The sequence below is a fragment of the Dendrobates tinctorius genome, unplaced genomic scaffold (genome assembly GCF_039654945.1).
Source record: "Dendrobates tinctorius isolate UK_male_01 unplaced genomic scaffold, ASM3965494v1 ptg000046l, whole genome shotgun sequence".
Lineage (NCBI taxonomy): Eukaryota > Metazoa > Chordata > Amphibia > Anura > Dendrobatidae > Dendrobates > Dendrobates tinctorius.
The window spans coordinates 68,058,797-68,130,885 of NW_027361714.1; positions in this window are offsets into that span (position 1 = coordinate 68,058,797).

Here is a 72,089-nt window from a genome sequence, read left to right on the forward strand (position 1 = left end):
ACGGATCACAAGAATTTAGCTTACATTGAATCAGCTAAAACCTTAACTCCTAGACAGGCCAGATGGTCTTTGTTTTTCTCTCGGTTTAATTTTTCTATTACATTCAGGCCAGGGTATAAGAATGTGAAAGCTGATGCTTTATCTCATAGTCTAGATTCAATTTCTCCTCCAGAACTTCCATGCTACATTATTCCTCAGAGCATTGTGGTGTCTATAGTAACCTCAGAATTAGAAGAGGAAATTCGTAAAGCCCAGTCGTTAGCTTCTTCCAATTCCCCAGGGTCGAAATTATTAGTGCCTGTGTAACTAAGTTTTAGGGTGTTACAGGAATTGCATGATTCCATTTTAAGTGGTCATCCTGGAGTTACTACCACAAGGAAAGCCATTGCTAGACTTTTTTGGTGGCTGTCCATAATGATATTAAAGATTTTGCATCAGCTTGTGAAGTCTGCGCATGCACCAAAGTCAGTCAAGAGACGGCTGGCTGGGAAATTGGCTCCAATGCCTATTCCAGAAAGACCATGAACTTATTTGTCCATGGATTTAATTACAGATTTGCCTCTGTCTGATGGGAAGATTACTATTTGGGTGGTAGTTGATCGATTCACCAAACAAGCTCATTTTGTTCTTTTGTCAGGATTACCTAATGCAGAGACACTCTCCAGATTGTTTATTTCTCATATTGTAAGGTTACATGGGATCCCTCTGAACATTGTGTCTGAGGAGTACAATTTGTCTCTAAATTTTGGAGAGCTTTTTGCAGTAAACTAGCGATTGACTTGTCATTTTCATCTGCTTATCACCCTGAAATCAATGGTCAGGCCAAATCAATCATTGGAACACATTTTAAGGTGCTTTGTGGCTTCATGGCATGAAGACAGGTCTTCATTTTTACCTCTCGCTAAGTTTGATTTTAACAGTCGAGTAAATCAATCTACCGGAACCTCACCATTCTTCTGTAATTATGGTTTTCCTCCCCATTTTGGTGAATTTTATAGAATAAGTTCTGAATGCCTTGGGATGGAGGACGCCGTGTAAAGACTTAGGGATGTCTCTAGGGAGTTCAAAAGAATATTGGGACTGCCCAGATTCGCCAAAAACGAAAGGCTGATAGAAGACGTTCGGTGGGTCCTGTTTTTAAGATTGGGAATAAGGTATGGTTATCTTCCAGGAACATTTAGCTTAAAGTGTTGTCTGCGAAGTTAGTTCCAAGGTTTATTGGTCCATATGAGATCCTAAAGGTGGTCAATCCTGTAACATTTAGATTATAGCTTTCTCCATTCCTTTGCAACCCTAATGTATTCCATAAATCCCTATTAAAGGAGTATGTCCCTTATGATTATATCCCTCATGCCTGCCTCCTCCACTTTCAGTAGATGCTGGCTTAGAGTATGAGGTTCAGAGGGTTGCGGATTCTCAGATGTTCCATAATTCCCTCCAGTACCTCATCCACTGGAGGGGATACGGACCAGAGGAGAAATCCTGGGTTCCTTCTCGAGATCTGAAGGCCAATCGGTTAGTCAGGGCCTTCCATCTAAAATTTCTTGGGAAGCCTGTGGTCTGGTGCCCCCCTAGAAGAAGGGGTACTGTAATGGTTCCGCCCCTCAGAGTGTCTTTGATGCAGTTACTGACAGCTCAGCCGTCCAATCTGCTATAGAGGTGTACTGAAGCTGTCAGTACTTTGACAGCTTGGCAATCCAATCTGGTACAGGGGCATGCTGAGCTGTCAATGTGTTGATTGACAGCTCAGCTATCCAGTCTGAGACTGTGAGGTGTCGGCTGTCTCCATGTGTTCACTATTCCAGTTAACTGCCATGCTTCTTGACTGAGTTTTGTCTACTAGATCTCTACCATATGTACATTCAGCCTGTGAGGTTTATGCTTTCCTGTGCCTTGAGTTTTGTATGCTTGATCTGTTGCCTGACATTGGATTTCATACTGACCATCCGTCTGGTTAACCCCTTCAGCTCCGATCCATTATCCAACCGGTACTCTGACCTCAGAACATTACCTGACTACACTTTTTCTCTTTCTTCTGTTTATGACTTTCCCTTCTAGCTTCTTACTGTGGACTCCTTGACCAATCTGAAATTAACTTACAATAGCTCTTAACTCGGCACCATGGGTGAGTATACGCATCATTAAATAGAAGCAAGGTGGACATGGGATTTCTATAAATTCCATCCACTGTGCTTTTAATTTAAAATACAGTGTTTTGGAAGCAAATGTGCTGCATCCAAAATGCTTCTATTCCTGATCGTGGGCACATAGCCTTATAGTCAGCAAGGTCCTTTTTCTCTCACTTGTAAAGTCTAAACTCTCATGGTCAGTTGGATCCTTTCTCTCTCTCCTTCACTTCCAATGTGCATTTTCTGAGATTCGGACAAATGAAACATTTTATGAGATGTTTTGGCAAAACCAGCAACTTCAAAATTCAATAGATCCGCTCATCTCTAATTATGAAGGCTCTTCACTTAGCTATATCAACATTTCGGTGCCCAAACACTAATAGAAAATATTCTCTTGATTTTTCTTGCATGGAAGCAATCAAATATATCTGAAGTACAAATGCGAGTAAGCAGATGAATTGCTTCAAACCAGTCTTTTATATTAGACCCACAACATGCTCCATTATATTTGCAGATGTTGCCTCACTCGTATTGTCTAATTTTGTTTTTGAATTTATTAGTTTGTATTAATATTTTCTGTAAAACCGGCAAATGGAAATATAACAGACACATAATAGATCAATGGGTTCGGTGTAGCTGCCATGGCTACATTAATAACTGACAGCATGACACCAGTGTGAACATGAGTACTACATCAAATACAGCATGAAATAATTCTGTTTATATTAGAGAAAGCTACCTCTAGCTTTTTTGATTTATCATACTAAACAGATATACATCTGTAGCTTAAAGGCAATATTATTTTCCATTTCATACATAAAGCTATTATAGAAGGAGAAATTGATTCTTAAATTGACATTTTTGATGAGAAAAATACCTGTAGGGTGGAAGTATTGGGTAGTTCAATACATACATTTTTATGAGAAACATTGTTCCAAATCGAGTTTTAGAAGCATAATTAAGAGGGAATAAACATCAACGATTATGCAGTGATTAGGGCAAATAAAGCCTTATATTCTCTATAAAGGTCAAAAAATTGAATTTCCTTTTTTCTTTTATAAGTAGTGTACTTACACTTGCACACTTAAATGGAATTTATATATAGATGTCTAAAAAACAACTATAAATTCAATTGTGGTATTTGTCAGTACAGATGTAGCTTTTCTAGAAGTAACATAGTTATTACAATGCAAATAAAAGATATCCGAATGCAGAAAAGTGTTAAATTGTCATCTAACTACACAAATCCAATGGATTTTGTTTTGGTAAGTGTTAAAAGGAACCTGTCATGTAAAAAATCATTATTAATCTGTAGATATGGAAGTAATTTGCAGGTTAACAGTATTCTGATGTCGTACGACTGTCACACTGAGAGCCTTGCTGCTGGGAGTAATTTAACTTTATTCCTCCTAGCAACCTTGGTCTTTTGTGATGTATAAGAACCAGCGTGACTTCAGTCACTGCCCAATGCATAGTCCACGGCACTAACAACTGGCTGTAATGTTGCGTCAGCTGTCAGTGCCGGGGGCGTGGTTATAACTGCGTCTCACTATGCACCTAGCTGTGACTGAAGCCATCACAGTTACACCCCTATGACTGAAAGCCTGAGGCTACCAGAAGGAATAAAGTTAGGCCACCGTCACACTTACCATATGAAAAATCAATCCAAGTCTCCCTGCCAATAGTCACAGGAGTGTAATGCGCGTGTCATGCGAGTACAATCCAATTTCTGACACCTAGCATCCGATTTACATCCGAATGCAGTGCAATTGCTATCCGATTGTAATGCGATCTTAACATAAACTTTTACATACAGCAATTCTCTGTCATTTACACATTATTTTCAAAGGAAATATTCGTCAGAACACACACATATATATACTGTATATATATATTATACATAAGATAGCTAGAGAGATTAACAGCTGTCAAATTATCTGCAGCGTACAGTATAATCACAGAGTAGCACAACCCCCATCTGTGGACGTCAGGCACTCAGACCATTCTCATGGAGTTAGTTTCTAACCGTTTGTGCAGACACATGCACATTTGTGACCTGCTGGAGGTCATTTTGCAGGGTTCTGGCAGTGCTCCTCCTGTTCCTCCTTGCACAAAAGCTGAGGTAGCAATCCTGCTGCTGGGTTGTTGCTGTCCTACAGCCCCCTCCCCTTCTCCTGGTGTACTGGCCTGTCTCCTGGTAGCGCCTCCAGCCTCTGGACACTACGCTGACAGACACAGCAAATCTTCTTGCCACAGCTCGCATTGATGTGCCATCCTGGATTAGGTGCACTACCTGAGTCACTTGTGTGGGTTGTACAGTCTCTCTCATGCTACCACGCATGTGAAAGCACAACAAACATTCAAAAGTGACCAAAACATCAGCCAGAAAGCACAACCAACTTTCAAAAGTGATCAAAACATCAGCCAGAATGCATTGGTACAGAGATGTGGTCTGTGGTCCCCACCTGCAGAACCACTCCTTTATTGAGGGTGTCTTGATAACTGCCAATAATTTCCATCTGTTGTCTATTCCATTTGCACAGCAGCATGTGAAATTGATTGTCAATCAGTGTTGCTTCCTAAGTGGACAGTTTGATTTCACAGAAGTTTGATTTACTTGGCATTATATTCTGTTATTTAAGTGTTCAAAAATACAGCAAAAAAGGCAGAGATGCTTACCTGCCAAGGCCTCCAAACAAATGCAGTGGACCCATATAGTTAAGATGGCGGCAATACAGGTGCAAGAATACCGATGAGACAACCGCTCACATCCTACCAATCCATGGAGGGGGCGGCTGCTTGGTTTATAAGTGCACAATGAATGATAGTGCATTTGTTTGGAGACCTTGGCAGGTAAGCATCTCTGACTTTTTTGCTGTATTTTTGAATTTTTGGAGGATTTTCAAGTCCTCTTTTTGTGCTGTTGCTATTTACTTTAGTGTTTAAGTCTTCCCTTTATTTTTTTGAGCAGTGTATATATATGTCAGTGACACACATATATACTGTATGTATGGATTTTTATTGCATAGAGAGATAGATAAAAGAAAAGATAGCAATTCATCTGCTGTGTTCTGTAAGATTTTTTTTTTTAAATGGCGTGGGCTCCAGCGCAATTTTATTAACCAGCAGAGGGAAAGCCGATGACTGGGTTCATATGTTTATAGCCTGGGAAGGGGGTAATACCCATGGAGCTTCCTAGGCTATTAATATCAGCTCACAACTGTATACTTAGCCTTTACTGGCTATTAAAATGGAGGACCCCCCAAAAAATGGTGTGGGGGTCCCCCTATAATTAATAACCAGCAAAGGCTATGCAGACAGCTGTGGGCTAATATTAATAGCCTAGGAAGGGGTCATGGATACTGCCCCCAGCTAAAAACATCAGCTCTCAGTCGCCCCAGAAAAGGCACATCTCTTAGATGCCCCAATTCTGGTACATAACCTCAATATTCCCACTTGCCCTGTGGAGGTGGCAAGTGGGATAATAGTTGGGGGAATTGATGTCACCTTTGCATTTGCTGGTGACATCAAGCCCCAAGGTTATTAATGGAGAGGCATCAATAAGACGCCCCATTACTCTCCCCATAGTCACATTTTAAGAAAACAGAGACACCCAGAAAAATTCTCACAGTGATCTGCTGTGTAGACACTGAGCTTGAACTGCGGTGACCTCATCACTGGCATTTTCCCAAGGTCCAGATGTCACTGCAGTTCAGCCCAGCTGAGAGCGTAGCCTCAGTGACTTCACTGAGGCTGTGCTCACAGCATCTCATTCACCAGTGGTTCTAAAGCCTGGATGGTCACATCTTGGCACCGTCCAGGTTGAAAACTAATTCTCACCCAGACAAGGATTACGGCATGGGACAGAATAACTGACAGGTAAGGTATATTGTTGTATTTTATTATAGTTTTATTACAGGAGATCAAAGGCTTCAGTGGAAATAGGTGAGGTCATAAGTATGGTTTAATTGAGATTATTAAAGGAGTCTGTGTCTTTCTTTCAGTTAAAGAACTTTTTTCTGGGTATCTGTGTTTTCTTAAAATGTGACTATGGGGTCAGTAATAGGTGCATCTCATTGACACCACTCCCTTACTAACCTCAGGGCTTGATGTCACCAGACAATACAAAGGTGACATCAACTCCCTCAACTATTACCCCACTTGCCACCGCTACAGGGCAAGTGAGAAGGGGGAGGCTAAGTGTCAGAAATGGCATATCTTAAAGATGCACCTTTTCTGAGGCAGCTGAGAGCTGATATTTTTAGCTAAAGGGGGCCAGTATCCACGGCCCCTTCCTAGTCTATTAATATCAGCCCGCAGCTGTCTACTTAACTTGCACAGTCTGCATAGCCTTTGCTGGTTATTAATTATAGGGGGACCCCACGTCATTTTTTTAGAGTACCCCATTAGCCAGTAAAGGCTAAGTAAACAGTTGTGAGCTGATAATAATAGCCTGTCATGCTCCATAGGTATTACCCCTTTCCCTTGCTAGAAACATCTGCCCCCAGTCATCGGCTTTCCCACTGCTGGTTACAAAAATTGCGCGGGAGCCCAAGCCATTTTTTTCTAAAAATAATCTATTATTAATTAAATATATGTACAGTAATTTACACACACACTGCACTAATTGTATTTGTCTCAGACATCTATATATTTACCTACTCTATTTGTATTTACTGTATGTACTCCATCTCTTCTATCCTGTCGGCTCCTGCAGTGATTTTACAGAACACAGCAGATGAATTACCAGCTTTTCTTCTATCTCTCTTTGCAATATAACTACATCTATATATGTGTGTGTCACTAACATACTGTATATTTATATATACATCTATTCTATGTGTATATACCTATTTGATTATATTGTATGTGGCAGATGATTTTCTGGCTTTTCTTGTATCTATCTATGCAATATAAATACATACTGTATATGTATATATATATATATATATATATATATGTGTGTCACTGACATCTATATACACTACCGTTCAAAAGTTTGGGGTCACCCAGACGATTTTGTGTTTTCCATGAAAACTCATACTTTTTTTAGTCAAATGAGTAGCCAAATGAATTTAAAATCTAGTGCAGATATTGACGAGGTTCAAAAAAAAAGAATTTTACTTGAATTAATAATTTTCTCCTTCAAACTTTGCTTTCATTAAAGAATGCTCCCTTTCCAGCAATTACAGCATTGCAGACCTTTGGCATTCTAGCAGTTAATTTGCTGAGGTAATCTGGAGAAGTTTCACCCCATGCTTCCAGAAGCCCCTCCCACAAGTTGGTTTGGCTTGATGGGCTCTTTTTGAGTACCATACGGTCAAGCTGCTGCCACAACAGCTCAATTGGGTTGAGATCTGGTGACTGCGCTGGCCACTCCATTACAGACAGCATTCCAGCTACCTGCTTCTTCCCTAAATAGTTCTTGCATAATTTTGGGTGTGCTTTGGGTCATTGTCCTGTTGTAGGATGAAATTGGCTCCAATCAAGTGCTGTCCACTGGGTATGACATGACGTTGCAAAATTGAGTGATAGCCTTCCTTATTCAAAATCCCTTTTACCTTGTACAAATCTCCCACTTTACCAGCACCAAAGCAACCCCATCACCATCCCATTACCTACACCATGCTTGACAGATGGCGTCAGGCACTCTTCCAGCATCTTTCCAGTTGTTCTGCGTCTCACAAATGTTCTTCTGTGTGATCCAAACACCTCAAACTTGGATTCGTCTGTCCATAACACTTTTTTCAATCTTACTCTGTCCAATGTCTGTGTTCTTTTGCCTATATTAATCTTTTCCTTTTATTAGCCAGTCTCAGATATGGCTTTTTCTTTGCCACTCTGCCCTGAAGGCCTGCATCCCGAAGTCGCCTCTTCACTGTAGACGTGTTTTGCGTGTACTATTTAATGAAGCTGCCAGTTGAGGACCTGTGAGGCGTCGATTTCTCAAACTACAGACTCTAATGTACTTGTCTTGTTGCTCAGTTGTGCAGTGGGGCCTCCCACTTCTCTTTCTCCTCTGGTTAGAGCCTGTTTGTGCTCTCCTCTGAAGGTTGTAGTATACACCGTTGTAGGAAATCTTCAGTTTCTTGGCAATTTCTCGCATGGAATAGCCTTCATTTCTAAGAACAAGAAGAGACTGTTGAGTTTCACATGAAAGTTTTTTTCTGGCTAATTTGAAAGTTTAATGGAACCAACAAATGTAATGCTCCAGATTCTCAACTAGCTCAAAGGAAGGTCAGGTTTATAGCTTCTCTAATCAGCCAAACTGTTTTCAGCTGTGCTAACATACTTGTACAAGGGTTTTCAAGGGTATTCTAACCATCCATTAGCCTTCTTACACAGTTAGCAAACACAAAGTACCATAAGAATACTGGAGTGATGGTTGTTGGAAATGAGCCTTTATACACCTATGAACATATTGCATTACAAACCAGACATTTGCAGCTAGAAAAGTCATTTACCACATTAACAATGTATAGAATGTATTTCTGAATCATTTAATGTTAGCTTCATTGGAAAAAATTGTGCTTTTGTTTCATAAATAAGGAAATTTCTAAGTGACCCTAAACTTTTGAACGGTAGTGTATCTATGTATTCTATATGTATATATCTATTCTATCTATTCTATTCTAACCTGTCAGTGTTATTTTACTGTACACCGCACATGAATTGCAGGCATTTCAAAGGACACAGGTGCGCAAACATCGTACAGCACTCGAATGGTCCGTGTGGTGTCCGATTTTTTCTCGCACCCTTAGGCTTGCATTGGCGAGACTCGCCCGATATACGCATAAAATCCCACCATGCTGCAATTTTACACGCACGTAGAATACGCCTGAGAAAAACTTTGGTGATGTGAGCTGCCCCATAGATTAACACTGGTCCGAGAGCGATATTTTCTCACATAGCACTCGCCGTATTCTATGGTAGTGTATTGCCGGCCTTACCGTAGATTCCTCCAAATAAGGGTGCTATCAATGCAGGGTGTCAGAACACTACTTACCTGAAGATTAACATCATAACTGCAGGTTAGCAAAATTTTTTTACATGATAGGTTCCCTTTAAGATTTAGGCTGGGTTCACATGTAGCTGAATTCCGTTCCGCGGGAAAATCACATATTAAATTCCCGCGATTTTCCCATGGAAAAACTAGCGATTTGCAAGCATAATTAGCTTGCAGAATGCTAGCGTATTCCAAGTGATCTGGAGCATCGCTTGGAGAACTGATTGAGAGGTTGGTCATACTCATCAAACATAGTGTTTGACTAAAAAACCAAAAACAGGCAGAGATGCTTACCTGTATAGACAGGCCTCAATACAAATGCACTATCAGGGTGCAGCGGACCCAAGTAAAATGGCAACTGCACAGGTGCAATAATACCTAATGAAACAGCCAGCCTACAATCAGGGATTGGCCGTGTGGCACACCAATGCAAAAAAATATAATCCGTATGTGGCAATGTTCACACAGGGAATGCAGAGCATATGGTTCACAGCCTCTTAGTAACACCATATAGGGGGGCTGCCCAGTGCTAACTATAATGCATCCCGTGTGAACAGAGGCCACAGTTTACAGAACCATTTGGGCCCAACTGCACTCTGAAAACACTTGGGTCCGCTGCACCACACGGCCAATCCCTGATTGTAGGCTGGCTGTTTCATTAGGTATTATTGCACCTGTGCAGTTGCCATTTTACTTGGGTCCGCTGCACCCTGATAGTGCATTTGTGTTGAGGCCTGTCTTTACAGGTAAGCATCTCTGCCTGTTTTTGTTTTTTTAGCCAAACACTATGTTTGATGAGTATGACCAACCTGTCAATCAGTTCTCCAAGCGATGCTCCAGATCGGTAAAATCGCGCTGTAAAAACCACCGAGAAAATGCGAAAAAAAACATGAACGTGTGAACGCAGCCTTAACTTTCTGCATTTTTTTTCTTGTGTGTTAGTTTAAGGAATTAAATATTACATGTATATAGTTCCCACTTTTATAAAGAGTCGGCTCTACTGGCATGTCTGTTTGACATTTTGAGAAGCAAATTTGACAAAATTTGACTGTCTGAAATTAGCCAGGAAATCCATTTTGCATCAAAGTTATTCAACAAAAATCAAATGTGTCTCATTATGATCCGTGGTCTGTCTGAGGTGAAAAAAAACAATATTCATCTCAACCATTAATCAAATGTCACCACTGATTCCTTCTGGCTTCTTCTATCCTTCTGCACCATTTGAAATATCATATTGCATTGTTACTCTGAGCTAGAGTTCTTATTATTATTTATTTTTTTTTAAACACTCCATTAATTCCAGAGCATTGTACATGAGAAAAGAGAAATATATACCGTATATAACATACATAAGATAAAATAACAAACCAGTATAGAGGAGGAAAGAAACCTGCGTTCGTGGGCTTACAAACTACAGAGGAAATAGGAAATGCAAGACAAAAAGTGGTCTGTCTGGACTACAATTACGACCAACAAAGTCCATTAGTGCAAATATATAACTCTTTATTAAACAGGTATACAGAAACAAACGGTGTCAGTGGTTACACCATTAGGCACAGTGGTGCCATAAAAACACAAGGACGCTCAGACCCCTAAGATGGTAAAAAATCCCCATGCAACCGATGATAAACAAAGGATATGGCCATAAAAATTCATATAAGTATCGAAACAATAATTCTGCCCAAGGCCGCTGGCAATAATGCATCAATAGGTGCCATAGTAAATATCCCCAGCTGCTGTGAGTAATCTATAAGGTGCAAACAAAGTAGACAATATTACCTATAGAAGAATTCTGTGCAGGGGAAGGGGGTCAGCGTGTCCACCCAAAGCGCGTTCGGACCTCGTCCTTCGTCAGGGGCAGTGTATAATGAAGTGTGAGGAAGTTTAAAAACCCGCCAGACCGGAAGTGGTGGGAGCCGCAGACCGGAAGTGACGCGAGCGTCGCCAGGCAGCGTCGGCATCAGGCTGGGCGGTACAGGCAAAAAATGCCATGGTAACCGCCACAACACAGAGACGCTGAAAGCCGTCAGGCCCCACAGAGCCAGGTGCGCCCGTGTGCAGGTCAGCGGCGCACACACCACAGGAGGGGAGGAGTAGGAGACTGTAAGTCCGTCACAAAATGCTCTATTATAACACGACTAGTATGATGGAAATCATGAGCTCCATGATATATTAAACAAAGAACAAAATAATACATGGGGGAGAAACGGATAGGATAAATAAGGGCATAATACAGAAACATAAGGCACCTAGTAGATACATCAATCAAATAAAGACGCCATTCTATCAGTATATATGTATACCCAAGGTTGGAATAGGGGGGTACCAGCAAATATATGCAAAGCATCAACAGCCAAACTGTAATTCTGCCATGTAATCCCTACTCTCCCAGACATATAAAGAACAATTCCCATATACTGTACATTATAAATCTGTCAAAGGGAGAATACACAGATGACTATTTAGGTAGATATACATATACATATATAGGGCATTAAGCAAATATAGTGGACCAATCATAAGGCCTTACCAAACAATACATATACGTATATATAGAGGAGAGTCCCCAGGAAAATTGAACATATATACTGAAAACAAAAACACAAAAAAAATGATGAAAATAAAAATAAATATAAAAATGAAAAAAATAAAAAAAAATATAAATAAAAATAAATAAATATTCACAGCATCCATGCCGCATAGGTGGTCCCCACGAAATATAGGTGTTAAAGTTCCACATTAACAGGGCCATACAGTCAACCCGTCCATGTCCTCATGGTCCAGACGCAAATATACAAAACTTTGAACAAAAACCTAAAATATACAAAACAGTATGTGTTAGAGTTAAAACCAATAAAAACATAGACACATGTGCCCATGGAATGCATTGGTATCACAACAGATCAGCGATCACAGAAACGGTGCAAAACTTAAATTTTCATTAAGGCCTCTAGGGTGAACTGTGTCCAACGTCCAAATCCAGCATGTCTCCAGCTGGGCCAGCCTCTGTGACACCTTCCCACCCCGTGGTCACATATTATCCATATCAATACCCAATACCATAAAGCCCCTACTATCTGTTAGGAACAGCGGAATGCACTAAATAAATAAATAATAAAGTGCGTTCGCCGCTCGGGGTCCACCGTGCAGAAGGTGTTATCACTGCTGCTGAGTAATGGCAGACGCGCTATATGGTGGCGGTATAACGCGCACGGGTTAAATGCGACCCAATGTGCGCTGAGCAGACTCTGTTAGCTCACAGAGGCGCTGTAACATAAACATAACATAACCTCCGAGCCTGTTAAACTCGCAGGTCTCAGCTAAATTGCACGCGCGGTATACGGTCACAGGACATGGGCCCAAGGCTGAGGTCGGTGTCCGTCTAGACCTACCGTGCGTGCGGCGTCGCTACCGCGGACGCCGGTAAGTACTGCTGACTGCAGCACAGCGGCAAACACAGCCGCTGTACGATAGTGCCGTGAGAGGTGGCACGATCGGACGCTAGTGTAGAGGTGCGGTGTGCACAGTGGCCTAAGGCTTGCCACTGATTGGCACTGACTCTTTCTCTAGTTCCCTATCCACATGCATAATATCAGAGGGAGGCGAATCTTAATAAGTCAGTCACCAGAATCATACATCCATCACCATTCACACATCTAGCAAGTAAAGTCTATACTAGCACATGGCCGAGCGGCCATGCAGGCCTTTTATAGCCATGTGCTGCTGGGACCTTCCAGATCTCTGAGATGGACCAATCAGATCTGGAGAAGGACCTGAGCACGTGACTCCTGACCTCCAATGGGAGATCATCTCGTGAGCATGCTCAGTGGAGCAGCAGAGGGACTTAGCCTCAGGAATAGCTTGCTGCAGAGCAGCATGTGAGGATCTGGATTCCTGTTGTGCCGCTGCAGGTATCCGACGCCTAACAGTACCCCCCTCCTAGAGCCTCCTCCCTCCTGAGCCTTCCAACCCACCAAATAAAGTTTTCCGCCACGTACCACCTTGTGTCCCACAGAGGCGTAGGCCTCAGGCTCATCCGAAGACAAGTCTGGTGCCACGGCAGATGACTCAGAAAACCGGGACATGTGAACAGGTTTGAGAAGGGACACGTGGAAGGCGTCAGGATGGCTAAGTCGCCAGGAGCCTAAGTTGGAGCGGGGCGCCGATGTGTGTTGGCGGGCATCTTCATTCGCATTTTAGAGGTTTGAGTGACATCTGGGGTGCGACCCAGACTGCCTCGAACCTCCATTGCCCGGTCTGCCACCGGCAAGGGATACAGTAACCCAGTCGGCCTCTGTTTAGAGGAGCTGCTCCAAGCACAAGAGGCGCATGCCTGAATATATTTTTGTGGTCTGCTTGTAGCCAAACTGACCACCCACCCTGGATGCGTGTGCCCACGCAAGAACCTTTGACCGCAGGTGAAGCGGGACAAAGGTCTTGCCTGGCGGCACTGACCCGGGGACGACCGGAGCCACGGTCTTCAGATTCCCAGTAGGGGGCGCGGAAAGATCCTCAGACACCTCCACAGAGGCTACTTGGATGTGTGACACCCCAGAGTTTGTTTGTCACAGTGACATTGCCTCCCTCTAAGAGGTGAAGTCATGCTTGGAGGCAGAAAAGGGACCCCCATGCCAGGTAAGATAGATTAAATCACAATTCCTGCTGCAGGTCAGAAAAGGGAGATGCCTTATAAATTCTGGCCAGGAGAGAGGGTTGGTGAGTCAGCTAGAGGTGAGCTGAGAGGGTTGTCATGGAAACGAGAGCAGCTGTGAGGAAAAAAGACAAAGCAGTTAAAACGGGAGGTAAAAAGTTCTTTCTGGAAGGTCCAGTCAGTTGAAGACGGGCAGCTGATCTGTGAAGAGGGAAAGGACACGAGCAGAGATGGAGAGGCTCTGGGGAAGCTAAAATTGCATAAAGCAGACCCTAGAGCAAAGCGCTAATAGGGAGAAAAGGGACGTCAGAGTCCTTGGTAGTCAGGAGCTGTATGTTCTGATCGCCGAATCTGAAAGTACAGGGAATTGTAGATTCCTGTGCGACATTGAACACCTGAGGGCACGGCAGCGGATAAGGAGCCCGGGGCCGACAGTGAAAAGGCCGGTACCCGTGGAATAGGCTCATGCTGACAGCCGTACAGGTTAGTGAAATCATCATGCAATTGAGGGACGCAGCATAGTTATAAACAGCGGAGACCCACACACAAAGCGCAGAAGGAAGGTCCTAAATCTCCACCTGGCAAGGTGGATCCCCTGAATGCCTCCAGGCGAGCCGGACTTATTCCATCACCTGTATTTGGTACTCCGGATTGCAACCAATTGCCAGTAAAAGGTAAAGAAACTGCACCTCTCTGTGTCCTTACCTCATTTCTCTGCACCCCAACGTTCACAGCCATTTTTACTATTAATTTAACATCTTTGCCCTGGGACTATTGCTCTACCTGTGAAGAGCTATTTTCACCTCAGCTGCGACACACCAATAGTCTCAGGGGAACAACAACGCAGCGCTGGTCACCTCTGACCAGAATACCACATGTGGCGTCACGTATTTAACCGTCTATAAACTTTATCTTCATTTTTACCACATAAATACCACACAACTTTCCCCTATTTTATTACTGGATGCCTCTGGGCCACGGACCGGGTCACCGCCGCCGTGACACCCTCCCTCATTGAAGTCAACTGGCCCGGTACCGAGTAGCCCCAGGACCCGCGGGGCACTCCAGATGATTTCCCCCATGCATCTTCCCACACAGTTTTTGCTCCATCCCAGTATTCTTCCTGAGCACCACTCTATGTGAGGGGAAAGGCAACGGAGCCAGGGAACCCCGAGGAGAACCTGATTGATGCCCTCTGGCATAATGAGCAGGGACAGCGTCTCCTGATCAGATGGTGGAATTTAGAGCCTAAGGGGTGCTGTCTGGTGGGTAATCTGGAATGACAAGGTCAACCCGTTGACTACCCTGATGGGCACTGGGTGAGGAAGTGGTACCAACAGGATAGCATGCTGTTGGGAGAAGGACGAGGACATAAAGTTCCCTTCTGCCCCGGAATACACCGTGACCTTTACCTCCCAGGAGGAATCTCCGCTATCTAACGTCCCTAGGAGCGCCGGTTTTGGGGAGAATGTCTCCATAGCGAATAGACCTCCACCAATTACCAGTGGATGCGATTGTTTTTTCAGCTGCTGCGAACACCTGTTAGCCAGATGACCAGACTGTCGGCACTGGTAAAAGCGTCTGGAGCTGTGTGCCGGACGCGTCTTGAGGCCGGCGCGGGACACCTCCATGGGCTCTGGAGGTAAACTTTCCAACTCGGGTGGCTCTAGAGATTCAAGGAAGTTGGGAGCCAAGCTAACCTTCCGCCTGGATTGAGCACGCTCCAGCCCACGCTCCAAAAAACGGAGATCAATGCGGGTAGAAACAGCTCTTCCGGACTTGCGGAAACCTCCCTGGTAGATAGAGCATCCTTAACATGCTCCGCCAAACCCTCTCCAGAAGACAGGGATGAGGGTTCTATCTGGCCATTCCAGCTCAGAAGCCATTGTCTGGAAACGGACGGCGTACTGGCTGACCAAGCGGGATCCCTGTGTTAATGCCAGTAGCTGGAGAGAGGAGTCATGAGTGACCCGTGGCCCCAAAAAGACCTGCTTCAGAGATGTTAGGAACTGAGCAGCGGTCTGAACCTCTGGGTCACCACGCTCCCACAGTGGCGTGGCCCACTCCAATGCCCTGCCCGACACCTTGGCCCATTCTGTAGGGAATCGTGCGGCCAGTAGCTCAAGCTGGAAGCTGGATGGAGCATTGGCTCATGAAACCCCTGCAGGAGGCGCTGTCACCAGAAAATTTATTGGGCAACGGGAGGCTGGAAACTGTTGATGCAGGCGTGGACGTGGACATGGACACACGTGAGACAGCCTCTGCGACTGCCTGGGCAGCAGCCTCAGTAAACTTTGCAGCTGAGGTGGCACTCTCGAGAGTAGCCAATCTGCCCTCCAGCTGCCGAATGTACTGAAGAAGCTGCTGCTGGACCGCCATTACTAGCCAGACCCTGGCGCTAGTATAATGTTAGGAACGGTGGAACGCACTAAATAAATAATAAAGTGCGTTCGCCGCTCGGTGTCCACCGTGCAGAAGGTGTTATCACTGCTTCTGAGTAATGGCAGACGAGCTATATGGCGGTATAACGTGCACGGGTTAAACGCCACCCGATGTGCGCTGAGCGTACTCTGTTAGCTCACAGAGGCGCTGTAACATAAACATAACATAAACGCCGAGCCTGTTAGGCTGGGTTCACACTTAGCAGAACTCTAGCGGAAATTACCGTGAGAATTCCGAAATTCCATTCCGTGGGAAAATCGCATTTTAAATTCCCGCGATTTTCCCACAGAAAACTAGCATTTTGCAAGCGTAATTAGCTTGCGAAATTGCTAGCGTTTTCCAAGCGATCTGTAGCATCGCTTGGAGAACTGATTGACAGGTTGGTCACTCTCGTCAAACATACGCTCATACTCGTCAAACATACTCGTCATTCATACGCTCCCGGTCCCAGAAATTCTTTGCGACAATTACCACGATGACGTCCGTTCTTGCGCGGGACGTCGGAAGGTGAGAATAGCATTATTTTTTATTTTAAATTCTATTTTTTACAGGGATATGGTACCCAAAGCCCGGAGGACAGTCTCCTCTTCTCCGGACCATGGGTACCATCCGCAAATGTTCTGCTTACTTTTCGCATGGTGTGCATAGTCTCATGCGGAAAGTAAGCAGAACAATGCATTCTTATGGGTGCGGGATCGCCGCGATTCCATGAAATTAATGAACATGCTTCGTTTTTTACCGCAAAGCAATTCCGCCACGGTAAAAACCGCAGTATTAGCACAGCATTGCGGAATCCCATAGGAATGCATAGGATGCTTATTTTTTGCGTTTTCAAGGCAAAATCGCGTGGTTAAAACCGCTGCGGAAATGCGAAAAAAACGCCACGTGTGAACTCAGCCTTAGACTCACAGGTCTCAGCTAAATTGCACGCGTGGTATACGGTCACAGGACACGGGCCCAAGGCTGAGCTCTGTGTCCGTCTAGACTTACCGTGCGTGCGGCGTCGCTACTGCGGACGCCGGTAAGTGCTGCTGACTGCAGCGCAGCGGCAAACACAGCCGCTGTACGATAGTGCCGTGAGACATGGCATGATCGGACGCTAGTGTAGAGGTGCGGTGTGCACAGTGGCCTAAGGCTTGCCACTGACTGGCGCTGACTCTTTCTCTAGTTCCCTATCCAGATGCGTAATATCAGAGGGAGGGGAATCTTAATAAGTCAGTCACCAGAATCATCCATCCATCATCATAAACACATCTAGCAAGTAAAGTCTATACTGGCGCATGGCCGAGCAGCCATGCGGGCCTTTTATAGCCGTGCGCTGCTGGGACCTTCCAGATCTCTGAGATGGACCAATCAGATCAGGAGAAGGACCTGTGCATGTGACTCCTGACCTCCAATGGGAGATTATCTCGTGAACATGCTCAGTGGAGCAGCAGAGGGACTTAGCCTCAGGAATGGCTTGCTGCAGAGCAGCATGTGAGGCTCTGGATTTCTGTTGTGTCGCTGCAGGAATCCGACGCCTAACACTATCACACTGATGGTGTAATTTAAAGTGCTTGGGTATCGTTTTTAAAGCGGAAATATCCTGTTCATTAACATGAAACAGAGGGGAAAGCGACTTGCCTATACAATGGGAACACCACAAGTATAGGTTGCATCAACACAATTTTATTTTATTGAACAAATCCAACACAGACATGGAATAGCACAAACTCCATAAAAACATTTAAACATAGAAGGAACAGGTCATGACATGGAATAATGACGTGATAACCCACCCACATCAAAGAATCCCACAAAAATTGAGCAAATGACCACATAGAATATTTAATGAAGCATGATTTATGATATGCATAAATATAGAAGATCCAAACAGAATCAAAAAATACGGTCAAAGATATCTATGCGTGATAAAGACTATTCACAGCACCATGAAAAATGTGAACTAAGCCCATATAGAACAATGAGGCTAGCATATGTACAGCCCTGGTGTAATTAATGACAGCATACAAACCGCATGTTACCAAGGACATGCAGCCAATATGAGATAGTTAAATGCAAAAGCCCATATAAGACAAAGGAGCTGGTGGCTGAGCACCCTTGATATGGTTAATAAAGGCATACAAACCACAGATTGCCAGAAGATGCAGACAAAAAAGATCAATGGACCAAAACTCCATGAATATGCTAATGCATGTAAAAGGATTAAAGTGCCTGGTGCCTCTGCAGGATTAGATGGTGGGTGGAGAAAACCCCAGGCGTATCGCCACAAACGAGTGGCTTTCTCAAGGGAGGGACAGAGCGCTGAGTCCACGTGTGCGTCGGTCATATTTATATCATGAACACATGTGTGGTATAATTGAATTAACACTTACTGGAGTGAGGCGGCGGGAGAATCGTATGGCCGCGGCCATCTTGTCAGCGTGGCAAGGTCTAACAATAAAGCTAAGCAAGGTGCTTAAACCGCACATGCGCGGAAGACACCCAGCTGAAGTGAAGCGGTCAGAAGTTGTTACGGCGGCGGCCATCTTGTCAACATCGGACAAGGTGGCAATAAAAAAATATTCAGGATTGAGAGTCCTCAGTAGTTGATACCTTTTAATGGCTAACTGAAAAGATGGTAATACATTGCAATCAACTACTGAGGACTCTCAATCCTGAATATTTTTCTATCTACTGGCTAACATGGTACAAAGATATACATCTTTCCTGTATCAAAATGGTGGCAATAAAGTTAGGCAAATACCTAATTGGGATATGCGCAGAGATCAAAACCTTTTGCGCATGCGCAGTTGTATAAAGCACTACCATATGAAAGTAGATAGCGCAAGCACCAGAGCTTATAATTGGACGCCTTTGCTAAGTACGTGCCTGCGGCATTTGGGATGAAGTTTCCCTTAGTATAGGACAAACAACACAATAATCTTTTTAATCAATCACCGCTGAACATTTGTCTGAAAATAAGCCCTATGTACTGCGCAATGCAGACTATATAGCATAACCAATAATTTATTCTAAATGAAACAGAACTACACGCATGCGCAGATGTCCAAAACACTGACATATGGAAGTGAACAGCACATGCACCAGAACACGTGCTTTAGCGCCTGCTCAGAGTTTATGCTTATGGTACTTAGGCTGAAATCTGCCTAAGTGCAGCATGGAAGCAAAAAAAGAGAACCGGTTGATCAACACATAGCGTCTACCGAAATAAGCATAATGTGCTGCACAAAAGAGACCGAATAGATAGTTAATATTAGTCTATTCTGGAAAAACAGAACTGTGAATATATAACCCATGTTTGTTAATGAATACATATGTATATAAAATTCCATACCATACACAGACGTGTTGACAAAAAGTGCATGAGTGCATGATATCATATCCAAGGCGCATCTATTGAAGTTTATAGATTTCAATACAATTTTATTCATAGCATATGGGCACCCAATGCATCGTCACATCAAAGACACCTATATGGAATCAGACATGTGCGAGCACATATATGTTGATCTGAATATATCTACACATGATAGAAAAATCACATCCAAGATGCGTGCTTGTATATGCACATTATGAAAAATCAGCACATGCTATTATGCCTAAGATATCTACAGTATATGCATGGCAAACAGAGAAACCCCAATTGAGAAAAAGAAGAAATATATAAATGAATAATACAGTCGTAGAGATAGTATCTCAATTTTATATAAACTCAGAAGGGTTAAAGACTACATGATAAGAAAATGTTTTGATTTAGGTACAAATTTGTGCACCATAAATAAAAACCTTACATCAGTGTGCAAAAGATGAAACGCACAGAAATCTTACACAGGATTATCCTCATGTAGCATATGCTATTATAACAAGCACCTTGTGTATAAATACAAACTAGTGTGCAATAAATTAAACACACAGACTGAAAGACCAATAAATAACCCCTTTTCAGGATGAGCATGAGTCTTCCAACATAAAAATGATCAAAATGGGACCAAAAACATGGTGCTGTGAATGATCAAATATCATAATAATATGGCAGATGCTGTTGTGGCAAGCACACTGTGTATGGGCACAGACTAGTGTGCAATGAATTAAATACACAGAGTAAGAATACATGGGCAAACATAAGGAGCCAATAAATGGCCCTTCTCAAGATGGACATGTGACTTCAAAAATAAGATCTAGTATGGTCACAATGGGACCAGGGACATGGTGCTATGAATGGTCAAATATGGTGCCATAAATAAACAGCCAACTTAAATGTTGGCAGACAATGAGCGATCTTGAACAAAGACACAACAGGCAAGAATAGAAAAATAGAAAAATGGTAGGGGAAAGAAAGTCCATAAAAGCTTTTTACAAAAGCAGGTGGCTGAAATTTATAATCTTGCAGAGATTGATGATTCAATCGCCGAATCAAGTGTACGTTATTCCAGATGAAAGTTGTAGCAAAACCTGAAACGGTCTTGGAGAAGTCCTGGAAACCACTTAAAATATAAGGAAAGAAAAGGAGGAGAATGTAAAGGCCTGGTATTATCCATAGAAACCTGAAAATAGAAGCTCCTCATTTAATCACTGTGGGGCCATACTCTTTAACCCCTTCACCCCCAAGGGTGGTTTGCACGTTCATGACCAGGCCAATTTTTACAATTCTGACCACTGTACCTTTATGAGGTCATAACTCTGGAATACTTCCATGGATCCTGGTGATTCTGACACTGTTTTCTCGTGACATATTGTACTTCATGTTAGTGGTAAAATTTCATCCAAATAACTTGCGTTTATTTGTGAGAAAAACGGAAATTTGGCGAAAATGTTGAAAATTTCGCAATTTTCCAACTTTGAATTATTATGCCCTTAAATCACAGAGATATGGCACACAAAAAACTTGATAACTAACATTTCCCACATGTTTACTTTACATCAGCACAATTTTGGAACCAAAATTTTTTTTTGTTAGGAAGTTATAAGGGTTAAAAGTTGACCAGTGATTTCTCATTTTTACAACACCATTTAATTTTTAGGACCACATCACATTTGAAGCCACTTTGAGGGGTCTATATGATAGAAAATACCCAAAAGTGACACCATTCTAAAAACTGCACCCCTTAAGGTGCTCAAAACCACATTCAAGAAGTTTATTAACCCTTTAGATGCATCACAGGAATTTTTTTGAATATTTAAAAAAAAAGTGAACATCTAACTTTTTTTCACAAAAAAAATAATTCAGGTTCAATTTTTTTTATTTTACCAAGGGTAACAGGAGAAATTGGACTGCAAAAGTTATTGTGCAATTTGTCCTGAGTACGCTGATACCTGATATGTGGGGGGGGAACGACTGTTTCGGCGCATGGCAGAGCTCAGAATGGAAGGAGCGCCGTTTGACTTTTTCAATGCAAAATTGGCTGGAATTCAGATCGGACGCCATGTCACGTTTGGAGAGTCCCTGATCTACCTAAACAGTGGAAACCCCCTACAAGTGACCACATTTTGGAAACTAGACCCCCCAAGGAACTTATCTAGATATGTGGTGAGAACTTTGAGCCCACAAGGGCTTTACAGAAGTTTATAACGTAAAGCGGTACAATTAAAAAATCATATTTTTTCCACAAAAATGATCTTTTCACCCCAATTTTTATTTTCCCAAGGGTAACAGGACCCTAAAAGTTATTGTGCAATTTGTCCTGAGTACGCTGATACCCCACATGTGGGGGTAAACCACTATTTTGGCGCATGGCAGAGCTCGGAAGGGAAGCAGTGCCATTTGACGTTTTTGGCTGGAATTGAGATCGGACATCATGTCGCGATTGGGAAACCCCTGATGTACCAAAACAGTGGAAACCCCCCACAAATGACACCATTTTGGAAACTAGACCCCCTAAGGAACTTATCTAGATGTGTGGTGAGAACTTTGAACCCCCAAGGGCTTCACAGAAGTTTATAACATACAGCCGTACAATTAAAAAATCATATTTTTTCCACAAAAATGATCTTTTCACCCTCAATTCTTATTTTTCCAAGGGTAACAGGAACCTAAAAGTTATTGTGCAATTTGTCCTGAGTACGCTGATACCCCACATGTGGGGGTAAACCACTATTTGGGCGCATGGCAGAGCTCGGAAGGGAAGCAGCGCCATTTGACATTTTTGGCTGGAATTGAGATCGGACACCATGTCGCGATTGGAAAATCCCTGATGTACCTAAACAGTGGAAACCCCCCACAAATGACACCATTTTGTAAACTAGACCCTCCAAGGAACTTATCTAGATGTGTGGTGAGCACTTTGAACCCCCCAGTGCTTCACAGAAGTTTATAACGCCCGGGCGTGAAAATAAAAAATTCATATTTTTTCCACAAACATGATCTTTTAGTCACCATTTTTTTATTTTCCCAAGGGTACCAGGAGAAATTGGACCTTAAAAGTTGTTGTCCAATTTGTCCTGAGTATGCTGGTGCCCCATATGTGGGAGAAAACTACTGTATGGACACACGTCGGGGCTCGGAAGGGAAGCAGTGACGTTTTGGAATGCAGACTTTGAGGGAATGTTCTGCGGGTGTCATGTTGCCTTTGGAGAGCCCCTAATGTACCTAAACAGTGGAAACCCCCCACAAATGACCCCATTTTGGAAACGAGACCCCCTAAGGAACTTATCTAGATGTGTGGTGAGCACTTTGAACCCCCAAGGGCTTCACAGAAGTTTATAATGCCCGGGCATGAAAATAAAAAAATTGTATTTTTTCCACAAACATGATCAATTAGTCCCCAATTTTTTCATTTTCCCAAGGGTAACAGGAGAAATTGGACCCCAAAAGTTGTTATCCAATTTGTCATGAGTACGCTGACACCCCATATGTGGGAGAAAACTACTGTATGGACACACGTCGGGGCTCGGAAGGGAAGCAGTGAAGTTTTGGAATGCAGACTTTGATGGAATGGTCTGCAGGTGTCATGTGCGTTTGGAGAGCCCCTGATGTACCTAAACTATTGAAACTCCCTACAAGTGACCCCATTTTGGACACTAGACCCCCCACGGAACTTATCTAGTTGTGTGGTGAGCACTTTAAACCCCCAAGTGCTTCACAGAAGTTTATAACGCTCGGACGTGAAAATAAAAAAATCATTTTTTTCCAAAAAAATCATTTTTTTCCACAAAAATGATATTTTTGCCCCCAATTTTTTATTTTCCTAAGGGTAACAGGAGAAATTGGACCCCAAAAATTGTTTTGCAATTTGACCTGAGTAGGCTGATACCCTATATGTGGGGGTAAAACACTGTTTGGGCGCATGGCAGAGCTTGGAAGGGAAGGAGCACCATTTGACTTTTTCAACTCAGAATTGGCTGGAATTGAGATCAGATGCCATGTTGCATTTGGAGAGCCCCTGATGTGCCCAAACAGTGGAAACCCCCAATTCTAACTCAACCCGAACCCCAACACACCCCTAACCCTAACCCTAGCCCTAACCCTAGCCCTAACCCTAACCCTAACCCTAGCCCTAACCCTAGCCCTAACCCTATCCTAACCCTAACCCTAATGGAAAAATGGAAATAAATACATTTTTTTATTTTATTATTTTTCCCTAACTAAGAGGGTGATAACGGGGGGTTTGATTTACTATTTATGGCGGTTTTTATATTTGGCAGCTGTCGCACGCTAAAAGACGCTTTTTATTGTAAAAATAGTTTTTGCATCACCACATATTGAGAGCTATAATTTTTCCGTATTTTGACCCACCGAGTCATGTGAGGTCTTATTTTTTGCGAGTTGACGTTTTTATTGGTACCATTTTCGGGCACATGACATTTTTTGATCGCTTTTTATTCCGATTTTTGGGACGCAGAATGAACAAAAACCAGCGTTTCATGAATTTCTTTTGGGGGGGTGCGTTTACACCGTTCCGCGTGCGATAAAATTGATAAGGCGGTTTTATTCTTCAGGTCAGTACGGTTACAGCGATACCTCATTTAGGTCTTTTTTTATGTTTTGTTGGTTTTATGCAATGAAAACTATTTTATATAAAAAATAATTATTTTTGCATCGCTTTATTCTGCGAGCTATAACTTTTTTATTTTTTCGCTGATGATGCTGTGTGGCGGCTTGTTTTTTGCGGGACAAGATGACGTTTTCAGCGGTACCATGGATATTTATATGTGTCTTTTTTATCACGTGTTATTACACTTTTTGTTTGGCGGTATGATAATAAATCATTATTTTTTGCTTCGTTTTTTATTTTTATTTTTTAAGGGGTTCGCTAAAGGGGTTAACTAATGGGACAGTTTTATAGGGCGGGTCGTTACGGACGCGGTGATTCCTAATATGTGTACTTTTATTGGTTGTTTTTTTTTTATTTCCAAAAAATGGATTTATTTGGGGTATATTTTTTTTTTTTTCTAATTTATTTGGCGATTTTTTTAAATTTATTTTAACACTTTTTTTTTATTTTTTTAACTTTTTTAAATAGTCCCAGGTGGGACATCACTGTCCTGTGACAGATCGCTGATCTGTCACATCACAGATCACTGTGACAGATCAGCGATCTGTCACAGGCAGTGCAGAAGGCTTCCTCATGCCTGCGCTTTGCAGGCACTGAGGAAGCCAGCTTCCTGCAGGCCCCTGAAGGCCCCCGTCGCCATCTTGGATTCGGGGGCCTGCAGGAAAGGAGCCCCCCGCAGCAGCACTGCACATTGCGCTGCCGTGGGGGGCTCAGGGAAGCACGGAGGGAGCCCCCCTCCCTGCCAATGCTTCCCTTTAACCCCCGGTACACCGCGTTCATGTTTGATCGTGGTGTGCAAGGGGTTAACGTGTCGGGGTGGTCTGTGACCGCCCCTGACACATTGTGCCGGGTGTCAGCTGTGATAATCAGCTGACACCCGGCCGCTATCAGCGGCGCTCACCACGTGGGCGCCGCTGATCGCGGTAGACGTACTATCCCGTCCATGGGCATAGGGGCCCGGGTCCCATGGACGGGATAGTACGTCGGATGTCAGGAAGGGGTTAAATTGTAGATCCAGTGTGACGCTCTGCGAAGAAGTTCTTTTGTTGGATTACCGCCACGAATGTTACTCCGTATTTGATCAATTACTAACACCCGTAAACCCTGATGTCTACCTCCATGATAGTCCAAAAAGTGACTGGCCACAGAGGTTATGGGCTTACCCTTCTCACGGTCCAATTTGGCCTTGTTCACATTTGAAATGTGCTGTTGCACTCTCCGTCTGAGTTCTTGGCTGGTTTGTCCTACATAGATTTTAGGGCATAGGCAAATCAAAAGATAAATCAGATTTCTAGATTTGCAGTTGAATTAGTGCCTCAATTGAATGGTACATGGAAAAATTGAGAGTGCAATGGTATCATTAGCGATCATGAACGGGCAGATAGTACATCCACCACAAGGAAACAAACCTGATAGACGATGCCCAGTGCCAATCCTTGTCGTTGGTCGTTGGTAATGACTGGTGGTCAGATGGTCCTTCAAATTCTTAGCCTTTCTGGCTACGATTTTTGGTCTATCAGAAAGAAAAGGTTTTAGTTTGGGTTCATTCAGTAAAATTTCCCAATGCCTTTCTAATACCTGATAAATCTCGCACCACTGGTTATTGTAGGGAGTGATCAAGTTAATGGCATGAGAAGAATTTCGAGATTTAGGTTGAAGCAATACAGACCTTTCATTGGTCAATGCTTTCTGATAAGCCTGGGAAATTACTCTGCATGGATAGCCCCTTTCCACAAACCGATTAGTTAAATCTCTAGCCCCTTCCCGAAAGTCTGAGTCAGTACTGCAGCTGTGTCTTACCCTCAAGAATTGTCCCTTGGGTATATTGTTACGCAGATGTTGAGGATGGAAACTGGAGAAGTGTAATAGACTGTTTGTTGCAGTAGCCTTCCGAAAAAGCTTAGTCTGAACTGTATTGTCGGTTTTCATGATTTTCAAATCCAAAAAGTCTACTAGTTCATTTGAAAAGGAAGCTGTCAAAGAAATATTAAAGGGGTTGTCATTAAGTTGCTCCACAAAATGATGACATTCCTCCAATGAACCCATCCAAAGAAATAGGACATCATCGATGTATCTGAACCACCGAAACACATTAGTTTGAAAAATGGACAGGGGGGCGCACCTGCGTCTCCTCCCATCAACCCAGAAAAAGGTTGGCATAAGAAGGCGCACAGCGTGCCCCCATTGCGGTGCCAGATACCTGTTTGTAGAAAACACGGTCAAATACAAAAAAACTAAAAGATTGATGTCTCCGATCACCTGTTATTTGCTTGTTCGAAAAATAAGACACAGCTTCAATTCCTTGGGTGTGTCCAATGCAAGTGTACAAAGACACGACGTCCATGGTTACAAGTACACTGTTGTCAGGCACTACCAAATCCTGAAGTTGTCTGATCAAGTGGGATGTGTCTTAGACAAAGGAATCTAAGGATCAACGTAGATGCATGGACGTTCGAAAAGACTACCAATGCCGGCCACAATAGGCCTACCCGGTGGCTCAGAAATTGACTTGTGCACCTTCGGTAGTAAATATAAGGTGGGAACAAGGAGAATTGGAACTACTAACGCAGGAAAAGAAATATGATGTAATTGGAATCACTGAAACTTGGTGGGACAATACACATGATTGGAATACAAGACTAGAAGGATACAACTTATTTGCAAGAAACAGACTTGATAAATGAGGAGGTGGTGTCGCATTGTATGTTAGAAATGCGTATATCTGCACAGAGATTGAAGCTTCAGAGACTGGGAGTTCTGTGGAAACTGTTTGGGTAAGAATACAAGGACAGAACAATGGAAAGGACACCATTGTAGGCATTTACTACAGGCCACCTGTGCAAGCTGAAGATATGGATGAACTCTTTATGCATCAAATGGCCAAGTTCTCCAAAAAATATGACATAGTTGTCATGGGAGATTTCAACTATCCAGACATTTGTTGGGAATCTCTCTCAGGCAAAACTAACAGGTCAAGGAAATTCTTATCCTCTCTTGCTGACAACTTTATCTTCCAAAAGGTAGGGGAGAAAACAAGGGGAACTGCTACCTTGGATCTAATCCTTATAAACAGGGAGGAAATGGTTAAGGAGGTAAAAGTGGCTGGGACCCTAGGAGGTAGTGACCATGCTATTTTAGAATTTTGGATAACTAGAGGAGGAAGACTCAAACGTCAAGGTTAGATTTCAGAAAGGCAGATTTGAAGGGATTCAGAAAGAGAATTGGAGGGATCCAATGGCTGGATATCCTTAAAGACAAAAATGTGCAGGAAGGATGGGAAATCTTGAAAAATGAAATTCTCAAAGCACAATTGTTAACAATTCCGAAAAGAGGGAATAATAGGAAGCATTTAAGGAAGCCAGGATGGATGAACACAGAACTTAAGCACATGCTAAAAAGGAAGAAAAAAATGTTTATAAAATGGAAAGAGGGAGGCATATCTAAAGAAGAATATAATGCTGTCTGCAGAACCTGCAGGGCACAAATCAGATTAACTAAAGCTGACAATGAATTGAGGCTTGCAAGAGATGTCAAAAGCAATAATAAAGGATTTTGGGGATATGTAAAAAGTAAAAGAAAAGTCAAAGATGCTATAGGATTTTTACAGGATGAAAATGATGAAATGGTAAGACAGGATGTTGAGAAGGCCGAACTTTTAAATTCCTATTTTGCATCTGTTTTCTCTCAGAAAGGAAATGTAACATCAACTGTTCTTCACTGTCCTATTAAGGGAATAGAAGAATCCAGGATATCTATAAACAGAAAGATAGTGAGGAAACACTTAGCTAGCAAAAATAACTGTCAAATGTGAAGGGTCTCAAAACAGAAAATCATATGAAAAAACCCTAACAACGATACTTTATTATTAAAAGACCAAAGGTCACCACAAAGTGAACAAAACAAAAAAACGTGTCCAATCAGTACCCAAATAAAACCATGTAATGGGGGTTACCTAGGAGTCCCTATTATCGTCTAAGGCTCAATCCTTCCTTGCCACGGAGGTTGGCACCCTAGGGGGAGCGTTGTGGCGCCCCCGCTCAACGATGGCTGTCCCTGTGGACCCTGATGTACCCTTCAGCCCCTGGGGATCCCTTCCCCGATGCTAAGGGGGCCCCTATCAATAGACAGAGATCAACTGTGTTAAGGAGGACCCTAATCCCCAAATACAATTAAAAATCAAAAGGAACACATTTATGTACTGGCATTAAGGTGATGGCATATCAGTGACACGAGTCAAGTAGATACAACAGATACAATAGATAAAGTCCACAGCATATAGAATATCATTAACCTGAGGTTAGATCAAAATGGCACAAAAATACAAACTCCACAGATGATCAATCACTCAGTAGCCAAAGATTAGATGTATAGTGACCAATACATGCCACCTGACTGGAGAAACAGTGCCAATGAATAAATAGTTCAAACACTCAGTGATCAAATGCTGCAGATACTCATCGTGTCAAACGCCTTCTGCCATGTACGTGAAGCGCCTCTGAGGCTAGTCCGTCCGTCCGTCAGGTCACCTTCCCTACACTCCTCCTTCCTTTGTCCATTGTCATCCTCGACAATCGTCATCCCTGCCTTCGTCGTTCTGAAGCTACACCTACATTCTGTTGTCGGACCAGCTGTTGAGCCAAACCCATTATCTGCAGGGGCCGAACCATACTGGGAGCACTATGCTCTGAGCAGCCTACTGCTACTCACCAGCGTGCACGCCACATGACAACGTCTTTCAAACTGGGCAAGGTACACCCGTATTCTCTCTACGGCGTGTATCTTTCCCCTACTCTCCCCTTCTGTTACCTTTCACTATCCGGTATGCCAGGATCGAGGCCACACACCTACCAGATCTTTACCAGCGCCCGCCTTCCTCCTTCAGGGGTGTCCGTGGTGTTGGGGACCTGACCTAGGACGGCTGTCTTTCTCACGTCTTCCAACTCATTCTCCCTTCTTTCAATTACATGTCATGGTCGGAGTCCCGGTCTCCCAGACCTCAACTCTTAGATCTCACACTTTCCTTTGGTCCCGCAGACCTTCCCTTACCCGGACCTGTTGCATTTTACTTTGCATATTATACATCAAACAACTTTATAATAGCACAAGTACCCATTTTTATAATTTTTTTTTTTTCATTTTCTCTTGCTTTTAAAACCAACATATAACAGAAAAAAAAAAAAACATTACAAGTCTTCTTTCTCCCCCCTTCCTTGGATATGGACACTCCCTCTCTTCTAAGTATCCCCCCTCTGTCAGTCTAACAAGTAAACATGGACTATCCTGTAAGAGGAACATAGAAAAAAAACAGAAATAAAAATCACAGAGAAACATTTTTTTTTTTTAAAATCTGACCGCGAACTGTCCTTTTGACCTGCACAACGGTGCAACGAACTCCTGACAGTTCAATCCTCCTTCTGGTGGTCAGTAGTAAGGGACCCCACAACCGTGGAGCTCCCAGGATGCAAGAAGTGTCCCTTTCTGCAAGTTAGTATAAACGAGCCGTCCCGGGGGTCGTGCAGCCGCCATGCCAACCTCTCCCCTCTCATGGAGCAGGTTCCAGACTTCTTGCTCCCTGGCCCTCTTCTTCTCTATAACTCCTGTGACCCAAACAGAGGGTCCGGCACGAGCCCTGGAGTCCGGTGGGCGGGACTCCGCTGAAAAAGCCCGCAAGACAGAAACGGCCGAAGATTTCTGTGGCCCAGCAGCCGCTGGGGTCAGGTGGCAAATGGGGACAACCGGGTCCTCGGGGGCTGGAATCACAGAGCCCGCTAAGCTGGCCGCAGCCGACTCCAGCAGCGGCATAACCGCGGCCTCAGGACAGGCCGCATCCACTACTTCCAACGGAGCCGAAGTAACAGCCGATTTTAACGATGCAGCTGCTATTAGCAGGGGAAGCGCAGCAGCGTCTTCTTTGGGTGAGCTCTGCACTGGTGACTCCGGGCGGGGTAGTTCGGGGACATGAGCGGGGGCCTCGCTCAGTTCTGCATACACCACAGGGCCCGATGTAACTAGGCCTTCTGGTGCGCAGGGGGCCGTGTGCTGTGACAGAATGGTGGGGGCCGCTTGCGGAGGCACTGGTGGGGCCGGGGGTACTCTCACCTTCCCCGACGCTGCGGCCTCCGTCTCACCATCACGCGGCTTTCCCCGCAGCCTCCGTTCCTCGCTCCACTGTCCTGCAGGCCTTTCCTCCAGACTCGGGGGCTCCTCGGAGAAGTCCTCTGCCGGTATTGGTGGTGGCCACTCTCGCTGACTCCGCTCAGGCTCCGCTCCCCGGCTCAGCATCCCGCTGCCTGCCCGTGGTTCTACAGATGACTTCTGGTGCAGCTCCATCTCCTGCCGCCATTGCCACTCTAGGCGGCTAATGCCCCGACACCCGCAGCATCTCGTACCGTCGGTTGGGCAGCAGTCGAATGGCGTCAGACAGCCGCAGCCAAGTTTTTCTTCTGTGCCACTCCCTCTGTGAGGTGGGGTGTCGGCAGGCCTCTCCACCCACCTGTCAGGGTCCAATATATGGAAGCGTCGATCTCCAGGCACATACTGCTCCTTTTTGGGGTACGTTGGAGGGGGTCCTAGTCCATTCTGAACAACTGCGGACACCCGGACCTCTCCTCTGCGCTGAAGCAATACCGCCATACTGCACAGTACCTGGTACCGCCCCTGATCCTCTGCTGGCCACACAGATCCGACACAGCGCTCCCAATTCATATTCCACAGGTAAGTTATTTGTAATCCACAGGTGTTTATAATCCATGCAGCATAGTCCAAGTCCTTTTCCATTACTTGAGGCAGGCCTGCCGCAGAAGATGATGTATTAGCGGCGGCGATCCTGCCGACTACGCCAAATGTAGGGTTGGTGGGCCGAGCTGGGGGGGTGGTCCCTCTTCTTACCGCGCAGAGATATAAACAGAGACACGATGAGGCAGATTCTGGGTGCAACAGGTCCAAGTTTATTGTTCACCGTCCGACTGACGGCCCTCACAGCACACCGCGATATCTCTCTCTCTCACAGCCCTCCGTGTCCAGGGCCGCTTCAACACCGTACGTTACACTAGGGACGTATTTATACGTACCGTCCCTTCTCACACTGTGACAATCCTGACAGCTCAGTCACTGTGGCCGCCTTAGGCCCGTACACCATCAGCACTTTACTGGCCAGTTTCCTCGTTACACATACGGTGTCCTTCACCCAGAGCCTCGTCTCTGCTGCGGTCCTTTCCTGTCAGGACCACCCCCCTGACGTTCTCTCTCCTCAGTCCCCCTGGTCTGGATTCACCTCACAGCGCACAGACCGTCACAGTCCTCCTGTCACTGCGGCTCCCCCTGGGGACTGGAACCTTCTGGAACCCTCCCTCAGTATTTATAACTCTCCCGGTTCCTTGAAACTGTCACTCTAACTGTCACTCCGCCCCCCATGACCAACGGTTTCTAAAGCCCTAAGCTGATGTCACGTCCTTTGCTCACACTCCACCCTGCCATCTAATGGTCATCCCAAGGTACTGCACGTCACCTACATTTTCCTAGCTGTTTCCCACTATATTACTGACACCTACCTAAACTGTGCAAACCTATCTTTCTTCACTCTGACTAGTCCGTCCGTCCGTCAGGTCACCTTCCCTACAGAGACACAGATTAGATATTAGAAAAAACTTTTTGACAGTTAGAGTGATCAATGAGTGGAACAAGCTGCCACGAGAAGTGGTGAGTTCTCCTTCAATGGAAGTCTTCAAACAGAGGCTGGACAGACATCTGACTGGAATGATTTAGCGAATCCTGCTTTGAGCAGGGGGTTGGACCAGATGGCCCAGGAGGTCCCTTCCAACTCTACAATTCTATGATTCTATGATTCTATGGAACAACAGGATGATTTGTTGCTAAAAAGTTGAACTCACTTTTACTCAAGATGTCATTTTGTTTGGCAGACATGAGTAGTCGATCAAGTTTTGTTTTGAAAACTGCAGTGGGGTCTGATAGTAAAACCTGATAACAAGCTTTATTGTCCAATTGGCGTTTCGCCTCTTTTACATACATCTCATGTGGCCACAGAATGATGTTTCCACCTTTGTCAGCTTCCTTTATAATGAAAGATCTATTATTCTTAAGCTTATTTAAGGCCTGTCTCTCTCTAGAACCCAAGTTTTCTCCCTGCTTACTTGTGACATTGAGCTGAGCAATTTCTGTGTTGACCACATTTTAAAAAATTTGAATAGTTGGAAATAATGCAAAAGATGGTGTAGCCTGTGATGGTAAACGCCAGGTTCGATTGGGGACATTCCCCGAGGCCTCATTCTCCTGTAATAGAGCAAGGAGATCACTAAAGACTTGCCTCTCATCCTGCGGCAACGTGTCAATTATTGAAGGTTGGTGATAGAGCATCTTAAAAGTTAATTGCCTGCAGAAAAGATATAGGTCTTTAGTGAGGATGGATCTATCCAAAGTACTCATGGGTGCACAAGAAAGCCCCCTAGATAACACCGATGTTTCTATATCTGATATGGTGTAATCAGACAAATTAATGACACGTAAGTTACCTGTAGCCGTCGTGTTCTCGGCAGAGTCTATTTCTTCCTGTATTGTCTCAGCTGCCTCTTGTAGGTTGGCGACCATTCCTTGTAGCGGTGACCCTTCTTTTTGGGATACAGCTCGTTTTCTGCAACCCCTTCTGGTACGCTTTCTTGGTCGCTGTTGCCTGACGATAAAAAATCACTTGTAGAAGAATCAACAGTGTTTGCTGATTCACTTTGAGCTTGATTTCTCTGATTTCGATCACCACTATATTTATGGAACCTTTTATTCCCGTGGTGTGTCCACCTAAACAAGTGCTTATTATCAAAATCAGATTTGTCACGAAGAAATTTCTTTTTCTTTTTTTGTATAATTTCTTTCTCAAAGGAGTCAATAATGTCTTTCAGACGTAACTGAAATGGTTTAACCAGACTGACTTCATCAAAACCAGATAGTTGGGACTCCTTATCTTTAATTTCCTCTTTGACTTTCACCAAAAGCTTGCGGTCATGATCGATTAATAGGCCAATCAAGATGGACGAACATTTCAAGAGACCAGACTCCCAGGTAGATTTAAAATCAGAGTCTGCTTCCCAGGCTGGAAATAATTTGATCCGAAGTCCCCTAGGGACGATCCCAAGTTTATTATACTACTCTAAACTTTTAATGTTCCACCAGGTTTTCGTTAGTGTTTTATGGAGATTAATAACCTCAGATGACAAAGATTGGAAAGAACTATCCTGTGTGGCCACCGCTTCACAACTGCCAAAAATGCCTTCAATCTGACCTCTCCATGCCAACTCCCTGGCCTCAAGATTCATGATACTGATTAATACAAAAATTAATAGATAAGATAACCAAATAAATAATATATATAGAAAAAGCGTGCCACTACTCCAAAGGAATATCGGATGGGAAAAACCCCCGATTGAATGAGCTTATAACACAAAAACAAAACTAGAGGGCACCGCTAAATAGAATCAGATGTAATCAATTGTGAGGGTTTCACCAAAAGCAAGTCAAAAAATGACATGAAACAGAGGGGAAAGCGACTTGCCTATACAATGGGAACACCACAAGTATAGGTTGTATAAACACAAGTTTATTTTATTGAACAAATCCAACACAGACATGGAATAGCACAAACTCCATAAAAACATTTAAAAACATGTACACATAGAAGGAACTGGTCATGTCATGGAATAATGACGTGATAACCCACCCACATCAAAGAATCCCACAAAAATTGAGCAAATGATCACATAGAATATCTAATGAAGCATGATACATGATATGCCTAAATAAAGAAGATCCATACCCAACACATGCTCCATGATCCTTACCTTGAGCTGACGGGTGGTCAGGCCAATGTAGATCAGGGAACATGGACACGTGGCATGGTAGATCACATTCCTAGATGTACATGTGATAGCCTTACGGATGTTGTATTTTTTATGACCAGACGAATCCACAAAGGTATCACCTCTATCAACGTTGACACAAGTCTCTCATCGTCCACAAGGGATGCACCCACCTTTATCTTTTAAGTGACTGAAAAAAAGTTGGAGGAGATTCTCCTACATAGTGGCTCCAGGTTAGGAACTGGCGTAGGTTCTTAGCCCTACGAAAGATAATTAATGGCCTCACAGGTAGTATTTTGGAAATAATGGGATCATTCTTAAGAATTGGCCAGGATTTAGAAAGGGCTGCACGGACTTCTTCAGAGTGGGAATTATAATTAGTAACAAACCTAATGGTTTTAGATTTTTCTTTATCCATCCCACCCTTATTCAAAAGGGAATCTCTAGAACTATGTTTGGCACGATGGTACGCCCTTTTTATAGTTCTTCGACTATACCCCCATTCTAAAAATCTCCCCTTGAGTTCTATCGCCTGAGCTTCAAAATCTGCATCAGTTGAACAAATGTGACGGAGTCTCAAAAACTGCCCCATAGGTACAGCCCTTACCAGATGGGCAGGGTGAGAGGAGGAGGTGTGCAACAACATGTTGGTGGCAGTGGGTTTCCTATAAATATTAGTTTGAATGGTATCACCACTGTCACGTCTTAAAGTAACATCCAAAAATTCTATTCTATTTTGGTCAAAGGAAAAGGTCAGGCGGATGTTCCGATCATTATAGTTAAGGTGAGAAATAAAATTATGAAGTGATAAGGAGAGTAGTTTGGAGAAATATGGAGGGGACAGATTCAGGATGGCCTGCCAAATCATTGTAAGTAAAGCTGGATTTGCAGAATAATTGTAAACTAGTGATGGTATTGGTACAGGAGAGAGGCAGAGAAATAGTGAGGGGGAGAGGTGGATTAATTTCACAGTAGAGTGAAGAATAGACTGATGGTATGCAAAAGTGTTAGTTGGTAGATCACAAACATGGTAACTCAGAAGTTGATCAAGGAGATTAGGGTATATACTAATATTTTAGAAGATTGGAGGTTGAGGAAAGGACAAATTTTCCATTTTTTTAAGTTGGGGGCAGCAGGAGGCCATAAAGACTTCAATGTGTGGTTTGACTGACAGGGTTAAATTGAGGCAGCAGATTTGTGATACAAGTGAGAGAATGATCTCTTTTATTACAATTATAGATCAGGTAGGTTAATTGAGTGAGATGGAGGATAGATGATGAGTTTGGTTATGGGCTTTCTGGGCTGAGTAAGCCTCTGACATCATGAAGAATGTTGTAAAGTCATGACATTGTGACATGCATTGCTCAAGGGCTTGAGTGTTGCATATCATGATGTTGTGTCATCGTGAGGACTTGAGCAATGCACAGCTGTAAAGGTCTACTCCACAGTGGAAGTCCCATACAGAGAATGCAGGAAGAGGATGTTGTGGGCAATGCATAAAGAAATGGACTGGAAGAAGCTGCAAAGAGGTATGGATAGGAGGTGGTGGTGGGACAGGCGTGAAGCGAACTGAGGTTTTTTTTCCACCCAGCTTACACAAACTGAAGCTCACACAAACTGAATCATAACAGATTTTGGAGAATCTGATTTATTTTATTATTATTTTTTTTTCCTTTATTTGAAATTAATTCAATTTGCCTCAAACTAGTTGCCTCATCTCTACCTGACATTGTTATTGGGGACAATATGGTATGCAATGTTGCATGATATTTTGAGGAAATGTTGACATTCAGGGCCACATTGGCTAGTAAGTCATACAATGAGTAGTGTGTTGGACTGCTAGTTGTTTGAGATATAGTGGAATATAAAAAGTTAAAAAAGTAGATTTGGGGCCAAGTTCACGAACTACCTGCACTATTTTGAAGAGTTTGTTTAAAAAATGTCAATGAATATCTCAAGACAAAAAAAGAAAGGTGATTTCAATACATTGCATACAATGAATTAGGCACACAGTGTTCATTATGTTTCTTTATATGTTGCACTCTCTTGTTGATGAAGTTTAATGAAAAGAATGAAATATACATAATTGCTATGTATCTTGACAATATAATTCCAAGGAGCAAGGTCTGTGAAATCTGAGGCATTATCTAAATTATGTTTGGTTGGTTTGTTTAGCAAATGTTATATATTGCTGACATATTTTCTTCATTTATATTACTATATTTTCTTTCTAAGCAATTTACATGCCAACCAGATTTATAAGACACATAATTTTTCAAGTTTACTGTGAATTCCATTCGTAATAAATTCTAACCTACATTATACATGTTGAAATATTATTGAAAACAACTAATACACAGAGTCTGAGCCCAAAAATGTTAAAGTACAAAAATATACTATTTTTATTACATATAAGACAAATCAGTACATAGAAAAATCAATAATCCAACAAGAATCTTAATACAAAAGGGGTGCAGGTCACACACAGCATCAAGTAAGTCCTGACCTAGTAAAATGAGGTGGGGAGCAGTTAATCCAAACATCCATAATAAATAGATGAATAAAGTGCTTAGAGTGCTCACAAAATGGGTCACACAAACTACAGCATTGCCAAAGACTCAATTATCATCTACAGTACTCAAAGAGAGCAACCCGCAACTCAGTAATTATAAGACCACAATCCCACATTTGTCACAGATTCTGCTCTTACCCATAGTGCCTCTGTCAGGAACCCATGAGAAATCAGCCCCAATGCACGTTTCGCGTTGGCTTCTTCGGGGGGGGCGTGTTTGTTAGTGTGTCAAGTCTGGTCATATATAGACCAAGACACATGTGAGCACAGATACCGCGCATATCCCGGGCGTCATACTGGATACCACGTCATCCCCAGTAGTCAAGGATGGTGCGGGTCAAGGGGAAATCCCCGGTGACGTCAGTGACCCTCACACGTCATAATTAGACGCCGGAAGTGACGTGTCGGCAAAGAAGCGACGGGAGAAGCGCACACCAACCACGTCCTGTGTGTCAAAAACTGCTCACCCCATATTAAGTATGGGCTCAAGTAGGTGCAGAAATATAACTATATATCCCCCAAAAGCACATCTCAAGATACACTAAATATACCAGACCAAGCCCATGCAAGATAAAATTTGAATACAAAGTGCAACATACATAAAAAGTGACAGTGCTAAAGATACATATGGATGCACAATATATAATAAGTGAATACAATAAAAATACAAACACAGAGTACAGCACGTATAACAGACAAAAATAATATACTAAAGCACAGCTTAAGTCTTGGCCATAAGTGATTTAGTTGAAGATATGAAAGGCTTGGGCATTTCGGAGATTCTGTCAATCAGGGGATATACCCCATACTTTGCACTTGAATAGATGGTGATGACTAAAAATATACTGGAAACAAAAAACAAAGACACATATTAAAACACAAGAATTAAAAATTAAAAATCAGGGAGCAACAAACCGATAAAACTGACAAATCAAAGAAAGGGAACAAAGCTCAATTGCTTATTTAGCCCGGCCGGTACCATAGTGTTGAAATATTATGCACAAAGACAGAGTAATGTATTAGCCTTAGTCAAATAGAACAGTTGCTTTTTGCACAAAATTTTAGCATTATTTTGGTTTTAATTTACAAGCAAAAGCAATTATCCTACAATTTCCGTACTAGTGTAAGGTACTAGCAGGAACGCAGGATGCAGTGATGAGCAGGAGGCAGAGCAAGAGTTAACGGGCACTTTATGCAAAGTAATGTCACAGTTAGTACTCCACGCAGGAAGGTTGCAGAAATGATTGAATACAGATGTAGGAGAGGGGCAAAATGGAGATAAAAATGTTAACAACAAATAGCACAGAACAATTCAACTTATCAGTCTGAAGCTTCCGGTCGGACGAGGTTGAAAGATCCCACGATGCAAGTGCTGCGAGACGTCTCTGAATCGGTCCTGGAAGAAGGTTAGGCACTGTCTCTGTAGTGAAATGGAAGAGCCTGGCTTGTTCCAGGGTAATACCTCGGTCCTGGAAGATAGTGCTATGCAACAGGTAGGAGTCGGCTCAACAAGTCCAATACAAAGTCCCGGGGTGGAGGCCACAGCAGGACCCCCCAGACCCATGTGCTGTGTATGGATCGTCAGTTGCTGTCAGGGGTGCTGACCAGTCAGGGCTCTGGGGGAATAGAGTTTGCGAGGTGTTCAGCCTTGTGTGTGCATGAGTTGTGTGCGCAGGGTCAGACAGACTGCAGAGTGCGCAAGGTGGTTGGTCAAAAGCAGCAGAGACGGAGTCAACCTTCTCCTTGCATGTGCACTGTCTTCTCAACAGAAGCCCTGTTTTTTCATGCTCCGCTCCTTTTATTTCCATCCCATCCCCAACAGTCAGGTGCAATGTTCGGCATTGGTCAGAAAGTCCCACAGGAAGCTCTTCCCCCGGCAACAGTGGTAACAGCCTCGATAGTTCCAGCCCGGGCACGCAAGAAGCTGCCCTAGCCTGTTTCTTCCTCCTACATTCCTGCACCCCTTTCGCTAGCCAATCCACGGGTGAGGAATCTCAGAAACCACGTGGGTGTTTCTCTCTCTTCTGAATTTTCAGTTGCCAAACAAATTGGTCTTGTTCAAAACGATTGGGGATTTGCAAGTTGTTGTACGTTCCAAGCGTCGTAGATTGAAAGGAGCAGTGGAGTCTTCAGGAACGGTAGAGTCCAGCAGCACCGCAGGGGGCACAGAAGTGTCCGTACTTTCCAAAATGTCTTCCTCAGGAGACTTGGGCCCCTGTTCTGTACTTTCCTCATCATCTTCTTCTTCTTTTATGACAGGGACCAGCTCGACAATCTCTGGTTCCTCTTCCACTAGTACAGGATCTTTAGACAAGCAAGGCAAAGCATGTTTCGATGAACCACTCGAATAGTGGAGCTCCAGTCCCTCTCAGATTGTATCTCATACACAGGGCCTTCAGAATTAATTTGTTTCTTTACCCGATATTAGCTCCTTTCCCAGGGGTTTTCCAATTTGCCTCGGGGGCATTTGTCTCGCACTAAGACGCGGTCTAAGACTTGAAGATATGTGGCCCGGAGTGGGGTTCTTTCAGCATGCTCTAACTCATGTAATCTAGTGTGTACTAACCGATGCAGGGTCTGGTGTGGATGTTCCCGGACCCAGGAGGACACTCCTACTCATGAACAATCTTACTCTGGATCCAATTCCAACTCGGTGATTCCTTTGCCATCTCGGTCAAGCATGAATGAATAGGGAGTGTAACCAGTGGTGCTGTGCACTCGGTTGTTATAGATCCAGACCAACTCTGAAACAAACTCAGGCCACCAGGTCTTCCGATCTTCTTCCAAAGTTCTCAGCATTTGGATTAACGTATGGTTGAAACGTTCACAAGCGCCATTACCCTGCGGATGATATGGTGTAGTCCGAAATTTATCAATTCAGTACAAGCGATGTAGCTCTTCCATCACCTTTCCCAAGAAACAGGCTCCTTGATCTGAATGAATCCGTTTTGGACAGCCATAAATCTGGATGAAGTTTTTACAGATAGCATATGCAGCTGATTCTGCAGTTTGGTCTCGGGTAGGGTCACAACCGTGAATTTTGTAAAATGATCTATTATTACTAAGCAATATTCATATCCCTGGTGAGCCAGTCCAATGGTTAAATAGTCTATCACCAACAGCTAGAAAGGGGCGGATGTAACTATGGTCAGGATCGGAGCTTTCTGTTCTGACGGTTTTGCCAACTCGCATGTCCGGCAGGCATCAGCTGTGGATGATAAATAAACCGCTGCAACCATTGAAAAGAATTTTCAATGTGCGCCTTTTTTGTGGGTCTCAGTGGAGATCTCAAGTAACAGTGTCCCTGGAAGCAGGACTTGCCAGGTGACCCCTATTTACGTCTGAAGTTGCACTTTTTGATAAAGCAAACCATTTTTCATCTGGTGACGTTCCCATTGTCAAAGTATCCACAGGGTTTCCGGAGAAAGAGTGTCTCTTTCTGCATGACTGGGGAGCTTCTTCGAAGTTACACAATGCCTCAATAGAGCAAGTTCTCCATCTTCTTGTTGTAGCCGGATCCATTCATCCCGGGTTCACTCCAGAGCACCTCCCGGGGTCTGTGTTCACACCTGTTCCTGCATCGACACCACCGTTCTGGTGGGCTCTAGGAACCTGGGAGTCTCCACACTTTCCAATTCCTCATCTATATTTTGCCCAGGCTCCCGATGTCTTCGTCTGGATAGAGAGTCAGCATGAATGTTCTCCGCTCCCCTCTTGTACATGATTTTATGCCGAAATTTCACCATTCTTGCCACCCATCGTTGCTCCAAGGCCCCCAACTTCGCATTTTCTAGATAGGCCAAGGGATTATTATCGGTGCGCACAAGGACTTCAGACCCAGACAAATATTCTGCGAACCTTTCCATCATAGCCCACACCAGTGAGAGCAGCTCCAACTTGAAGGAACTGTAATTGTTCGGATTATGTTCGGAATCGTTAAGGGACCGACTTGCATAAGTAAGCACCCTCTCTATTCCACCCTGTATCTGCGACAGCACAGCTCCAAGTCCATGCAAACTCCCATCAGTGTTGAGAAAAAATGGTTGAGAAAAGTCAGCGAAAGCAAGCACAGGATCTTCCGTCAATGCATTCAAGTCTTGAAAAGCTTCCTCTTGATGTTCTTTCCAGCAAACTTTCCAGCTCCTGGTGCCTGAGGGTGCTCCTTTCAACAGCTCTTGTAACGGTCTGGCCCGGCAAGCAAAGTTTTTCACAAAGCAGTGGTAATAACCAGTCAGTCCCAGAAATGCTCGAACATCCTTCATCGTCTTTGGTTTGGGCCAATCTTGTATCGCGGTGATCTCTCAAGAGGGCTTCACCCCTTCAGCAGACACAACATGACCCAAGTATTCAATGTGATTGTGAAACAGATGACATTTATGAGGTTTCACCTTCAATCAGTATTTCTGCAAGCGACTCAATACTTGTTCCAGACGTTGTAAGTGTTCCTCAAACAAAGCGGCGTAGACAATGATATCATCTAGATAAATCAGCATAGCTTCAAAATTCAGATCACCTAGGCACCTTTCCATGAGACGCTGAAAAGTTCCAGGAGCATTAGTCAAACCGAAAGGCATTCGGTTAAATTCAAATAATGCCAAGGGCAGAATAAAGGCAGTCTTTCGCTCGGTCCCATTTTGGCACTGGTACCTGCCAGTAACCACTGTCGAGATCTAACGTCAAAAAGAATTTAGCCTTCCCGAGTGCGGACAGGGACTCTCCAATCCTAGGTAATGGGTATGAGTCTTTCACGGTACAGGTGTTAAGTTTCCAGTAGTCCACACAAAAACGCAGAGTCCTGTCCTTCTTTCGTATCAAAACTATTAGAGCCGTCCAGGGGCTCTGACTCTCTCTGATGACACCTTTCTGCAACATTTGTCCCAGCGTGCTTTTCTCCTCCTGATATAATTGTGGTGGAATTTGGCAAAACGTTCTCTTATGGGTGCCTTATTTTCCGTGGGTATCTCATGTGTGATGGCCGTGGTGCAGTCCAAGTGGTCTTCATGACGAGCAAACACATCCCTATATCGTCCCAATAGTGCTTCCACCTGCAGCAGCTGTTCATGAGTAAGTTCAGTCAATTTAGCTTGCATTTGGTCTAGAATAACTCGCCCCTCTTGAATTTGTTGAGACGCTGGTGTCATCAAAGAATTCACTGTCACGGTCAAGGGGTCCTCTTGGTCAACTTTCAACTGTATGGACTGAGGTGGCATTATCTCCTTCAGTTATGCCCACAACTAGGGTCACTTCACTTCTGGGACAAACTGTGATGTCTTGGTCCTCTAGATTAACACACCATATGGGTACTACCTAGTGATGAGCGAGCACTAAAATGCTCGGGTGCTTGTTGCTCGGGTCGAGCAAATTGGAATACTCGGGTTGAGCAAATTGGAATACTCAGGTACTCGGACAGAACAATGAGCCCAATGTAAGTCTATGGGAGACCCAAACATTTTTACCAAGATCTCCCTCGGGGGTCCTTTTAAGGTCTAAATACATCTGAAAATGATGTAAACACTGCTCAAATGACACGGGGACATAATGGGGATTGCCCCTGGAAGCATTTCTGACTCCTAGTTCACATCTTTAAACAATGTTGTCAGACTTTCATGCCATTTTTACAGGTGCACCAAAAAGCATACCAAAACGAAACCAAAACGGATTTTGCTGGGAAATTTGTTAAGGTACATCCTTTCCAGGTTAATGACTTGTATATAAGGCAAAATAATTAACCCCAGACCAAAATGTTACTCCACCACTTGGGCTATGTTCAGACGCAGCGTTTTTGAAGCGTTATTCAACTTTAACATTGCTTTCAACCAATACAAATGCATTCACTTGGAAATGTCATTGTAACATTTAACAACCCTAGCTGGCCATGTAGTGTGTGACATATAAGCAGACACATCTTGTTTCATTTATGAAGGAGGGACTCTTAAAGTCACAGAGCCTATTTTTACCAGGGCATCAGGCGGCATTAATCTTCTTAAAGGGCCGTTATTAAACAGTGGGTCTCCTAAACTGTTATTGCCTATGCAGTGAGTGGATGGGTTGCAAGAACTATGACGAACCCCAATATCCCTTTCACGAGAGGTCCAGGAGAGTTTCCAGAAAAATGTTGCATTGAATGCAAGGCCTGGCAACGTCCAATAAAATCAGAGAACACATTATTGATGAAATTTTGGAAGACTGCTGGAGCATTGGTCAGATCAAAAGGCATGACCAAATTCTCAAACAACACTTCAGTAGTGAGAAAAGCAGTTTTCCACTCATCTCCCTCCCAGACCCAGATAAGGTTATATGCTCCCCGTAGATCTAATTTCGAAAACCACTTAGCCCTAGACAACTGGTTGTACAAATCAGGAATAAGTGGGGGGGGTAAGTAATTCTCACAGTTATCTTATTTAACTCCCGAAAATCGAGGCATGGGTGCAAACCACCGTCTTTTTTCTTTACGAAAAAGAACCCCGCCGCCACAGGAGAGACAGAAGGGCGAATGTGTCCTTTACGAAGACTCTCGGAAGTGTATTCTTTCATAGCAGCCTTCTCCGGACCCGAAAGGTTATACAAGCGGGCCTTGGGCAATTTAGCACCTGGTACCAGGTCAATGGCACAATCAAATGGGCGGTGTGGTGGTAAAACTTCAGCCTCTTTTTCGGAGAAAACGTCCTTATAGTCCTTCAGGTACTCCGGAATACCTTCCAGACCAACGGACGACACAGACACAGTACCAAGACATCTTTCAGAACAATTAGGTCCCCATTTAACAATATCCCGGGAACCCCAGTCAATAATCGGGTTATGCCGTTGCAACCAGGGAAACCCCAACACCAGGCCAGCAGAGAGGTTATCCAAAACAAAACATGACATACGCTCCTGGTGAAGGGCCCCCACCCTGAGGGTGAATTCTTCAGAAACAAAATGGAGACCGTCCTTGGTGAGAGGTGTAGAATCAATGGCCATTATTTTTATAGGAGTCTCCAACCTAACTGTCCCTAATCTACAGTTGGCCACCAGCTTGGAGTCAATCAGGTTCAAGGATGACCCACAGTCCACAAAAGCAGAAGTAGGGAAAAAGCAGTTCTTAACACCAAGTTCCACCTTTAACAGTATCTTAGAAAATTAAGAAAGGGGTACCTGAGAGTCTGAGTGACCTCCAAGATGATCACCCAGACTCAGCCGCTTGTTAGTCGGTAGGCAGGAGGGGCAGTCCTTTTTCCAATGTCCAGAATCACCGCAGTAAAAGCACAGTTTCCCAAAGCGCCGTCGTCTCCTTTCTTTCTCTTTGAGGTTGATGGTTCCCATCTCCATGGTCTCCAATGTAGGACTGGCTCCCCTTCCTTGGGAGAATAACGGGGTCTCAATCTGTATCACTCCTCTCACCCGTAGCCTGAGATCCATTCGGATGGCCTGTGTCATAGCATCCTCCAGAGAATCAGTCGGAGGGTGGCGTGCCAAGGCATGTTTCAAATGTTCAGACAGGCCTCTACAGAACAAGCCCCGGAGGGTGGCATCATCCCAGAAGACCTCAGCAGCCCAGCGTCTGAACTCTGAGCAAAACCACTCGGCTGAGTGCTTCCCCTGACATACACTCATCACCATGTCCTCAGCCATACGTACCCGATCAGGCTCATCATAAATATGCCCCAGGGCCTCAAAAAATGCATCCACAGTCATACACTCAGGGGCAGTGGTCGGAAGGGAGAAAGCCCAAGCCTGGGAGGCTCCCCTTAACAGAGACATAATGACCCCCACTCTCTGCCTTTCATCCCCAGAAGAGTGTGCTCTTAATGAGAAAAAAAGCTTACAGCCCTCCTTGAAAACTTTAAATTGCTTTTTATCTCCAGAAAAGGTATCTGGTAATTTAACCGGGGACTCAGGGGAAACTACTGTAACATCTTGAGCCCCCGATGATAAAACCCCCTGCACAGTGTCAGCGATCAGCTGCTGAGACTGAGCCAGGACTCGTTGTTCCCCAATGAGTTTCTGAGACATCTAAGTCAGGTGCTTTACCTGGTCAGAAAGAGCGTGCATAGGATACATCACACACACAGGAGAAGGAAAAATAAAAGGTAACGGTCAGTTATAATGTCAGGATCCTGTCAGCATCGGAAAACAGCCACGGCTGAGCAGGGTGACTTACCCACACTATGGGAGGGCCTGGGGTCTGATACTGCAGTGAAAGTTCAAGCAGACAGGACCTGCGACACTGAAAGAAGTAAGGAGTACAAGTACCTATGATCATGTGACTGCAGGGGGCGGGGCTTAGCATCCTACTGCTGCAGATGATGTAATATACTAACTGCAGGGATACTGTAGTAGAGGAAAGGGAAACGTAGGTCAGACAAGCAGAGGTCATAAAAGGAGAGGGCGGCGCGGTACCAGAGGGACGAGCAGAGAATAGTCAAGTCACAAGCAGAGAGTCATGCACAGAGAAGGTAGCGCAGTACAAGTGGGACAGGCAGAACTCGTAACAGGAACGGAACCGGATCAAAACCAAGCAAGCAACAAGTTATCAGGCATATGGCACATGTATGCAAGAGGTCAACTAACTCAGCCGAGGGCAGGAGTATAACTGACATCGGACCTAGGTCAAGTGGCCACTAAATAGCCGCCATCTGCCAGAGAGAGGCAAAAACAATGAACCCTTGTCTGACCAGGACGGGCCAAAGACAAAACCCTGCCCTGGATCATGACATATTTATTCATTCCATGAACATCTGCTTAAATCCTTTATTCTGCCATCTTTTAGGCAGGATTAGCATATATTATAATTATCTATGACCTTGTCATCTTTGGGTCATTTAGGAAAACAAATCTACCATCAATGGCATAATTTTAATAAATTATCCATTCAGTTGCACCTCACTTTATTGTGGTATCATCTTAACTATAATACGCTTTATATACATATGAGTGTGTGTGTGCTCTTTACTACAAGTACAAGGAGCATCTGATGTAGGATTGTAACAATGCTGTGTGCTCCACTGAGTGTTGGCCCCGCCTCCTGCTCCCCTGCTTTTGTTGTGCCTTGGTCTTTTTGCAGGCACTGTGGGTGTAATAGGTAACGCTTTGCCTTTGTAACAGGCATGTCTTTGTTTGTGTGTGTGTGTTTTTTTGCATATCTCTACTCTGTGGGCCTGGTGGGTAATGTCAGGACTGGAGGCTCCTTTGCATTTGTGACTCTGCCCCTTTTTTCCACCTAGTGATGTGTTCCAGCTAACAGGAAATGACTAGGGCGTGCGGTCCACTGACCAGAAAAGCCATGACAGCAGCAGCTCTCCTGTATTTCTGGCGCTTTCTTCATATTAAGGATTGTTCCACATAACCGTGAATTATCATGTTGTGCAATCTATTGACCACACGAGCCAGGTAATAGATAGTATGGGTTAGAATCTGGGGAATCCTAATTAATTCATTAACCTTCAGATGGCATTACAGGAAGTGGTGAATTCCCTCACTTAATCCACGCCCTATATAAGGATAGCCATGACTTTTCTCTGCCTCTCTGCAGGACAGCACAGATAGCAGAGGGCATATGTTTACATAGCACTTTAGCACTTTTTTTCCCAGCTCAAGCTTGTCCCCTGATGATTCAGCTTGGAAGAAACTCGTTGGGACGACATTCTGAGGGAAAGTGCAGGGCATGTCCAGTTTAGGGATAGCTGTTCACTGCCCTTGTAAGGGTGGAAGGGTGGGAGTCAATGGGTATTAGACTACTGCTAGACCCATAGGGATTGACAGGGTCTAGCAGTAGTCTCTCTCCTGAGGTGGGATTCATAACCCAGGATCATCTCCTTCCCCTTCTGTTGCTAAATGAAATTGGTGAGAACGTTCCAATTTTTTTCTATTTTATATCTACACATTCATATTCTCTGTCATAGATATCATTGTATATGCAACCAGTATTATGATGTTTGCTTTTTCTATGGTTGGTTTTCCATTTCTGTGTACCAGCAAATTATAATTGCAACATTATTCTCTGTGTATATAGACTTTCTGACTACTGCAGAATAGATCTTATTTTATCCTGAGGCGGTTGTTTTTTCAGTCAGATGACTGCTCTAGGATAATTATACAACCACTTTATTTGTGTTTTCACAAGGGTGGCACTTTCATGTTATCTTTTTAATTGTTGTATCAAAGGTTAAATTTTAATTCTCACTTTTGCTGTATTTCATCAGGGATGCATTGCACAAATGACCTCTGATGACGTAGCGGTCTCGCATCCCTAGGAACGGAAGTTGCTGGCAGCGCCGCGTGCACCACTGAGAAGATCGGGGGTCAACAGAGGGTAAGTATATCTCTATTTTTAATTTTTTTTATTATTTTTAACATATCTTTTACTCTTGATGCTGCATAGGCAGCATCAATAGTTAAAGGTTGGTCACACTTGTCAAGCACTATGCTTGACAAGTGTGACCAACCTGTCAATCACTTTTCCAAGCGATGCTTCAAATCACTTGGAAAAGCGCTAGCATTCTGTAAGCCAAAAATCCTTGTAAAACGCTAGTGTTTTGCTGGAAAACACATGTGAATTCCACATGCGTTTTACCCGCGGCAGGGAGTTGCGGAAATGCTGCAGACAATTCCGCAGCATTTCTGCAACGTGGGCACATAGCCTTACAATGTAAGCCTTGTTCTGACTAGCTTTTCTGAATCACACAGAGAGCTCAGTAGGGCCCGCAAAGTCAATATATCCTTAACCCCTTAATGACCGCCAATAAGCCTTTTTACTGACCTGAGATAAAAGAGAGTAGCCTCCCCATACAGATGACAATACAGAAGCTGTTGGCTGTCCACTATAGCTGACAACTTGCTGCATTAGCTACAATCAGCGTAGGCACTGTCCAAATCTGTTTAAGCCCTTAGATGCTGCTGTCAAAAGTGATTAGTTACATCATATAAATGGTTAACAGAGTGTGGGGCTTCCTGTTCATACCCATCAGCACCCTGAGATCATGATTGTGGGGTCCTGATGTTTGTCATGGCAATTCACAGCCAAATAGCGGTCTTGGAGTCTGCCAACTACAGCGACCCGTTCAGAAGTTACCGACATTTAGATGGTAAAAATAAATTTCTTCATTCCTGTCATGCCACTTTACATTAATTCCTGAAAATCACTTGAAGGGTTAATAAACTGCCAGACAGCAGTTTTCAGTATGTAAGGGGGTGTTGTTTTTAGATTGGTATCACTTATGGGGTTTTTGGGGTTTTTCCAATATACAGTATAGGACCCCTAAAGTCACTTCAAACCTGGAAAGGTCTTAAAAAGACACATTTTGTACATTTCCTTGAAAATATGAAAAATAACTGCTACATTTTTAAACCTCCTAAAATGCAAACAAATTAAAAGTAACATTTTACAAATGGTGCTGATGTAAAGCAGACATGTGGGAAATGTTATATGTTAATGTTTTCTGTGGTATGACTATCTGTATTAAAGGGATAATTATTCAAAGTTTGAAAATTACACATTTTTTTACATTTTTGACAAATTTTTGATATTTTTTTTTATAAATAAACACAAAACATATCGACATAGTAACATAGTTAGCAAGGCCGAAAAGACATTTGTCCATTCAGTACAGCCTATATTCCGTCAGAATAAATCCCCAGATCTACAGTATATCCTTCTAAAGAATCTAATAACTGTATGATACAATATTGTTACGCTCCAGGAAGACATCCAGTCCTCTCTTGAACCCCTCGACTGAGTTCACCATCACCACCTCCACAGGCAAGGAATTCCAGATTCTCACTGCCCTAACAGTAAAGAATCCTCTTCTATGTTGGTGGAAAAGCCTTCTCTCCGCCAGACGCAGAGAATGTCCCCTTGTGACCATCACCTTCCTTGGTATAAACCCATCCTCGGAGAGATTTTTGCATTGTCCCCTTATATACTTATACATGGTTATTAGATCGCCCCTCAGTCGTCTTTTTTCTAGACTAAATAATCCTAATTTTGCTAATCTCTCTGGGTATTGTAGTTCCCTGATCCCCTTTATTAATTTTTTGCCCGCCTTTGTACTTACTCTAGTTCCATTATATCCTTCCTGAGCACTGGTGCCCAAAACTGTACACAGTACTCCATGTACGGTCTAACCAGGGATTTGTACAGAGGCAGTATAATGCTCTTATCATCTGTATCCAGACTTTTTTAATGCACCCCATGATCCTGTTTGCCTTGGCAGCCACTGCTTGGCACTGGCTGCTCCTGGCAAGTTTATCATTAACTAGGATCCCCAAGTCCTTTTCTATGTCAGATTTACCCAGTGGATTCCCATTCAGTGTGTTATGGTGATATTGATTCCTTCTTCCTATGTGTATAACCTTACATTTATCATTGTTAAACCGCATCTGACACCTTTCGGCCCAGGTTTCCAACCTATCCTGATCCATCTGTAGCAGAATACTATCATCTCTTGTATTGACTGCATTACATAGCTTTGTATCATTTGCAAATATCGATATTTTACTATGTAAACCTTCCACCAGATCGTTAATAAATATGTTGAAGAGAATAGGTCCCAACACCGACCCCTGCGGTACCCCACTGGTCACAGCGACCCAGTTAGAGAATATACCATTTATAACCACCCTCTGCTTTCTATCACTAAGCCAGTAACTTACCCATTTACACACATTTTCCCCCACACCCAGCATTCTCATTTTGTGTACCAACCTCTTGTGTGGCACTGTATCAAACGCTTTGGAAAAATCAAGATATTCCACGCCCAATGACTCACCTTGGTCCAGTCTATGGCTTACTTCTTCATAAAAATTGATTAGATTGGTTTGACAGGAGCGATTCCTCATAAACCCATGCTGATATGGAGTTAAACAGTTATTCTCATTGAGATAATCCAGAATAACATCCCTCAGAAACCCTTCAAATATTTTACCAAAGATAGGGGATAGACTTACTGGCCTATAATTTCCAGGTTCACTTTTAGATCTTTTTGAATATTGGTACCACATTTGCTATGCGCCAGTCGTGTGGAACAGACCCCGTTACTATAGAGTCCCTAAATATAAGAAATAATGGTTTGTCTATTATATTACTTAGTTCTCTTAGTACTTGTGGGTGTATGCCATCCTGACCCAGAGATTCATTTATTATAATCTTATTTTGCCAGTTTCACACCTCTTCTTGGGTTAGATGGGTGACCTTTAACATAGGATTTTCTCTGTTTCTCGGCATTTCACCTAGCATTTCATTTTCCACCTTGAATACAGTGGAGAAGGTGTTTAATTTATTAGCTTTTTCCTCGTCATCTACAACCATTCTTTCCTCACAATTTTTTAAGGAGCCTACACTTTCACTTTTGATTGTTTTACTTTTGATATAGTTGAAGAACAGTTTGGGATTAGTTTTCTCTCCTTAGCAATGTGCTTCTCTGTTTCCTTTTTGGCAGCTTTAATTAGTTTTTTTGATAAATTATTTTTCTCCCTATAGTTTTTTAGAGCTTCAACAGTGCCATCCTGCTTTAGTAGTTTAAATGCTTTCTTTTTACTGTTAATTTTCCCCTCTAACTTCTTTATTTAGCCACATTGGGTTTTTCCTATTTCTTGTCCTTTTATTTCCACAAGGTATAAGCCACTTAGGGTATGTGCACACGTTGCAGATTCGTGTGCAGATCTGCAGCGGATTTGGAAAAAAAAGCCGCTGTGCACATGCTGCAGAAAAATCTACCCGGAACCGCAGTGGTTTATTTTTCACAGCATGTCAATTCTTTGTGCGGATTCCACAGCGTTTTTACACCCAGTAAAAGGCGGGTATTTTGCCCTGCGGATTCTGCAGGTTCTGCTTGGAAAAATCCGCACACAAATCCGCAATGTGTGCACATACCCTTACAGTGCCTATTTAGGATGTTCATAAACATTTCCCATTAATTATCTGTATTCTTATTTCTGAGAACATTGTCCAATCTCTAAGCTGGTCACACTTTGCCTTCCTAAAGTTCAGTGTTTTTGTGACTCCCTCACAAGTCCCCCTAGTGAAAGACAAGTGAAACTGTACAATATTGTGTTTGCTAATTTCTAGATGCCCGACCAGCAGATTTGTTATTCTTTCAGGTCTATTAAACAATGAAAGTGCTGCTCCTCTGGTTGGATTCTGAACCAATTGTGAAAGATAATTTTTCTTGGTTATTAGCAGAAACATGTTGTCTTTATGGTTTCCCAGGTCTCTGTTTCCCAGTTAGTATCCGGGTACTTAAAGTCCCCCATAACAAGGACCTCATTATGGGTTGCAGCTTCATCTATCTGCCTTAGTAGTAGACTTTCCATGATTTCTGTTATGTTCGGGGGTTTGCAGCAGACCCCAATGAGAATTTTGTTACTATTTTTCCCTCCACGTATTTTGACCCATATGGCCTCGACATTCTCATTCCCTTCGCTAATATCCTCCCTTAAAGTGGACTTTAGACAAGACTTTACATAAAGACAAACCCTTCCTTCTTTCCAATTTTTACGATCCTTTCTAAAAGACTGTAACCCTGCAAGTTAACTGCCCAGTCGTAGCTTTCATCTAACCATGTCTTCGGTATTCCCACTATGTCATAGTTACCTGTAGATATTTCTGCTTCTAGTTCTTCCATCTTGTTTGTCAGGCTTCTGGCTTTTGAGAGCATGCAGTTTAGAGGATTTTGTTTTGTTCTAATCTCCTCCCTGTGGATTGTTTTAGAAATTTTCTTACCTCCCTTCTGAGTATGTTGTCTTATGGTCTTCTTTGCCGCATCTCAGATCCTTCATCAGTATATTTTCTGGCTTCATGTTTTTCTTCCTGTCCCCTCTTCTTCTAACTTAACCACCTTCTGATGAGTGTAGCGAGTCTTCTGCCAAATGTGTGTTTCCCAGGTTTAAGGTGGCGAGGAGTCCATCGTACAGGAAATTCACACTGTAGTCCAGGAATCCAAATCCTTGTTGTCTGCACCATTTACCATTATCATAAATGAAAATGTGCCACGACAAAACAATCTTTAAATCACTGGGATTTGATGAAGAATTCCAGAGTTATTACCATATAAAGTGACAATGGTCAGATTTAAAAAATGTGGCCCTATCACTAAAGGGTTAATGTGGCACTGGAAACTGGGGAAGGCATTGATCGGAGAGTATATTGCCACAATTACACTGCATACACATTTATGGGAATGGATCTTTAATCTGGTATGGAATGTTCTCTTGTGCCATGGGCAGAATGGTTAGTTAGACTGTATATTTTAAAATACATGTACTATGTGGTGAGTACCTGGATCACACATTTATGTCAAGAATTTAGAGCATATATTTAACTATTAGTTTTTATATCTGGAAATGTGCAGTATGGATGAATCTTTTTAATTTTTTGTTTATTTGAAAACAGAATAGTTGCTGTTCAGTTATAACTGTTGTTTTATAGGGGATCAAATGTAGAAGAATTTTATTTTGATATTCAAATTCTTCATTGATAGTCAAGTTTAGAAATTCATCCTGTACAGTTGAATATTGAACGAGTATGGCATTAAAATATTTTTTATTCCTTCATTGAACAAAAAAAAATAGGTCCTTTTATTTTATGTTCTTATGCAGTCATAACTTGTTTCAAGAGCAGCGCTCATTCATCATCAGAAGAGCAGCAGAGGGATGAAAGTGATTCCTGATGATTGTGCAATTTCTTTGTGCCACCACTGAACATGCTGATACCACAATGTCACTTTTTTATTTATTCCGTTAAGATACACTACAAAATATTAGAATCATTGTCTAGAAATATTAGCAATAAAAACATATCTGCCAAAATAGCATGAAAATCTAATGGATGGCTGGGGTCATGTGTACACTGGGCCCTTCCTGTGCAGACCTCCAGCAGTGTAAAATCCCTAGCGGAAAAAAACACTGTCAATTTGTTTTTGTAGAAATGCAGCTCGTTCTCTGCCGACTTCTATCTTCTCCGGTCTTTTGTAGTACATACCACGCGTTAGACATTATAATGTTCCTGAATCAAAACATGTGCCCTGCTCTGAGACCCTGAATAAATAATTACCCCTCCCTATATTTCCTGCACAAATTATGACCCACACACTGTCCGTCTTATAGTACATGGCCACATTGCCCTCTCCTTTCCAAACTGGACCACCTCTTTACACTGTCCTCTCACACTGTGTCCCTCCTATAAGGCCCAGTCTTTCTACTGTGTCCCCTCATCACACTCCCCCTGCTTGGCTTACTGTCTCCTCCTGGCTATGCCCTTACACTGTTCCCCCATGCTACCCTCCCCACACTATTCAATCTCTATTCTCTACCCAGTCACACTTTTATCTCCCCATACTGTCCTCTCAATAGTCTCTCTCCTCACACATTTTCTCCCTACTGTTGTAGGGAGGAGGACCCCTGTAGAGTGTCTGGGCCGGAACCAAGGGGACTACCATCTGGGTTCCTAGAGAAACAGTACCCGGGGGACAATGGAGGAGAGTGGGCTACTGAAAGTGACAGGTCTGCAAGGGTGGGGTGAGTATAAAGTGGGCAGGGAGCACGCCGGGAAGGCAGTTGGTAGTATGCCAGACACAGAGAAAGAGACTGTGGGGGTGTGACAGACCCAGAGTGACTGACGGAGACCCGAGGAGAGATCAGCAGGAGAGAGGACATCTACGGTGGCCTTCAGAGAGGAGGTACCGAGCTTACCGGCAAGAGACTGTCGCCCCTCTCCAAATTGGGCCCGCGACCTGCCCACGGTCATCCTCAACCGCTGCCGCTGCACTTCAGCCCGTTGCAGCCTGCCCGGTGCCTCCCGTGGCCGCTGACGCGCAACTTCAGCCTGTGGTTGCGGCCTGCCCGCTGCCACCCCGCCTCCATTCGTGGTTGTGGCCTGTTCATCACCGCCCACAGCTGCCATTAGCCTGCTGCAGTTGGCAGTTGGGGCCTGCTCCTCGCCTACGGAGAGACTTTGCACAGGCTCAGTCCATGCTCATGGCCTACCAACCGCCACTCTTCCAGACTACGTCGCTACCCTGCTTGGGGGGACTGGAGTCCCCGTGGACTCACTAACGAACGGGACCCTGCTGTGGCTACAGGGGGTTACCGCAACAAAAGACTTCCTTAGGGCCTGTTGTGCCCCAACTTCTCCTGAGTGCTGAGACGCCTGAAGACTACTAAAGTTCCTCAACAGCTGGGCCCAGCTGCTGCGACACCAAAGCAGCCACATCAGCGGCAACAAAGCAGCCACACCAGTGACACCGAGGGACATCAGGAAGTATAAGTTGACTTTAGGAAATAAGGACCCGTAGTTGGCCGTTTCGTGGCCCCATAATATCCGGCCTTGCCGGGTCAGTCGCATTCACGTTAAAGAAAAGTGTTGTTATTGTTGTTGAGTCCCTGCGAGGACAATTAGTGTTACCCCTTTATGGTTGCTCAGTATAACCCTAGCGGCTCCAGTTCATAAACGTTACTTTCCAAAGCAACACTCAGTCTCGTATCTCATCACTGCATCCTGTGAACCTGCTGTTACCTACATTTGGCATAGTCGGCAGGATGCAGTCTCCGAGCGCGGACAATGGTGCCTCAGACTAGGGCAGGGCTGTGAACTCTGCAGATAATGAGGGCCCCCGTTCCAGCATTTCGTTGGGGGCTATGCTGAACAACCTGCCTAGGTTTTCCGGCTCCAATACTAGGCTATGGAGCTGGACAGACCAGATGCGGGGACTCTTTCGGAAGCACCCAATGACTCCTGACCTGGAAGCCGAAGTAGCTCTCATGGCATTAGACGGGGAGGTTTGGAAGTCAGTGATGTTGAGGTCCCCGGGATACCGCAACACCTTTGATAAAGTTTTGCAGATTGTAGAATAGACCCATGGAGACCCAGCTAATGTGGTAGAATTAAGGACCCGGTTGCTCAGTCGAATGCAGGGAGAGGGGGAGGCTATCACCCAGTATATGAATGTCCTCCAAGAATTGCATATGGCTATTGAAAGAAAGGACGGAGTAGGGGTAGGACCTATTGACATTACCCTACGTGACCTACTGGTGACTGGACTGCGAGACCCGTTAATAAAACAGGCATTACGGGAGCAGATCAGAATGAATCCCCGTATAGACTTTTCAGAGGTGGGAAGTCAAGCACGGGCTCGAGAGCAAGAGCAGGGGATGGCAGTCCCCGTGGGGAAGATCCGGAGTGTGGAGACTTCCGTGAACGCAGTCGAGGAGCCTCAATGGGTGTAAGAGATGAAACAAGAGTTGAAGAACATCAAGGGCGAGTTGGCCAAAGTGAAGAGAAGGACCGAGTCTGGGACTGGACAGCCTAGTTTTAATCCTGGCCCCTGGGGGTCCAGCTCCCCGCTGGGTGGTCAGTCTGCGCAGGCCCGGTATTATGAGTGCGGAGAACAGGCCACTATGCCCGAGAGTGTCCGCGGTGTGGGAAATACCCACCCTGGCGGCCATTAAACTAGAGGGCTCCGGGCTGGGGGGACGCCGCTCGGAGCCAAAAACAACAACTAGGGGTAGTGGAAGTTCCGAAGATTTGGTCGCAAAATGTCCGATGGTTTGGGCAGAAGTGTAGGGCCGGGCTGTCCGGTGCCTGGTGGACATGGGGTCACAAGTATCCACTATGCCCGCAACTTATTTTCGACAAAATTTCCCTGAGGCAGCGAGACCCCAGTGGGGGCCCATGATCAGACTAGTAGCCGCCAATCAACTACCGGTCCCGGTTGCTGGGGTGGTGTGGGTGCAGGTGACGTCATGCGGTAAATCCCTTGGTCGCAGAGGGGTGGTACTGACTCAAGGAGAATCTGATAAGCAGCATCCAGTCATCCTAGGCATGAACATACTACTGGAGTTCGGCAACCTGCTCAATGATCCTACGCATAAGATCCTGAAGCAGTGGGGTTCTCGCACAGCCCAGGGACAGGTATTCCAGCAGTTGGTGCGGGAAGCGCGGGTACATCAGGACTGCCAGGAAGGCGAGGCTCGGGGCAAAGTCATTGCACCAGCGGCTCCCCTGCTTGTGCTGCCTCCTAGGCAGACTGTGATGGCCCTGCCAATTCGAGCCTCAATACTCTTGGAGGGCGTGGAGGTGCAGGTGGAGCCATGCTGCTCTGAGCACTTACCTCCTGGCATACTGGTGGCCTGTTCCCTGACTACAGTACGAAAAGGGATCGTCCTGGTGCGCTGCGTCAACCTCGAAGACAGAGACATCGTCCTAAAAGCGTGGACCGAACTGGCCAAGCTAGTAAGGCCTTTAGAGGAAGTGCTGCCTGCTCCTACAGTTCAATTGAGAGTACAATCCGAGGATCCTTGGGAAGTAACGATTCGAACTCTACAGGCCACCGAAGTCTCGGCTCAGGAGAAGGGTCGAAACATCCTGGAACAGATGCGGGCCGAGCTCTCCGGGTTAACTCCAGCCCAGCTCTCACAGATAAACACATTGCTCGGACAGTACCACGAGGTATTTGCTAGTCATGAGGAAGATTTTGGGTGTACCACTGCCATCACTCATGAAATCCCCACGGCAGGGGCGGCCCCCATCCGAGAACGATATTGACAGATTCCTCCACAACTCTACCAAGAGGTGAAAACTTTGTTGGCCCAAATGTTGCGAAAGGGGGTGATACGGGAAAGCCAAAGCTCCTGGGCAGCCCCCATTGTGTTGGTCCATAAAAATGATGATATATTACGATTCTGTGTGGATTATCAAAAGCTGAATGCTTGCACTATTAAAGACTCATACCCAGTAGGCATTGCTCCCACCTAGCCAGAATCCTACTACACACTGATGAGCGGAAACACCCTGAAACATTTGTCTGTGGATGGATACCTAGCCTTGGTATTTCCCTTGTCATATCTGTAAACTTTTAAAGAGCTGGATATTGACTTAAAGGGCCACTTAATATGGTGGTAATGGTGGTTTCCGAAAGGAGCCACCCCTTGGCTGGGTCCTTCCCTGGAGGAAGATCTGGCTAGTCCCATGTTTGAGACTCTTAAATGAGGCTCCACGGACTTTATTTGCATATTCGTATTTCCCAGGGAGCAATGCGCCTAGGATTTCACTGATTGAGTGCCCTTGCCGGCTGCCGCAGTGTTTTCTTTGACTGGTCTCCCTGAGGTCAGTGATTGTTTCCTGATAAAAGACGTGCGGGCATTCCTGGGGTTGGCCGGATACTACCATCGCTTCGCAAAGAATTTTGCATGTCGAGCTCGAGCCCTGCACGACCTGCTGAAGGGGGCTCCCGCTTGGGCAAATGGGCGGAAAATCCAGTGGCAACAACCTCAGGAAGAGGCCTTCCGAGACCTCAAGGCTGCGCTCTCAGATGCTCCGGTGTTGGCCTATGCGGATTTCTCACAACCGTTCATCCTACACACTGACGGGAGTCTTCACGGGTTGGGGGCTGTGTTGTCACAAATTCAAGAGCGCCTATGGAAGTTGCTCACTCCATGACTCTGAGTGCAACCCTGACAATTACAGCTTCTTTAAGCTCAAGCTCCTCGCAGTGGTGTGGGCCATGATGGAGCGGTTCGCAGAGTACCTAGCGGGCTCCGAGGTAGTGGTGCGGACCGACAACAACCCGCTGGCCCATTTGGAAAACGCCAAATTGGGGGCTCTGAAACAACGATGGGTGGCCCGGATGGCGAAATTCAACTATAAAATCATCTACAAAAGAGGGTCCGAGAATGTCCATGCTGACGCCCTCTCAAGGATTCGACATACAACCCCAGGAAAGAATCGAGACGACGAATTGGAAGGGGAAGAGATACTGTTTGTCCTCACCGCGGCCATGCTCACAGCTGCCACCCAAAAAGTATCTTCCCCATAGACCCCAAGGGGCATACTGAAACAATCTCGGGATAAGTGGATACAACAGCAACAAGAAGACGAAGAAGTTTGACTTCTCCGGGCATGGGTCGCCGCTGGCCAACTACCCACTGATTCCCAACGACAAACTTTGACTCAAGACATGTCACTGATGTTGCGACAATTGGAGAGGCTGGTTATCCGAAAGGGACTATTGTACTGTAAAATAACATCACAAACAACCTTCATGATGTTTTGGCAGGTGGTTATGCCCAGAGCCCAACTCTACGAACTGGCTCAAGGGGCCCACGAAAAAGGGGCTCATTTCGGAGCTAAAAAGACCTTGCAATGGTTGCAACAGAGAGTTTACCACCCACGCTTGCCGGCTGTTGTGGATGAAATTTGCCGGACCTTACGCCTATGTGAATTAGCCAAACTGCCTGCTCAGCGAGCCTCAGTACAGACAATCGTGACCTCAGCACCACTCGAGCTTCTGACGGTAGATTACCTGACCATTGGTCCCACATTCCAGGGGTACAAACACTGCCTCGTCATGGTGGATCATTTCACTAAGTTTGCTGTGGTCACCCCCACTCGAGACCAGACCGCGGAGTCGTCCGCCTCCGCAATTTGCAGAAACTTCATACAAGTATTCGGCTGCCCCAACGAATACATTCCGATCAGGGAGCATGTTTTTTGGGAAAAGTTATGGAGGAACCACACCATCTCTATGGAATTGACAAATCCCGGACCACACTATACCACCCGCCAGGAAACGGGGCCTGTGAACGATTTAATCGGACATTAATCCAAATGTTGCGTACTCTGGAGAGTGACAAGAAGGCCCATTGGCCCGAATATGTTCCTGAATTAGTATGGGTTTATAACAACCGAGTACATCGAGTTACCGGCTACACCCCCTACTCTCTGTTGTTCGGTCGAGAGGGCAAAGGGATCACGGAGGTGGAGTTGGACCCCGAGGACCCTCAGCCCTGGACCGGAGTATCATCCTGGGTCTGAAATCATCGTCATCGTCTGCAAACTCTTCATCGAATCGTACATGCCAAACTCTGAGACTTGGAACACCTGGGAAAGAATACAACTCCACCTCCCCACCTCCAAAGCAGGGACCATGTACTTGTACTAGATCAATGCCTCCAGAACAAACTGAACCACGCTGGGAAGAGAGTCCCCATTGGGTCCTACGCCGTATCAATCCTGAAAGACCTGTGTACGAAATACGACCTGAGAAAGATGAAACGCTGCCAACCCGCATTGTGCATCGTAATATGTTATGTCCACGTATTTCCACTGACCCGAAGCAACCGTAACCTGCCCCTCCGGCCTCTGAACCGCTGCCAGGGTTTTGGGACCCGGACGATGATGAAGAGTTTCCTCCAACATCCAGAGGCCCTCCACTCAATGACGAGCCAACCCACCACCGTCCACCACCCCAGAAGACCTCACCCCAGTTGAACTAATACACTCCGAGCGGTCAACAACCGGCAAACTCCCTGAACGACACGAACAAGACCAGTTCATATGGCAACAAAAATTGATACACCTACAGACAAATCCCAATATACTGAAACCCTTGCCTGAGGACTGGCGAGCTTACAAGATGGGGGAGTGTAGGGAGGAGGACCTCTGCAAAGTGTCTGGGCCGGAACCAAGGGGACCGCCATCTGGGTTCCTAGAGAAAAAGTACCCGGGGGACAATGGAGGAGCGCAGGCTACTGAAAATGACAGGTCAGCAAGGGGCGGGGCGAGTATAAAGGGGGCAGGGAGCATGCCGGGAAGTCAGTTGGTAGTACGCCAGACACAGAGAAAGAGACTGGGGGGTGTGACAGAGCCACAGTGACTGACGGCGACCTGAAGAGAGATCAGCAGGAGAGGAGATCTACGGCGGCCTTCAGAGAGGAGGTGCTGAGCTTACCGGCAAGAGACTGTCGCCCCTCTCCAAATTGGGCCTGCGACCTGCCCATGGTCATCCTCAACCGCTGTCGCTGCACTTCAGCCCATTGCAGCCTGTTCGGTGCCTCCCGTGGCTGCTGACCTGCCACTTCAGCCTGTGGCTGCGGCCTGCTCGCTGCCACCCTACCTCTGTCCGTGGTTGCGGCCTGTTCAACAACGCCCACAGCTGCCATTACCCCGCTGCAGTTGGCAGTTGGGGCCTGCTCCTCGCCTACGGAGAGACTTTGCACTGGCCCAGTCCATGTACATGGCCTACCAATCACCACTCTTCCAGACTACGTCACTACCCTGCTTGGGGGGACTGGAGTCCCCATGGACTCGCTAACGAACGGGACCCTGATGTGGCTACAGGAGGTTACCGCAACGAAAGACTTCCTTAGGACCTGTTGTGACCCAACTTCTTCTGAGTGCTGAGACGCCAGAAGACTACTACTACAGTTCCTCAACAGCTGGGCCCAGCGGCTGTGACACCAAAGCAGCCACATCAGCGACACCAAAGCAGCCACATCAGCCCCACCAAAGCAGCCACACCAGCGACACCGAGGGATGTCAGGAAGGATAAGTTGACTTTAGGAAATAAGGACCCATAATTGGCCGTTTCATGGCCCCATAATATCCGGCCTTGCCGGGTCAGTCGCATTCTCGTTAAAGAAAAGTGTTGTTATTGTTGTTGAGTCCCTGTGAGGACAATTAGTGTTACCCCTTTATGGTTGCTCAGTATAGCCCTAGCGGCTCCAGTTCATAACCGTTACTTTCCAAAGCAACACTCAGTCTCGTGTCTCGTCACTGCATCCTGTGAACCTGCTATTACCTACACTGTCTCCTCATATATTTACCTCTTCATTCTCCATGCTGCCTCCTCATCACATCCCCTGACACCCAAAACTGTGTCCACACCCATTCCATCACCCTTGCTCTCCATACTGTGTAAGCATACATTTTTCACCTTGCTACTCTTAATGTGTCTGTACTCATTCCCTCACTCACCATACTGTGTCTGCACCCATGCCCAACTTGCTCCCCATACAGCAGCCACATACATGCCTCCTTTGCTCCCCACACTGCGTTCGAATACATTACCCTCACTCCCCATACTGTGTCCGCATACATTCCCCTCACTCATTGCCCATACTGTGTCCACATACATTCTACTCACTTGCTCCCAGCACTGTTCACATCCATCCTCCTCATTCAGTGTTTGTACCTATCCCCCTACTCACCAAACTGTATGCATCCATTCCCCCTCATACATTCACCCCCCTTGCTCCTCTTACTGAACTTACTGCGACCACTCTTGGGCAGGCATGGCAGCATAATTACTGTCTAGTACTACAGATAAGTTTGATGGAAACAGTAGGCAGTGCTGAGACCTAACTTCTCACTGGCTGAAATGGTGTGTGGTGTCAGGTCAGTACTGTCTATATTCTCACCCACATATAGTAATTAAATCGCAATGGACATCTTATACACATTATTATATACCACTAGAGGAGCAATGAAGCATGGGGGATGGAGAAGGGGAATTAGTTATGTGAATAAAATATAGCCTTTATTAAAGTATATTTAAAAAGAATTGCTCAAGCTATTTAAAGCATCTTTTACCCAGCACTGTATTGAGTATATATTTGAACACTGCTGCATACCTGAAAACGTATGTGCCATACAGCTGTGAGACACAAAATATCCTTAGAAAAAGCCAGGAATCCAGCAAAACATGCATCAGGGTCAGTCAGTGTCAACAATCAATTGATCAGTGAAGAGAGGGTCAACTTATGCAAGGGACCACACTTACCTCTGCCTACTGTATCCTATACAGTGAAATATCATCTTTATGTGGAACGCGGTTGTATCCTTTTTAATGCAATCACGTGGCACACCAATATTACTGACAGCTATCCTCTTGCATTCAGAGTGTCTCTCTTAGAATTACATATACTGTGACTTCTCATAATTGGTACACTGTAAAGAGCTGTTCACGGTGTATTTTATAAGAATCAGTGATACCTGATCATAAAGTTCTTTGCAATAATTTGCTTACCACCTAAACAGACTATTAAAGCACCACTTTCTTTTTATTGCACCACTGAAGTGGTGCTTAAAATTTAATTCTCCTGTCCCCTGTCTTATACTCACCTTCTTCTGCCTTCATCATTTTCCAGCATACCTCCTGTCAGTCCCTGGTGAAAAGTGGCCTGCCGGCAGCTCCAGTGGTGGCAATGAAAAATCAAAAAGATGGAGTGGTGCTTTAAATACACATAGATCCTCTAGACAGGGCCAATGTGATTATATGAGGGAAATTGGCTTTAGTTTATTAGTGGCTCACAGCTGCATGGCACATGCATTTTCAGGCCTGCATTAATGATCCAATATACTGTATACTAAATACATTGCTGAACATATGATGCTTTTAAATAACTTGAACAATTATTTTTATGTATAATTAATAAAAGCGTTATTTTATAATTTAATAATAAATTTAGAATCATAGAATCATAGAGTTGGAAGGGACCTCCTGGGCCATCTGGTCCAACCCCCTGCTCAAAGCAGGATTCGCTAAATCATCCCAGTCAGATGTCTGTCCAGCCTCTGTTTGAAGACTTCCATTGAAGGAGCAACCCCCTGCTCAAAGCAGGATTCGCTAAATCATCCCAGTCAGATGTCTGTCTAGCCTCTGTTTGAAGACTTCCATTGAAGGAGAACTCACCACTTCTCGTGGCAGCCTGTTCCACTCATTGACCACTCTAACTGTCAAAAAGTTTTTTCTAATATCTAATCTGTGTCTCCTCCCATTCAGTTTCATCCCATTGCTTCTAGTCTTTCCTTGTGCAAATGAGAATAAAGTTGATCCTTCTACAGTGTGACAGCCCTTTAGATATTTATAGACAGCTATTAAGTCTCCTCTCAGTCTTCTCTTTTGCAAACTAAACATTCCCAAATCCTGCAACCTTTCCTCATAAGACAGGGTTTGCAGACCGGTCACCATTCTGGTCGCTCTTTTCTGAACTTGCTCCAGTTTGTTGATGTCTTTTTTAAAATGTGGTGCCCAAAACTGGACACAATATTCCAGATGAGGTCTGACCAAAGTGGAGTAGAGGGAAATAATGACTTCACGTGATCTAAACTGTATGCTTCTGTTAATACATACTAGAATTGCATTTGCCTTTTTTGCTGCTGCATCACACTGTTGACTCATATTCAGTCTGTGATCTATTAGTATACCCAAGTCTTTTTCACATGTGCTGTCACTTAGCCCTATTCCTCCCATTCTGTATATGTTTTTTTCATTTTTATTGCCCAGATGTAGTACTTTGCATTTCTCCCTGTTAAAAACCATTCTGTTAGTTGCTGCCCACTTCTCCAGTTTATTTATATCTTTTTGAATCCTCTCTCTCTCTCTTCTCTAGTATTAGCTATCCCTCCTAGCTTTGTGTCATCAGCAAATTTAATCAGTTTACCCTCAATTCCTTCATCTAAATAGTTGATAAAGATGTTGAACAATAAAGGGCCCAGGACAGAGCCCTGTGGTACCCCACTTGAGACATTCTTCCAACTGGATGTGCAGCCATTTACGACCACTCTTTGGGTCCGATCACTAAGCCAGTTATGAATCCACCTAACAGTTGCCTTGTCCATTCCATACTTAGTCATTTTTTCAACAAGGATTGTATGAGAGACTTTGTCAAATGCTTTGCTGAAGTCAAGATATACTATATCTACAGCATTTCCTTGATCCACCCAATCAGTAATTCCGTCATAGAAGGAAATTAAGTTAGTCTGACATGACTTATTAGTTACAAACCCATGCTGACTCTGTTTAATCACTTCATTCTTATCCAGGTACTGACATACATGTTGTTTAATAATTTGTTCAAAGATCTTTCCTGGTATAGAAGTCAGACTCACCGGCCTATAGTTGCCTGGGTCCATCTTCTTCCCCTTTTTGAAGATAGGAACAACATTTGCTCTTCTCCAGTCTTCTGGCACTTCTCCTGTTCTCCAAGAATTTTCAAAGATTATGGAGAGGGGTTCAAAAATTTCTTCTGCTATCTCCTTCAGTACTCTGGGGTGTAATTCATCTGGACCTGGAGACTTGAATTCATTTAGGTTTGCTAAGTATTTCCTCACTCTTTTCTGTTTATAGATATCCTGGATTCTTCTATTCCCTTAATCCCTTAATAGGACAGTGAAGAACAGTTGATGTTACATTTCCTTTCTCAGAGAAAAGAGATGCAAAATAGGAATTTAAAAGTTCAGCCTTCTCAGCATCCTGTCTTACCATTTCATCATTTTCATTCTGTAAAAAACCTATAGCATCTTTGACTTTTCTTTTACTTTTGACATATCCCCAAAATCCTTTATTATTGCTTTTGACATCTCTTGCAAGCCTCAATTCATTTTCAGCTTTAGATAATCTGATCTGTGCCCTGCAGGTTCTGCAGACAGCATTATATTCTTCTTTAGATATGCCTCCCTCTTTCCATTTTATAAACATTTTTTCTTCCTTTTTAGCATGTGCTTAAGTTCTGTGTTCATCCATCCTGGTTTCCTTAAATGCTTCCTATTCTTCCCTCTTTTCGGAATTGTTAACAACTGTGCTTTGAGAATTTCATTTTTCAAGATTTCCCATCCTTCCTGGACATTTTTGTCTTTAAGGATATCCAGCCATTGGATCCCTCCAATTCTCTTTCTGAATCCCTAAAAATCTGCCTTTCTGAAATCTAACCTTGACGTCTGAGTCTTCACAGGTCTTCCGCCTCTAGTTATGCAAAATTCTAAAATAGCATGGTCGCTACCTCCTAGGGTCCCAGCCACTTTTACCTCCTCAACCATTTCCTCCCTGTTTATAAGGATTAGATCCAAGGTAGCCGTTCCTCTTGTTTTCTCCCCTACCTTTTGGAAGATAAAGTTGTCAGCAAGAGAGGATAAGAATTTCCTTGACCTGTTAGTTTTGCCTGAGAGAGATTCTCAACAAATGTCTGGATAGTTGAAATCTCCCATGACAACTATGTCATATTTTTTGGAGAACTTGGCCATTTGATGTATAAAGAATTCATCCATATCTTCAGCTTGCACAGGCGGCCTGTAGTAAATGCCTACAATGGTGTCCTTTCCATTGTTCTGTCCTTGTATTCTTACCCAAACAGTTTCCACAGAACTCCCAGTCTCTGAAGCTTCAATCTCTGTGCAGATATACGCGTTTCTAACATACAATGCGACACCTCCTCCTCGTTTATCAAGTCTGTTTCTTGCAAATAAGTTGTATCCTTCTAGTCTTGTATTCCAATCATGTGTAGCGTCCCACCAAGTTTCAGTGATTCCAATGACATCATGTTTTTTTTCCTGTGTTAGTAGTTCCAATTCTCCTTGTTTGTTGCCCATGCTTTGTGCATTAGTATAGAAACATTTTAGTTTTTGATAGGTTTCTCTTTCTCCAATATTTTTATTAATTAGATTCTTTAGTCTTTGTTCTTCCTTTCCACTTCTAATAGCAGAGTTCTCAACAGCATTTGTCAGGTGTATGGCTTTTTCTGGTCTTTTGCTTCCCTTCCCATGTTGTTCTAGTTTAAAGCTCTACTTACAAGTGTAGCAAGGCGACTTCCAAATACATGCTTTCCAGTCTTCCTAAGGTGCACCCCATCTCTAACAAGTAGTCCATTGTATAAGTAATTCACTCTGTGATCCAGAGATCCAAATCTTTGCTGACGGCACCATCGACATAGCCAGTTGTTCACCTGCAGAATCTTATTCCACCTCCTTGTTCCATGGCCATCCACTGGGAGGATGGAAGAGAAGACCACCTGCGCTCCCAGTTCTTTCACTTTCTTGCCTAAGTCTTCAAAGTCTCTGCAGATGGTTTCCAGGTCATTTCTTGCGGTTTCATTTGTCCCCACATGTAGTAGCAGGAATGGGTATTCATCTGTAGGTCTGAAGAGTCCTGATATCCTGTCAGACACATCTTTAATTTTTGCACCTGGAAGACAGCACATTTCTCTTGAAGTTATATCCGGTCTGCAGATAGCGGCCTCTGTTCCTCTCAACAGGGAATCCCCCATGACCACCACTCTCCGTTTCGTCTTCACAACATTTTTCTTTCTCCATCCAGGAGGACTCTGAAGGCGTACAAGGTTGCTGTTTGTTGGCAAAGTCTTATTCTGATGTATTTCTTCATCGTTTTCCTGCGTGAGAGCCTGGTACTGGTTCCTGAGAAGTATGGGTGCTGACTGCCTCCTGATCCTCCTGCTCCCACATGTCTCCATTCCTCTGTTTCTTCAGGTGCACTTCGAATTTCTTCTCTTTCTGTAACATGAAGAGATAATTCTGTTCTGTCCAAGAACTCTTCACCTTCCTTAATGATCTTCAACGTAGCTAACCTCTCTTCGAGATTTTGCAACTTTTCCTCCAACAGGGACACAAGCTTGCATTTGTGGCATGTGAAGTTTGGCTTTTCCACTGGTAAGTCTGTGAACATTTAGCATGAAATGCAGCTTACCAAATGGCTCCTGGCCTTTCCATATTGAGATTTCTTAAAAACGATGAAAGATGAGCCAAAGTTTTTCTGATTTCCTCTTTTCAGCTGCAACGGCCAAAACCCAGTGATCGTTGAGCTCGTGGAGACTCTTCACTTATCCCAGAAGGCACTGGGAATATGCAAGTAATCTCCTCAAGACTCTTCCCCTGGTTTTCCGATTTCCTCTTTTCAGCTGCAACGGCCAAAACCCAGTGATTGTTGAGCTCGCGGAGACTCTTCACTTATCCCAGAAGGCACTGGGAATATGCAAATGATCTCCTCAAGACTCTTCCCCTGGTTTTCCGATTTCCTCTTTTCAGCTGCAACGGCCAAAACCCAGTGATCGTTGAGCTCGCGGAGACTCTTCACTTATCCCAGAAGGCACTGGGAATATGCAAATGATCTCCTCAAGACTATATATGATTGAATATTTGTTCATATTCAATCATATATACCCCACATCCCTGCAGTAATCATTCCCTTGATCTCCCCACTTCAATGTAGTGTAATAATCATAGCCCCTCAGCATCGCTCTTCCTCAAGGAATAAAGTAAATTACCCTCTTGCAATAATTACACCTCCACAGAATATTAATTATACCCCTAATGGCAGAGCAGGAATTATTCTCCCAAGGGAAGTAAAGTATAATCCATACCCCATTTCATAATTAGCCACCTCCATTAACATCCCATCACCGCATCCCATAAGATCGTTAGTGCTGCTGTCAGTGTGACATAACAAGACACCCACTGACTGCAGTGCTCTACAACTGTTTCATGTCCTCACCTGGCTTTTCTTTCACATCCGGCCTGTCCCATGCACAAGTGAAGACTCTACGGTGGCCCATGTCTTCTGAGCAGGAGACTCCTCTCTGGCAGGTAAGAGGAAGACGTGTCATGTACAGCGTGCTGTTACGTGTGCACACCTCAGGTGTAATGATGCCGCAATTTAAAGCTACAGCACCGCTATATTGCCCAGCAGCCAGGGCCGCCAGGTGCTTTATTGGTACCGTACTTTGCTTTCAATCATCTGTGGCTGCATCACAATCTGTAAGATATTTTGCGCCCTCTTACAGAATATGAAGCAGCCACTGGTGATTTAAAAGTACATAGTCCCTCATACACCAGGCGGCCCTGAACTATTGGGTGACAACTGCCCCCTTGCCCAGTCCGCTCCTGTTTTGCAGTCCACTCGCCATTGTGGTAGCTCTTTTCTGTACTTGCTCTAGTTTTTCAATGTCTTTTTAAAGTGTTGTGCCCACAACTGTACACAGTATTCACAATGAGGCCTGACCAAGGAGGAGTAGAGGGGGATAATTACTTCACGTGATCTAGACTCTATGCTTCTCTTAATACATCCTAGAACTGTGTTTGCCTTTTTTGCCCCTGCATCACACTGTTGACTCATGTGCTGTCTGTGATCTATTAGTATACTCAGTTCTTTTTCCCATGTGCTGTTACTTAGTTCTATTTCTCCCTTTCTGTAGATGTAATTTTAGTTTTTCTTGCCCAGATGCAGAATCTTGCATTTCTCCCTGTCAAATATCATTCTATTAGTCGCTGCATCAATAACTTCAGGCCCCTGCTAAAAAGCTGAAGATTATTATTATTATTATTATTATTATTATTATTATTATTAATTTATATAGCACCATTGATTCCATGGTGCTGTACATGAGAAGATGGAGAGAACTTTTACTTATGAGCACAAGATCCCCCAGGTTGTGGTTGTATTTAGCCATCTGAAGATGAGGACCAGACAGGTGATGGTGAGGAGTGGAGGGGACACAGAGGTGAGGGGCAAGGGGAGTATAATGATTTTTTTTACATTTTAATGGTCTTTTATTGTTCAGAAAAATGGTCGCCATTTTGCCGAGTCCGCATAGATGCTAATTACAAGAAATCTGCATTTTGGCAAATGCATAATTTTGAAAAATTTGAGTAAAATGCAATCCCACTCAAATTCAATGTATTCATTCATCTCCGAGTGGTAGTATTGAAAAGTGTAAACCACCAAATGGAAACCAAATCAACTCAGTCATGAAGTGATAATACACATAAAGTTTAAGGGAATCTGTCAACACATTTGACCTATCTAACCTATTAATATATCCATACAGGCTATAGAATGCTGAAACCAGTCTGCCCGTATTTCTTATATCAGAAATGTTGTTGCTGAGAAATTATATTTAATTATTTTATATAAATGACCTTTTCCAGGCTCTGGAGAGGATGGTGACTGGAAGATACCTCTGCTTCCAGAGCTTGTTTTAAATATAAGAGGGAGTTACCAGTGTGATGTGTAATGGTTACCACTGTTATCAGTGTGGTATGTATTGGACATGCTCTGCTCTCCAGATCTCACTACAGAGCTGTGTGTGATTATAACTGACAAATCTGCAGGTTCCTCTCAGCTTCAGCTTCCATCTTACAGGCAGACAGGGTGTAATATTGTTGCAATACAGCAGAGCTGAGAGAGAAGCAAAAAATGTGTTAAAAAGAAGACAAATTTCTCCTGTTCTGTGTTTGTTACTTGTCTCACACTGGGCACACCTCCGTCATGTAAAATAAGGTCTGGGGGCAAAGTTATCTCCAGGCACTGTCCTCCTCCGAGAATGTGTAGCGTCGGTGGTGGGGTGCCGAGCTGGGGGGGTGGTCCTACTTTTATACCACGCAGAGATGACAACAGAGACACGATGGAGGCAGATTCTGGGTGCAACAGGTCCAAGTTTATTTCTTCACTTGCCGTCCGACTGACGGCACACCTCGCGGCCCTCCGTTTCCAGAGCCGCTTCTCACACCGTACACTGGAGACGTGTCTGCACACACCGTCCCCTCCTTTACTGTCGACGCTCCTGACAGTTCCGTCACTGTGGACGCCTTAGGCCCATTAACCAACAGCGCTTCTACTGCTCAGTCGTCGTGTCACATACGGTGTCTTACACCCAGTACCTCGTCTCAACTGCGGTCCTTTCCTGTCAGGACCACCCCCCTGACGTCCTCTCTCCTCAGTCCCCCTGGTCTGGATTCTCCTCAGAGTGCACAGACTGTCGTAGTCCTCCTGTCACTTGAGCTCCCTCTGGGGACTGGAACTTTCTGGAACCCTCCCTCAGTATTTATAACTCCCCCGGTTCCTTGAAACTGTCACTCTAACTGTCACCACGCCCCCCATGACCAACGGTTTCTAAAGCCCTAAGCTGCTGTAAAGTCCTTTGCTCACACTCCACCCTGCCATCTAATGGTCATCCCAAGGTACTGCACGTCCACTACACTTTCCTAGTTGTTTCCCCACTGTAATCACTGACTCCTACCTACACTGTGCAAACCTATCTTTCTTCACTCTGACTAGTCCGTCCGTCCGTCAGGTCACCTTCCCTACACTCCCCCTTCCTTTGTCCATTGTCGTCCTCGACAATCGTCATCCCTGCCTTCGTCGTTCTGAATCTACACCTACATTCTGTTGTCGGACCAGAAGTTGAGCCAAACCCACTATCTGCGGGGGCCGAACCATACTGGGAGCACTATGCTCTGAGCAGCCTACTGCTACTCACCAGCGCGCACGCCACATGACAACGTCTTTCAAATTGGGCAAGGTACACCCGTATTCTCTCTACGGCGTGTATCTTTCCCCTACTCTCCCCTACTGTTACCTTTCACTATCCGGTACGCCATGATCGAGGCCACTCACCTACCAGATCATTGCCGGCGCCCGCCTTTCCTTCTTCAGGGGTGTCCGTGGTGTTGGGGACCTGACCTAGGACGGCTGTCTTTCTCATGTCTTCCAACTCATTTTCCTTCTTTCAATTACATGTCATGGTCGGCGTCCCGGTCTCCCAGACCTCCTCAACTCTTAGATCCCTACCGGATCTCACACTTTCCTTTGGTCCCGCAGACCTTCCCTTACCCGGACCTGTTGCATTTTACTTTGCATATTATACATCATACAACTTTATAATAGCACAAGTACCCCATTTTTTATAATTTTTTTTTTTCGTTTTCTTTTGCTCATTTTAAAACCAACATATAACAACATAACATTGCATGTCTTCTTTCTCCCCCCTTCCTTGGACATGGACACTCCCTCTCTTCTAAGTATCCCCGCTCTGTCAGTCTAACAAGTAAACACAAACTATCCTGTAAGAGGAACATAGAAAAACAGACATAAAAATCACAGATAAACATTTCTTTTTTTTTTTAAAAGCTGACCGCGAACTGTCCTTTTGACCTGCACAACGGTGCAACGAACTCCTGACAGTTCAATCCTCCTTTCGGTGGTCAGTAGTATGGGACCCCACAACCGTGGAGCTCCCAGGATGCAAGAAGTGTCCCTTTCTGCAAGATAGTATAAGCGAGCCGTCCCGGGGGTCGTGCAGCCGCCATGCCAGCCTCTCCCCTCTCATGGAGCAGGTTCCAGACTTCCTGCCCCCTGGCCCTCTTCTTCTCTATAACTCCTGCGACCCAAACAGAGGGTCCGGCATGAGCCCTGGAGTCCGGTGGGCGGGACTTAACCGAGGAAGGACGTGGATCAGAGGCGGCCGATGATTCCTGCGGCTCAACAGCCGCTGGGGCCAGGTGGCAAATGGGGACAACCGGGTCCTTGGAGGCTGGAATCACAAGGCCCACTATGTCAGCCGCAGTCAACTTCAGCAGCGGCATAACCGCGGCCTCAGGACAGGCCGCATCCACTACTTCCAATGGAGCCGGAGTAACGGCCGGTTCCAACGACGCAGCTGCTATCAGCAGGGGGAACGCAGCAGCGTCTTCTTTGGATGACTTCCGCACTGGCGGCTCCAGGCGGGGTACCTCAGGGACTTGAGCAGGGGCCTCGCACAACTCTGCATACACCACTGGGCCCGATGTACCCAGGCCTTCCGGTGCGCAGGGGGCAGCGTGCTGCGGCGGAATGATGAGGGCCGCTGGCGGAGGCACTGGTGGTGCCGGGGGTACTCTCACCTTCCCCGGCGCTGCGGCCTCCATCACATCAATACGTGGCTTCACCCGCAGCCTCCGTCCCTCGCTCCACTGTCCCGCGGGTTTTTCCCCTAAACTCGGGGGCTCCGCTGAGAAGTCCTCTGCTGGTATTTGTGGCGGCCGTTTTCGCTGACTCCGCTCAGGCTCCGCTCCCCAGCTCAGCATCCCGCTGCTCTCCCGTGGCTCTGAGGGCGACTTCTGGCACAGCTCCATCCCCTGCCGCCACTGCCACTCTAGGCGGCCGATGCCCCGACACCTGCAGAGTCTCATACCGTCCGTTGGGCAGCACTCGAATGGCATCAGACAGCCGCAGCCAAGTTTTTCTTCTGTGCCACTCCCTCTGTGAGGTGAGGTGTCGGCAGGCCTCTCCACCATCCTGTCAGGGTCCAATATATGGAAGCGTCGATTTCCAGGCACATACTGCTTCCTTTTGGGGTACTTTGGAGGGGGTCCCAGTCCATTCAACACGACTGCAAACACCCAGACCTCTCCTCTGCGCTGAAGCAACACCGCCATACTGCACAGTACCTGGTACCGCCCCGGATCCTCTGCTGGCCACACAGATCCGCCACAGCGCTTCCCATTTGTATTCCACAGGTAGGTCATTTGTAATCCACAGGTAATTGTAATCCAAACAGAGTAGTCCAAGTCCTTTTCCATTCTTTGAGGCAGGTCTGCCGCAGAAGATGGGGTATTAGCGGCGGCGATCCTGCCGACTACGCCAAATGTAGCGTCGGTGGTGGGGTGCCGAGCTGGGGGGGGTGGTCCTACTTTTATACCGCGCAGAGATGACAACAGAGACACGATGGAGGCAGATTCTGGGTGCAACAGGTCCAAGTTTATTTCTTCACTTGCCGTCCGACTGACGGCACACCTCGCGTCCCTCCGTTTCCAGAGCCGCTTCTCACACCGTACACTGGAGACGTGTCTGCACACACCGTCCCCTCCTTTACTGTCGACGCTCCTGACAGTTCCGTCACTGTGGATGCCTTAGGCCCATTAACCAACAGCGCTTCTACTGCTCAGTCGTCGTGTCACATACGGTGTCTTACACCCAGTACCTCGTCTCAACTGCGGTCCTTTCCTGTCAGGACCACCCCCCTGACGTCCTCTCTCCTCAGTCCCCCTGGTCTGGATTCTCCTCAGAGTGCACAGACTGTCGTAGTCCTCCTGTCACTTGAGCTCCCCCTGGGGACTGGAACTTTCTGGAACCCTC